This window comes from Miscanthus floridulus, chromosome 4 (genome assembly GCF_019320115.1).
Source record: "Miscanthus floridulus cultivar M001 chromosome 4, ASM1932011v1, whole genome shotgun sequence".
NCBI classification, from domain to species: Eukaryota; Viridiplantae; Streptophyta; class Magnoliopsida; order Poales; family Poaceae; genus Miscanthus; species Miscanthus floridulus.
In genome coordinates, this window is record NC_089583.1 from 36,669,832 (window position 1) to 36,740,687 (window position 70,856).

At 45.5% G+C, this 70,856-nt stretch overlaps 4 protein-coding genes and 1 pseudogene across 8 annotated transcripts; 2 read left to right on the top strand and 3 right to left on the bottom strand.

Moving 5' to 3' along the window:
- The first annotated feature begins 1,467 nt into the window (after window positions 1–1,467).
- LOC136549603 (calcium-dependent lipid-binding protein-like) lies at window positions 1,468–18,163 on the top strand. Its single transcript, XM_066540936.1, has 11 exons — window positions 1,468–1,841; window positions 2,015–2,116; window positions 4,399–4,449; window positions 5,230–5,350; window positions 5,816–5,934; window positions 6,016–6,118; window positions 6,800–6,876; window positions 6,964–7,046; window positions 7,517–7,742; window positions 10,698–10,865; window positions 17,673–18,163. The coding sequence occupies exons 1-11, from the start codon at window positions 1,737–1,739 to the stop codon at window positions 18,009–18,011; spliced, it is 1,494 nt and encodes a 497-aa protein (XP_066397033.1). The 5' UTR covers window positions 1,468–1,736; the 3' UTR covers window positions 18,012–18,163.
- A 4,150-nt stretch (window positions 18,164–22,313) lies between these two features.
- LOC136549604 (protein Barley B recombinant-like) lies at window positions 22,314–30,493 on the bottom strand. 4 transcript variants are annotated; one of them, XM_066540938.1, is made up of 5 exons: window positions 30,029–30,493; window positions 29,698–29,947; window positions 26,098–27,251; window positions 24,163–24,233; window positions 22,314–23,970 (listed from the first exon to the last, which is right to left on the bottom strand). In XM_066540938.1, exons 3-4 carry the CDS (start codon window positions 27,141–27,143, stop codon window positions 24,176–24,178), a joined length of 1,104 nt encoding a protein of 367 aa, XP_066397035.1. In that variant the 5' UTR covers window positions 27,144–27,251; window positions 29,698–29,947; window positions 30,029–30,493; the 3' UTR covers window positions 22,314–23,970; window positions 24,163–24,175. The 4 variants fall into 4 exon arrangements, with proteins under 4 accessions (XP_066397035.1, XP_066397037.1, XP_066397034.1 ...); XM_066540940.1 differs by lacking the exon at window positions 29,698–29,947; XM_066540937.1 differs by having other exon boundaries at window positions 29,698–30,493.
- Window positions 30,494–34,401: 3,908 nt separating this feature from the next.
- LOC136549606 (protein Barley B recombinant-like) lies at window positions 34,402–36,827 on the bottom strand. The gene is made up of 2 exons (XM_066540942.1): window positions 36,678–36,827; window positions 34,402–36,480 (listed from the first exon to the last, which is right to left on the bottom strand). Exon 2 carries the CDS (start codon window positions 36,359–36,361, stop codon window positions 35,300–35,302), a length of 1,062 nt encoding a protein of 353 aa, XP_066397039.1. The 5' UTR covers window positions 36,362–36,480; window positions 36,678–36,827; the 3' UTR covers window positions 34,402–35,299.
- A 197-nt stretch (window positions 36,828–37,024) lies between these two features.
- Window positions 37,025–40,041, top strand: LOC136549605 (D-ribulose kinase-like; annotated as a pseudogene).
- A 13,740-nt stretch (window positions 40,042–53,781) lies between these two features.
- LOC136549607 (calcium-dependent protein kinase 18) lies at window positions 53,782–63,322 on the bottom strand. Of its 2 annotated transcripts, none has more exons than XM_066540943.1 (12): window positions 62,855–63,316; window positions 61,813–61,943; window positions 61,340–61,381; window positions 60,622–60,733; window positions 60,446–60,524; window positions 60,159–60,328; window positions 58,727–58,853; window positions 57,921–58,036; window positions 57,724–57,831; window positions 55,174–55,236; window positions 54,536–54,709; window positions 53,782–54,331 (listed from the first exon to the last, which is right to left on the bottom strand). In XM_066540943.1, exons 1-12 carry the CDS (start codon window positions 63,107–63,109, stop codon window positions 54,176–54,178), a joined length of 1,533 nt encoding a protein of 510 aa, XP_066397040.1. In that variant the 5' UTR covers window positions 63,110–63,316; the 3' UTR covers window positions 53,782–54,175. The 2 variants fall into 2 exon arrangements, with proteins under 2 accessions (XP_066397040.1, XP_066397041.1); XM_066540944.1 differs by having other exon boundaries at window positions 54,174–54,368; window positions 62,855–63,322.
- Window positions 63,323–70,856: the final 7,534 nt, after the last annotated feature.

Below are 70,856 nucleotides of genomic sequence, written 5' to 3' on the forward strand. Positions count from 1 at the left end.
TGGCTAAGTGTCGATAAGTACTTAAAAAAACTCCTACTGCCTTAAAAAGGGACAACTCGCGAGGAAAACCGTAGATGATATGCCATACACCAAAAACGTGGAATTGGCGTGGGGCTAGAGATGCAAGGCGGGGTTGTCCACGAACTCACAAATAGGCTAATTTTTTTGTGAGTTCACGAGTAACCCGTATAAATTTAGCCTATTTATGTGTTGACGAGTAACATGCCTTGCATCCTTACGTGGGGCTCATCCGTATTTTGTTCCACGATGCTTCGTTTTTACGTAGAATCGATTTCCATGTTGTATTACTGTGTATTACTACTACTATTTCTCCACATCTAATTTCATCCGTTGTAGACGAAGTTCGTTGTCCGGTAGTAAAAAAGAAGCTTCAAAAAACATAGACCAACGTATATTGACTTCTGTGCTAGCCGCTAGAGTAGCCCATGGGTCGTACTGGCACAATATATAAACATGAGAGCCATACTATGCGTAAGATCTCAACACGATGGTGGTACGGACCTGCTTGCATTTTGAACCATGCTTAGGGCGGCTCAACGTGAAAATAGCACGTAAACGCATCTACAACGCTTCCTTTACTATACTATCTCACATCAAATTCTAAATCATCGAAACTTTTCATGTAACTGACGAAAACGTAACATGTCCTGTCCTTACCGGTTAACACTCGTTGTCCCAACATAATACAGAACATGACTATTCAAGCTAATAAGAATCCTCTATTAGCGGGATTGATTAAATCCCACCGTTAGAAGGACTGATCGGGCTCCTACCTTTTATACCCTGAAGGCTCTCTCTGCATATAAAGAGATCATTGTACACCTATTTTAATCTAATGAGAATTGGCTCCACCATATGTCTACGTGCCTCTATGTCTTTGTTTCTTTGTGTGTGCTCATGGAAAAGGCAACAGGACTATCTCCATCAACCTCTCACGTTTTCACGTGCTATTGGGAGGAACCGGAACCAGAGAGGGGATCCGAGATGACGAGTTTTTCTAACACAAAAAATTCTTTTAACTTTTTTTTTATTTTGCTTTTTTTTTTTACGTTCTAAACTATTCTTGTGCCCTGATCCTGATTCATGACCCATGCTAATGCAAGTTAGGATAACATAAGATCATATTTGCTACTCCCTCCATTTCCAAATTATAAAATATTTTGGCTTTTGTAAATACAAAACTTTTTTCTTGCTATATATTTAGATATACACTAGTCTAGATACATCGTTAAAGCGATAATCTTGAAAAGCCAAAATATTTATATTAATATTAATATGTTTGCTAGTAAAACAAAAAGCAAAAAAAGATCCGGCTCACGAGGCCCTTCCGGAATCCGGATCCCCATCCGCGGATAGGACACGGCGTGCCCGTGCCCCTTCGCCGCTGCCGACTCTGCTTTGACCTCATTTTCCTCCCCTCAAGATCGCCAAGTCAAGTTGGCCACCTCCTTGCCCCGCTCCAGCAAGCCAACAGCTCATTCCTCTGGCCACCCCACTAACCAAGCAATCAATTCCCTCCTCCTCTTCCCCATTCTCCCAGCCACAAAACCGAGCGGAAACGCAAACGCACGCGAGACGAAAGCGCAGCCTGCCGCCCCCTTTCCCTTCCCCTCTTCGCGTCGTCCAGATCTCAGTCGCTGCTCGCTCCATGAGCTAGGGGGATCCGAGGCGTCCTCTAGGCTTAGCGAAGTTGGCCGGCGGCGGCGGCGGCCAGGATGGGGCTGATATCCGGCATGGTGATGGGGGTCATGGTCGGCGTCGCCATCATGGCCGGCTGGAGCCGCGTCATGCGCCGGCGCAGCACGAAGCGCATCGCTAAGGTGAGTTGGTTTGGTTAGGGTTGTGCCGCCGCCGACGAGACGGGAATGTGTGTGCCTCGTTCCCGTTCTCGCTACACCGTGGAGTTGGATCGTTCAGTTCAGGAGTAGCTGTGAGGCTTGGTTTTCGCGGGATTTGAGTTCCGTTGTGTGTCTCCCTCTCTTCCTTGCTGCAGGCTGCGGATATCAAGGTGCTCGGCTCTCTCACCAGGGACGACCTCAGGAAGCTGTGCGGTGATAGCTTCCCGGAGTGGATATCCTTCCCGCAGTTTGAGCAGGTTGGCAGCACTTCCGCCACTACTAAAATGTCAACACCCCTTGCCTTCAGTTCAGCCATTCTGGTGTGGTGTCTCATGTCTATCGTCTCGTGTTTGTGACCTCACCCCTGGATCCACAACTGGTAAATTGTAGGAAGTTAATTGTAGTTGTTCGAATGCATAGCTTAACAGAAGTTGGGGTCTCACAAAGCGAGTCTCTTGACAGCCTAACCCTTGCTTAATTTACCACAAGTGGAGACACTTGGCTAACTCATCGATAATGCTAAAAAATATACATCAAATTGGTTGTGTGGATGGGGGATATCTAAGGCTCTTAGTTTGTAGTTGACCCGATCACAGGTGATATTGAATTCTGGAGGGCTTGAGGTGAGTGCAATTGATGCTTTAGGGTAGCAATATGTTGCAGCACAGCAGCCACTAGGGCTGGTTTGAGCACCTTGGGGCTATTTGTGGCTGCTGTCAATTTGATGCACATCCATTGTAGGTTCAGCAGCTACTGGTGCCGTGATTCTGTAATGGGGATGGGGCACTGTCAGCATAGCCAATGGTGAAACACAGAGTCCAAGTACACTTTTTTTTTTGTGACTAGAGTCCAAGTATTCTGGGTTAAATCTAATTGCATAATAGTAACTGCCAAATTCTATCCACCGAGGTATACAAAAAGGTATAATATAACGAAAATGCATAGTTGATATGAAAGTTGTGCATCATCCATGACGACACAGAAATATTAGGAAAAATATGGTATGCTCATTAAAAAAATCAAATGTTCTACACCTGCTACGAACTTTATTCTACATCTGCTACAAACTTTATTTATATCGGAAGAAAATAACTGCACCATCAACACTTTTTATATCTTCCCAAAGCATCCTCTCCCAATACTATTGTGCATCTTTTGATATGTGAACTTGGCTGATAGAAGCTCTTTGCATATATATTAATGGCCTGGCGGTTTGTACTTGACCATGTAACTTTTGTAAACATTTTTTTAGTGATACTGTAAGCACTGAAACATGGCGATGAAACTGCAGACATTTGGTAGGCATGCATTGACGAGTCGTGTACTTGTGTGATCTGCACAGTAGTGGCAACCTGGTTGGCCATCATTAAGAGCCCCAGCGGTCAGAGTGATGAGAAGAGTTGATGCAGGCTCCATATGCATCCAGTGTTTGGGGTTAGGATGTTTGGCGCTCAGCTATTGGATGTAGGCTGTCAGTGGGATGGATGGAGTAGTGGGCAAGGATAAAGCTTGTGGCTAGCCTAAGCTGGCCCATCAAGTTTTGTTTTTGGGTAGATATGCCGGGGTATACTTTGTTTCATTTTCCTTCCCTAGTTTTAACCTTGACACCTTCGCAGCTTAGTGTATACATGACATTACGTGATTGATCAAAAGACTTTGGTCTTGAACATTCAGCAAACATATCTGCTTCATGTTTCCTTTCATAAAGTGATTGCTTACAATTCATTTAAGACATAAAAAGGGTAAACCTATCGGCCGTCGCTAGTTTCCTGTCTTCATAGGGAGGTTCTTTCCAAAACTCTTAGGAGAGTAACCATGGAAGTTGGAAGAGCGATACAAGCTAATTATTAGTTTATGTTATTCCATGATTTATTCTCTTTGACTACTGAACACAGGTTTGGCCGTCAATTACTAAGAACTAGAACATTTCTTTAGTGAACCAACACAACACGGATAGGCATTTTCCACTAAGTGGGGGAAGTTGAAGGGTGAAATTTTTTATGAATCACCTCTTGAATCATCACAGAACTACAAAAGTAACAAATATTGAATTTGTATATTATGAATCACCTCTTGAATCATCACAGAACTACAAAAGTAACAAATATTGAATTTGTATATTTAGATATTATTAGTCTATTAAGAAGGGCAGGCCTGGTGCAATGGTGAGAGCTGTCTCGCAGAGTCGCCAGGTCGTGAGTTCGAAGCAGCCTCTCCATAGATTTTGCGGGGGAAAGGCTTGTCTCGGTTTATCCCTTCCCTAGACCCCACTCCCCACTCATGTGGGAGCCTCCGGCACTGGGTCTGCCCTTTTAGATATTATTAGTCTATTAGCTTTCCTCACACTGTAAATAACTATGATGATTGGTTTGACTTTATCTATGTATAGGATATCTTGGTGGTGCAAAGAGTTTGTACTAGTTCTTTTCCTTTTCTACAAAACATTCTGTACATAAAATTGAGAGATTATGACCCTGCCTCTGAACATATTCTGTAACTCATTGGACCTGCCGAATTAATATTTAATTGTTTGCTGCAGGTTAAATGGCTGAACAAGCATCTAAGCAAACTTTGGCCTTTCGTTGTAGAAGTAAGTTTAAAGTTACTTGAGTCTTAATCTTAGTTACAGTTCTGCAAAGTACTTTACTTATTGTTAATGTTTTCTAGTAATAATCATCCATATGATATACCATTGTAGTGTTCTTCATTCCTTGTATGATGTTTCATATTGTTGATTTTTTAATTGGTATGTCTCATCATATTCCTTATTATTTTTTTATTTTGTTGATCATGTTTTATTTTTCTACGTAGCTGACCTCTTGAGTTAATTTTGTCCATGTGTTGAGACCAGAAATTCTGAGCATGAAAAATAAATAAGTTTTTGGCGTTTGGAGTCTCCATTTTATTGGTATTGAATGTTCACGTCTTAGATTAGTGAAACCTTCGCTGGACTTGAAAATAAGCATCAGGACACCTGAATGATCATGTACATGACATTTGCTTTAATCTATACTGTTAACCGATCATTTGTAAAGGCCGCAATGGCGATTGGGTTAGAGATTGATTCATACTGAACCTATCTGATTCCTAGTTTTCTAGATTCACTGAAAAATGAAGTCTTTTAATAGTACAATATGGCTTTCAACTTTTCTAGATAGGTTAAGCTGTCCCACAATTATAAAATTTCAAATTGTACATTATAACTACAGTTTCCATCAGGCATGGATAGTGTCAGCTGTTTGCATTTCCATCTTTGTTAAGACATGCCTAGCTGTCTGTTTTGCTGCAATCTTGTGCCCTACCCTACTTATTGTCTAGCACTACTGTTCATAAGCCATATGTGCTGAGCTTACTTTTCATTTAATTTTAGGCTGCAACAGTAGTGGTTAAGGAATCTGTTGAACCACTGCTAGATGATTACCGGCCTCCAGGAATAAAATCTTTGAAGTTCAGCAAATTTTCTCTTGGAAATGTGTCACCAAAGATAGAAGGTTTCCTGTCTATACGTTGCATGTTCAGTTCTATTAATTTGTGTTTATTCTTCTTTGGTGCGTACTATCTCTTAGAATTGAAGATTCGAACATGCATTTAGTTATACTGTGGAGATAATATACTTAAATAACAAAGTTTGTTACTCGTACTCTACAGTGAATGCTGAATATTATACACAAGATTGACTTTGCACATTTAAATATTTGGAAATCAAGGCATGATTTTTTTTTGTCGTAACTGCAATTACTTTATGTGGAATTAATGATTGGCTGAAATTGCTTATAAATTAATAAAACATGTCAACTTCCATGTTTAAGTGAGTTTATGATTTACATATTATTTATGACAAACAGATATAAATTATGTTTATAATTGCATTTATATCGTCTTGAATCTTGATGCAGGACTACATAAGGATGACTTAAAATATGATGTGTTTTGTTTGTTTGTTGTGATTTGTGAAGGTATTCGTATTCAAAATCTTCAACCAGGCCAAATCATCATGGATATAGATTTCCGTTGGGGTGGTAATCCAAGCATAATCCTAGCTGTTGATGCTGTAGTTGCATCACTGCCTATTCAGGTTTTCTTTGCCACACGATAATTTAGGAAGGCAACTGTTCTTGATTATAAGTCCTTATATTTTTACCCAACCATCTTGCAGCTCAAGGATCTTCAGGTCTATACTGTCATACGTGTTATATTTCAACTGTCTGAAGACATCCCTTGCATTTCTGCTGTTGTTGTGGCTCTCCTTGCTGATGCAAGTATCTAGTACCCAGTACTACCTCCTTTTCTTATCTGACGTTTTATATTTTAAGTACACTTACCATGTTGCCTTTTTAAAATTTACATCCCTTGCCACCAAATGAACTGTATTTCCCACCTTCCTCAACAGTCAAGATTTTGAGAAAACTGGTTGGTGAATGAAACTCAATAGTCAATATGCTTTGAGAGCCAAAGCTCCTGAATTTGAGACTTGGCAAACAAATTTTGATGGAAAAAAATTGTGGTTTACTTTGAGTCTATGTTTGCGTTGAAGTTAATTGTTGTCAACCTTTCCTGAATAGCTTTAGCTATTTCATATACTGATTGGTGCATGAAATTCAATATTACACCATTATGTTTATTCGTCTCCTGAACTACCCATATTTAACCCGAGTGGCCAATGAAAAACTATATTAAGTCTCATAAAATGTAGCCTAAATTAAAATAGGATGGGGGGCAATTTAGGAAAATTGAATTATGTATCTCTCAGAAACCATATAGAATCAGATAAAAAGAACACTATTTCTTTGAAATGTTTTGAGATGTCTGTTGATGAGTTTGATAATGTAAACTTTTTAGAAATGTTCTATGAAGTACGTTTCCAGAGTTGAGCAATTTCAACTATCAAGAGAGCGTTTCCCATTTGTTTCTTTTAATTGGGTTCTTTGTGCTCCAGCCAGAGCCAAAAATTCAGTACACCCTGAAGGCCATTGGAGGAAGCCTAACTGCAGTTCCTGGACTTTCTGACATGATTGATGTATGATGACTAGACAGTATTTTGAACATTCTAGTCCTACCAGCAACAATATATAAATATAACCATGGTTCTTTTCCCTGTGATTAGGACACTGTCAATTCAATTGTTTCTGATATGCTCTTGTGGCCACACAGGCATGTTGTTAAACTTGGTGTCAATGTTGATACAAGGTGGGTTTTCCTTAACATATTATTTTCTCTTTATCTTACCATCTTAGAATGTGCACTTCAGCTGTTTAAAATAGATAGCTCAACAAAGCCTCAACTTACTTCTGCTGATTAGTCCTTTTATTTATAAATTGTAGGTTTTCGTTATTGTTGTCCTTGTCCAATATCTATTTTGTACACCATTTTTATTTTGCTTAATATTTGAGAGATGTGCTGGATGCATACATCATGTTATGAAAGAGATCCATACAGTCAATCCTTAACTAGACACTTAATGCTGCAATTGCAACTAGATACAAATTATTTTAGCAATTTATGAATGATTTTAAGTATCCCAGAGGTATCTCTTGCTAGCTTAGAAGGGCTAATGATAATTTTGTTTCTGTATGTTGCTGGGAAAAATGTTTTTATACATTCTGATATCAGATCCCATTTGGCACTGATGACTTAGCTTACCTTTTCTTTCTCCCTAGTGACTTGGAGCTTAAACCTCAGGGAAGACTTTCTGTTACTGTGGTAAAAGCAACTTCTTTGAAAAATAAGGAGATGATCGGTAAATCAGACCCTTATGTGAAACTGTACGTGCGGCCAATGTTTAAGGTCAAAACAAAAGTCATAGATGACAACCTGAATCCGGAATGGAATGAAACATTTGATCTGATTGTCGAAGACAAAGAAACCCAATCTGTCAGTTTTGAGGTAATTCTATATATATATTTGTTGGAGTATGAGAGTATGTGTATTAGGCCCATGAGGCCCATGTATGACCAATATACATTGCTACCCTCCTTCTAGGGTTAGTATGATGAAATCACAACTCTAGCATGGTATAGAGCTAGGCTTTCCTCCTCCCCTTTCCCACCCAGCCGCCAGGCGCCGCCGGCCGATTTCTTGCCGCCGCCATGGCTGGCCGTCCTCCCCCTCCCTCCCCAACCTACTCCCAGGCTTTCCCCTCCCTTCCCTACCCGTCCTGGGCCCAGCGCGCGGGCGCAGGCCTCCTTCCCGCGGACGCGGAAGGCCCGGCCGCCGCCGCTGTCGCTGCGGGCGCGGGGCGCGGGTGCCGGCGCGGCCGCGGGCGCGGGCGTGGGTGGCCCCGCCGCCGCTGCGGGCCAGCAGGCGGGCCCGCTGCTGCGGGTGCGGGCGCAGGCGGCCCCGCCGCTGCGGGCGCGGGCGCAGGCGGCCCCGCCGCTGCGGGCGCGGCGGCAGGCGGCCCTGCCGCCGCGGGCGCGGGCGCAGGCAGGGCCTGGCCGCTGGCCCTGCCGCCGCGGGCGCGGGCTTGGACAGCCTGGCCAGCTGCCGCCGCCGCTGCTTGCAGGGGCGGGCGCAGGCAGCCACGCCCCTGCCGCTGGGGGTCGCGGGGGAGAACCTGGAGCCTTTCTTCTTCCCCGCTCCTCCTCCTCTGCCGCCCTCTGCCCCTCTCCAGACGGCAGGGGCCAGCTCCGCTCTCGCCGCTGCTCTCGTGGCTGCACGGGCTGCTGCTGCTGACAGCCAGGCCCGGGTGCGGGCGGCCGCCCTCGCTTTGGAGCGCGAGCGTGACGCGGCTGATGCCCTGGCCCGCCAGATCGCTGAGGCGGAGCAGCTCCTCGTCCTCCCTACATCCTACGACACCGCGGCCACCTCCTCAGGCTCGACGGGTCACCGCGCGTCTCACACCACGGTCATCTGGCACGACCCGGCCGACCCGCACGTCGCTCAGCTCCACTACCAGGCCGGGGGTGTCCAGAACATCCGACTCCTCGTCCCGGTCGTCCTCGAACCTGAGTCGCCCTCTTACGCCCGCTGGAGGGACCTGGTTCTCCTCACCCTCCGCCGCTACGCCCTCGACGACCACGTCCTAGTCGACGCCTCGGTCGCAGTCCAGACCTCATCGTGGCTGCGCCTGGACAGTGTCGTCCTCTCCTGGATCATCGGGACGATCTCCCTGGACCTCCACGACCTCGTCCGCAACTCTGCTGACGCTCGCCGGGCCTGGCTTGCGCTCGAGGGCCAGTTTCTGGGCAATGCCGAAGCCCGGGCCCTACGTCTCGATGCGAGCTTCCGCACCTTCGTCCAGGGTGACCTCTCCGTTGGCGACTTCTGCCGGCGCATGAAGAGCATGGCGGACTCCCTCGGCGACCTTGGCTGGCCCGTGGAGGACCGCATCCTGGTCCTCAATGTCCTCCGCGGGCTCAGTGACCGCTACGCCCACCTCCGGACGTGGATCACCCGGCAGAGGCCCTTTCCCTCCTTCCTGCAGGTCCGTGACGACCTTGTCATGGAGGAGCTCACTCAGGGCGTCCAGCCAGGGTCCACCTCCACGCCAGGGTCCTCGTCTTCCTCGACTGCCCTGGCCGCTACTCCTCCGGCGCGTTCCCTCGCTCCACCGCCGTCGTCGCTTCTTGGTTCTCCTCCTCCCGGGCCGGGCGGGGGTGGGGGGGGGACGTGGCGGCCGCCGTCGCCGCGGAGGGGGACGTGGGGGCCGCGGAAGCCACCACACACCGGTGCAGTCGCCCTCCGGAGCCCCTACGCCCGCGACCCCACGGGGTGCACCCTGGCCCTCCTTCCACAACCCGTGGTCGGGGCGCATCTACATGTGGCCCTTCCCGGCTCCAGGCGGAGAGCCTCGCCCACCAGCAGCCTTGCTCACTGGAGCTCCTCCAGGGTTTCACTCCCCGTCTGCGTGGGCTCCACTTCCCGGCGCATCTTCGTGGGTGCCACCTCCCGACATCTTGCCCGGGCCTGTCGGTTGGAACCCGGCGGCCTTGGCCAGATCCTTCAGCACCATGGCCCTGACACCGCCTGCTGGTACCGACTGGATTGCCGATTCGGGTGCCACTTACCACACTACTCCAGACCCTGGTATACTCTCTTCTTTTCACCCTCCTTCTTCCTTGGCACATCACCTCCCTTTATATAGAGAGGATTCCTGACTACCTATGGAAGGCCCAATTAAAACATAACAAAATCATATCCAACCTATGTCATTGGTCAAATCTAATCCATCTCTATAATTGATCCAATCCCTCTATTTAATCCTATGGGGCCCTGGCCCCCAAGCTGACTCCCCATAACACTCCTGCACCCTTGGGAAACAGCTCGTCTTGGAGCTACAGTGGAGATCATGGTGGCAGTGTGCACTTGGGGCGTGTTTGGTTCCCAGCCTGGAAAATACACCTGCACCAGGCTTTCAATTTCTAACGCGGGTCGAATGCAGCTGCCTGGTGGAGCTTTCTGGGCGAGGGTGTTATGGTCTGCTAGGATTGAGAGGGAGAGAGCTAATCCCAAGTCCCCCAATACTCTATTTTACATTCCTAAGTTAAGCTTGAAATTGTTCTTAATTAATCCTCACCCAGCAGCATTATGTTAGACTAATGTATTGTTACTAGCATGTTCAAACTGACGAATAAAAGGGGCACTAATTAACTGTCCGTGATACATTTGCATATTGACCATTTGATGTAATTTTGTGGGTGTCTGATAAACTTTGCTTGGAGCAAACGATTTTCGTTGCTAAACAAAATGTACATTGAGACTTTCAAGAAATGGCTTGGACCTTTGTACAAAACAAAATTCGGACATTCTCGTATAAATTCTTAATGTTTGACACTGCTCCAATATGAGATACCAATTCAACCTGGCTTATTTTGTTGTCAATATTTGTGGTTGATTTCACAGGTTTACGACGAAGACAAACTTCAGCAAGACAAGAGGCTGGGTGTGGCAAAACTAGTAGTGAACACTCTTGAACCTGAGATCACCCAAGAAGTCACTCTGAAGCTGTTACATTCACTGGATCCAATTAAAAATAGGGACACCAAGGATAGAGGCACATTACATCTTAAGGTGAGTGTGGGTTTCTACTTATTGTTACGTCTTTAACCTGAGTAGCATATAGCCTTGAAGCTAGAGATCCTAGAGGACTTGTGAATAAGAAATACATATTTGTTATGTGCACATGTTCCTTTTCTGTTTACCTAATAACATTGCTTTTCCAACTTGGTATTTCTTAGTCTATTAGTACATTCTGCCACATACTCACATATGGTTAAGAAAAATCCATGTGACGCATACTCTAGGTTATGACTTTGAGCGAGCCATCCAGATCTTCATGGGCAGTGCACATTTTACATGCACGCTTGTGTTTGGCCTGGATCTCCTACAGAACACCACAGGCCTCAGCCTCATGTGCTCCTGACCCCAGCCCTAATTCCCAACAACATGCTGGTGATGACTCCTGCTATCCCCCCCCCCCTCCCCCCCACCTCCTATCTGCCCTCTGTCCGCCACAGCCTCTGCACTCCTCCCTGCAATAATCATAATGGTGACAAGGGGGCTCAATTTGTCCCTTGATGGCTCAACTGCACTAGCGGTCCAGCGCTAGCCAACAACAGCAGGCAGATTCATGCTCACTCCTGACTACTTCGTACCTCCTGTCACTCATGCAGCATGTCCATGTGTGGGTGCTGTGCTGAATACAGTAGGGTTCTGTCTATTTCTGTCAGGCCGTTTTTTAACACGCAGGAGAGCTGTGTATTATTATCTTAAAGAAGGGGGAAACGGGTAAAGAATCCTGGCTACACTCACCCATAGGGTGACAAAATTACATATGCACCTTTTTCTTACAAATACAAATGACCTGGAATAACCTAGCCCTAGGAACAAGGGCTGACAAGGAGTCCCTCACGCCCCATCCATTGCCCAAGGCTGGGCCGCCTCCTTAGCTTAGACCTTTGGATCCTTGATTTTTTTGCATCCATCTAAAATGTCTTGTCTTCACATAGCACTAATACTGTAAATAATTAGGGGAACACCTCAAACCCAATATTGGGGGGGGGGGGGGGGGGGGGGGGGGGGGGGGGGGGGGTGTTGGAGGTAACGCAGACTTGATTAGCCTGAACAGCCTTAAACCCCAGGCCGTCTCCTTGATTATATATAGAGGTAGACATTGTATTGATTACAAACAGCTCACTAGAGCATAGCTAATCAGATAGGTGCCTTGGCAGCCGTACACACCTCTTGGGCTGCCCAAGGTCTTTAATGACTATAATTAACTAGCATAGTTATCTAGGAAGTGCTTAGGAAGCAGGGCTTATTAACTACATTTCTCCCCCTAAGACCTGCTTCAACTAATCTTGATCTCCTTGATCCCAATCCTGCTCCTCATCTCTTCCAGCTTGGTTTTGCCCAAGGCTTTAGTTAGTATATCAGCGAGCTGATCTGCAGTGGGAATGAACTCTGTCTTGATGCTACCTTCTTCCACACAATCTCTGATGAAATGATGCTTGATTCTAATATGCTTGCTCCTGTCATGGAAAACAGGATTCTTTGCCAAAGTCAGAGCAGACTTATTGTCTACTCTGAGTTCCACCACCTCAACTTTTCTTCCCAACAAATCTGCAAACAGTCTTGACAACCACAAAGCTTGGGTTGCAGCTGTTGTCATCGCCACATATTCAGCCTCACAGCTAGACAGAGCAACAACTCTCTGTTTGACAGACTGCCAGCTGACCAGGCTGGTTCCAAGGAAGAACAAACATCCAGTTGTGCTTTTGCTTGAATCAACATCTCCAGCCAAATCTGAATCACTGTAACCCACAAACCTTGCTTTGCCTGTTGTTCTGGTGTAGCAGAGCCCATGATCTAGAGTACCAGCCAGGTATCTCAAGATCCTCTTCACAGCCTGAAGATGTACAGTTGTTGGCTTCTCCAGAAATCTGCTAACATACCCTACAGCAAAAGCCAAATCTGGTCTTGTGTGCACTAGGTATCTCAAGCTGCCAACCAGTCTTCTGTACTGAGTTGGATTTACTTCCTTTGCTGTGCTTTCCTTGCTTAATTTCAACCTTTCTTCCATGGGTGTGGTGGCTGGATTACAACCTGCCATACCACCAAGCTCAAGTATCTTCTTAGCATAATGGGTTTGCTTCAGAGTGATGCTCCCCTCTGATTGTCTCACCTCAACTCCCAGATAGAGAGACAGAAGACCCAAATCACTCATTTCAAAGGTTTGCTTCATCTTTACCTTGAAAGCTTCAATCTTCTGCTGGTTGACTCCTGTGATGATCAAATCATCAACATAGACTCCAATTACCAGTAGGGAGTCACCTGATCCCTTCCTGTACATAGCAGCTTCATACACATTCTGCTCAAAACCCATCTGCTTGAGAGTCAAGTCAAGCTTGGCATTCCATGCCCGAGGAGCCTGTCTTAGGCCATACAGAGCCTTGTGCAGCCTATACACTTTCTTCTCCTCTCCTGGTACTACAAAACCTGGAGGCTGTGTAACATAAACCTCCTCCTGGAGTTCTCCATTCAAAAATGCAGACTTCACATCCATGTGATGTACTGCCCATCCCTCTTGTGCTGCTAGGGCAAGCAAAACACGCACTGATTCTAGCCTTGCAACCGGTGCAAAAGCATCTTCATAATCAACTCCTTCCTGCTGCACAAAACCACGGGCCACAAGTCTTGCCTTGTGCCTAATTACAGCTCCATGTTCATCCTTTTTCAGCTTAAACACCCATTTCAGTGAAATTGGACGGTGACCAGGACGGGGAGAAACAAGTTCCCAAGTCCCATTCCGCTCTACTGATCTCAGCTCCTCCTTCATCGCTGCTTGCCAATCTGGATCATCTTTGGCTTCTTCATAGCTTGTAGGCTCACCAGAATGGGTGAGATTCAGTTCTGCAAACAGCCGCTGCGCCGGCGGAGGGGTTGGCTGATCACCAATAATGTCGTGAATCTTCCGATAGCGGAGTTCTTCATCGTCGTGGTAGGCATCCACCCTTTCATCATCATCCTCCAGGGGGGTCACATGCTCAACCTGAGGACTTACTGGAGCTGGTGTAGGTGTTCTGGGCGACGCAGGCGCCTCTGCCTCCGCTGCAGGCTCTCCTGCATTCACCGGAGAGAAACCAGGCGATGCAGGATGTGGCGGAGGAGATAGTGAAGGCGACGCTGAACTTCCTGCTTCAGGGAGTTCCTCTGCCCATGGGAATTCAACAGTAAACTCACTGCCCGCTGCTTCTGATGTGCCTGCTGCCGGTGATGCCCAGTCCCAGCCGCGGCCTTCATCGAACACCACATCGCGGCTGACACGCACGCGCTGGGACACTGGATCATAGATACGGTATGCCTTGGCCCCTTCCGCATAACCGATAAACACGCCAGTCTCGCCGCGGTCATCGAGCTTACTAAGCTGAGTAAGCCGCCGGGTATAGGCCACACAGCCAAAGACCTTGAGATGGCCGACTGTTGGTGCCCGGCCGTGCCACGCCTCATAAAGAGTGGCATTCTTCAGCGCCTTCGTCGGGGATCGATTCAAAATGTGCACAGCCGTCATCACAGCCTCCCCCCAAAACCGAGAGGGCATCCGGCGTTGCTTGAGCAAAGCTCGTGCCATGGCCACCACTGTTTGGTTCCTGCGCTCAACAACACCGTTCTGTTGCGGTGAATAAGGGGCACTGAAATGCCGTTTAATACCTTCATCAGCGCAGTATGCAACAAACTCCGCGACGGTGAATTCGCCGCCATTGTCGGTGCGCAGGACCTTCAACTTGCGCCCGCTTTCCACCTCTGCTGCCACCTTGACCTTCTTAATTGCTTCTGCTGCTGCGTCCTTGGATGGCAGCAGCACAGCCCACATAAAACGGGTAGCGTCATCGACGAGCAGCAAGATATAGCGGTTGCCCGCCGGTGTCGCTGGCGTGACCAGACCGCACAGGTCACCGTGCACCAGCTCAAGCTGATTCTGGGCACGGTATGCTGCTGCAGCCGGAAAGGAACGCCGCCTCTGCTTGGTGGTAACGCAGGTGTCACACACCTGCTCAACATGGTCGACCACCGGCATCCCGCGCGCCATCTCCTCCTTGCTGAGTCGCCGGAGTGCGTCGAAGTGCAGATGGCCGAAACGCTCGTGCCACTGCCACGCCTCATCATCCTTGCGCGCCGCGAGACAGAGAGGTTGTGCAGCCTCAAGATGCAGAATATACAATCTATTCTTCCCTCTGTGTACCTTGGCGAGCAGACGGCGGCTCTTGTCCCAAATGCGAAGCACGCCATCGTCAATCTCAACCTTGGACCCTCCTTCATCAAGCTGACCCAGACTTAGGATAGAGTTCTTCAGCGCCGGAATGAAGTAGACGCCATGAAGGACCCTCTGCTCACCGGTCTTGGCTTGGAAAACAATAGACCCGACGCCCTTGATCTCTACCTTCGACGCGTCCCTGAACCTGACCGTTCCTCGAACGCCAGTGTTCAGATCAGCAAAGAACTCTTGGCGCCCGGTCATGTGATGCGTCGCGCCGGAGTCCAGGTACCAGCCGCTGTCCACCTCTTCTTCGTGCACGCCGAGATAGGCGCGAGCACGTGGCTGGAAAAGTTCAACGTGCTGTGCCGTGTAGCTGTGCGCCGGCGTGCTCTGTTCCAGGCTAATGAAGCCACGTGCCAGAAACAGAGCGCCATCTTCATCGCACTCGGCGTACTGGGCGCGCGCCTCATGCCTTCCTTGGTTCCCGTCACGCTGCCCAGCCTGATTTCCGCCGCGGCCAGCACGGTTTCCACCTCTACCGCCGCGCTCTGCACCTTCACGGCGCGGCTGGGGACACTCACGTGCCCAGTGGCCCTCCTGGTTGCAGTTGAGGCAGGTGTTGGGGCCGACGCGGCCAGTAACATTGCCATCTCCTCGTCCGCCACCACGTCCACCGCCTCTGCCTCGTCCTCGTCCACCACCGCGGCTACGTCCATCACCACCGCGCTGGTTCCTGAAACCAGAACCACCGGCATCATCTCCCTTCTTCTCCTTCCTCCAGCGCGCTCTCCACTGCTCCTCGGTGTACAGCAGCTTGCCGTTGATGGCCACCGGCTCGGTCAGCGCTTGTTCCTCGCGATTATCCACCGCCTTGAGCCTTCCAGTCACCTCCTCAAGAGTGAGCGCCTCAAAGTCGAGGAACTGCTCAATGGCGACAACAATCTGCGCGTACTTGGCTGGCACCGTGCGCAGAAACTTCTCCACCACACGCTCCTCAGTGATGTCCTTGTCACCATGAATGACAAGCTGCTGGTGCAGAGTTGACAGACGCAGGGCGAAATCCTCCACTTGCTCGCCGGGGTTGACGCCGATGTTCTCCCAATCGCGGCGTAGGCGCTGCAGCGTTGCTCGACGGACCCGGTCTACGCCGATGCGAGTCGCAGCGATGGCGTCCCACGCCTCCTTCGCCGTAGCCTTGTCGAGGAGTGGGATGCCCATCTCCTTGGGCACGGCCCCGACAATCACCTCCAGTGCACGTCTGTCATCGCGAAACTGGACAGGGCCGCCCTCGATGGCGTCCCAGAGGTCGCGTGCCTGCATCCTCAACTTCATGATCTGACTCCACTCGTAGTAGTTCGACTTGTCCAGCATCGGCCACGATGTGCTGCTACCGGAGTCGCGGTACACCACTCTGCCGTGCGGTGATTCGTAGCGACCGCCGCCGTGGCCGCGCCTCCGGTCCCGCAGTGGTGACTGCGAGCGCCTCCTGTCTCGCGACGGAGTCCGCAGCCCCCGATCCTCCTCTTCCTCCTCTGTATCCTCTTCTTCTCCCTTCTCAGCAGCAATTTCGGCCCGCAGCTCCTGCGCCGTCCTTGCTGCCGCCTCTGCAGCAGCCGCCGCCTGCTTTGCTGCCTGGACTACCAGCGCTGCTGCTTCCTCTGCAGCCTTCAAGCGTGCGGCACGGCCGGAGGAGTCGCCCAGCTCTACATCGCCGGTTCCCTTGGCCTTGAGCCTGGCAGCGCGCTCAGCAGAGGTCGACATGGGGTGGAGAAGGTGAGGAGTTGGCCTCGTGGCTCTCTGGTGTCTAACCTAGCTCTGGTACCAAATGTTGGAGGTAACGCAGACTTGATTAGCCTGAACAACCTTAAACCCCAGGCCGTCTCCTTGATTATATATAGAGGTAGTCATTGCATTGATTACAAACAGCTCATTAGAGCATAGCTAATCAGATAGGTGCCTTGGCAGCCGTACACACCTCTTGGGCTGCCCAAGGTCTTTAATGACTATAATTAACTAGCATAGTTATCTAGGAAGTGCTTAGGAAGCAGGGCTTATTAACTACAGGGGGGGGGGGGGGGGGTTGACTTCATATATATGTATAGATAGTCAAAGTACAACTTAGAGCACAAGTTACTACTTCCGTCCCAGAAAGAATGCAATTCTAGGTGCATTCTTGGTTAGTGTCTAAAGTTTGACCAAATATATAGGTAAAATATATTGATGTTTATGATGTCAAGTAAGTATATTATGAAAATATATCTCATGACAAATCTAATGATACTTATTTGATGTCATAAATATAGTTAGACAGGGGGAGTACTTCCAATCAAGAGGCCAATTGTTTTGGCCACCGCATAAGAACTTTCAACTTGGGTATAGACTGAAAAATGTCATTGACTAGTTCTCTTAATTTCATTTCGCAAAATTGGTTCTTCAGTTTGCTTCTTTGTTGCACTGGGTACATGTTATGGCATAATGAATTGTTTAAAGTCATGGTTGGAACAAAATGTAGTTTCATGGACTGCCAGCTTGAGAAAGAAATATTATTTGACTGGAAAAATTAAGAGTTAATTCCATGATCAATTTGATGGTACGAATATATTATTTTTCAACCCTTACAGGTAAAGTATCACCCCTTTACAAAGGAAGAGCAGCTGGAAGCCCTAGAGATGGAAAAGCAAGCCATAGAGGAGAGGAAGCGGTTGAAGCAGGCTGGGGTAATTGGTAGCACAATGGATGCTGTTGGCGGTGCTGCATCACTAGTTGGTTCCGGTGTTGGACTTGTGGGCACTGGCATTGGTGCTGGCGTTGGCCTCGTTGGTTCTGGTATTGGTGCTGTCGGCAGTGGCCTTGGTAAAGCCGGGAAGTTCATGGGCAGGACGGTGACAGGGCCTTTCAGCATGCCCCGCAAGAACGGCAGCAGCTCTACTGCTCCCCAGCCTGATCAACCTTCGGCATAGTCGGATGTACAGTGAAAGACAATTGTCGTCTTTGTGACAGGGTTACCATTCTACTCTGTGTAAACGTGCTATACCTAGGATTATACGTAGTACTTCGTTTGTGTTTCAGTCACTGCCTGGTTATATGAAATATATGCTGATTTATTTTCTTCGATGTATTGAAAACAATGTTTTAAACCTCTTGCTATAGCTGTTGCTATAACCTGCCATAGCTTTTTAAGACAGGGTGTCGCTATTTGTGTTAACGTACAATTTAGCCGCTAAATCTATTAGAGATACATCAGCTTTCCCGACCTATATAACTGCACGCTTCCTACAGCGCTCGCGTCTTCCTCCTCCAGTGTGACAGTGGATGAGGCGGCAGCAGGTTTTCAGGGATCCCTGGATGCGAGCCCGAGGGTTGGCTGGTGGCGAGCGAGGCAGTGGGGGAGACATCGAGGGGGTGGGATAGGACAACCGTGTGGCAGTGCCGGCGGCGGGGCGAGGGGTCGACCATGAGTTCGCGGGATTGGGATTAGGGGAGGGCGGAGTTGACTCGGCGGTGGTGGACCGGTGGTTGGTGGACGACGCCGGCTGCAGCAGGGGAGCTGCTGGCTGGGTCAGCGGTGGCAAATGGTTGCGCGGCAGAGGAGCCGCTTGCCGGGGCGGCGGCGGAGGTTTGCGGCGGGCGGGAGGAAGAAGATGAATAGTGCACGATCTAATTTGGAATGTCCGTTTCTCATCCAATGGCTATGGCTGTGGTCATCCAATGGCTATGGCTGTGCAGTCTGTGTTGAAGTAAAAGGAAAATCCACGATGGCCTAGTCTGGTGTCAATCTATTGTTCATTGAACTAATTATGTTACTAATGTCCTTTGGTTTGTTTATATCCGGAGTCAGTAGCATGAGAACCTTTTTTTATATAACATACACTAATCCTAAAAATCAGACAATATGGTGGATCTAAAAACATATCCTAGGAGGGATTCCTCTTCCTTATTCTTTATATTTAGCCTCTCCGAAGCTACAGTGACTATAAAATTGTAGATGAGGTTTAGTGTAGAATTTTGGGGAAACACCTCACACCCGTTTGGGTTGGGTGACTTACACGTACGCGCTCGTGCACACACAGTGTGTAGACGGTATGTGAAGGGGACGCTGTCGGCCGGTCTCCACATCAGCAACGGGCATGAGCCGGATTGGAACAGTACATAGAGTACAGAGATGGATTAGAAGTCATAGATGCACGCGCTTGCTTGGCTAAAGAGTGTGCCGTGTGATTTAGTAATCTTCCAATCTTGTATATCTTGAATTGATTGCCTCTCTGTTTGTGTGGATGAACTGCTATGTGAATGCTTTTATCCTCCGATCTGGTGGTGAGGGTAAATCATTGCGTGCTGTTGAAGAATGATACCAGAGACTGATAGTCAGTTAGATAGTTTGTGTTCTTTAGGCTGAGCAAAGAAGCAACTGTTGATGCCACAGCTAGGGCACTGCCTCTGCCTAACAACTGATGTTGTATTTTGGATGCGTCCTCGTATCTATACTGATTGTGTTGGCTGCACCCGAGTGTTGATGATGAGCACTCCTAGTCCTGCTGGTCTGCATGTGGATGGTGATCGATATGGTAGTGTAGATGCATCCGTGATCTGTGAAGCATCTTGGTCCCTGTAGTAGGGCTGGTATCGTGATTGTGAGTTGTGACCCTAGAGCCCTACCCTGCTGCATGAGGTGTTGGTACTGTTGTGTTTAATTTTGTGCTGTTGTTCCTGCGTGTGAAAGATCAGTACCTTGCAACATGTGTGGTTGTTGGCGTGGTACTGTTGAGTTCCTGGTGGCATATCGATCCTAGCATGAGGTTGGAGCTGGGATCTTATTGAGTGTTGTGCTTGTGTGCTCCTGCGTTTAACCCGTTCATTACCTGCACACCAATTTGATTTAAAGTGGTGTGCAGGTTAGGGCTTGGTGGAGACTGATCCCTGGTGCGTTGCAGTCCTTGTGGGAGTGTGATCGTCCTTGTGGTCTGTTCGTCATATGTATTTTGGATTAGATTGGCAGTGTGCATATCTGCTGCCACTGCATTGTGTATTTGCCATATTGACCAGAACCAGGATTTGTTGCTGAATCTTCTAGATATACCACATAATTGTTAAAATTTTTTGGAACAGATCATCAAATGAGTTTGGTTGAAGTGAAGTGCGAAGTGGGGGGCTGGCTGGAAGCCTACAAACCAGATAGCCCGAGCGTAGTCGCAAGAGAAGAAAAGATGTGCATCATTTTCAATCTGACCACTAAAATAGCGTTGCTTACCAATATGCGTTGAGTACCATCCAGCTCGATCTCCAATGGCCAGTGCCACTTTGATATCCTCCATGTGAATGTTTTGATGCATGGTGGCAGAACTTTGTGTTGGCCGTATTGGTGGTTGTACCTGAAGTTGCGAACTTAGGAAACGATATGACTCTTTTGTTGTACTAGTTCCTTTGGTGGCCGGTTTCCATGTGAGAATGTTATTTTCCTGGCTGCAAATAGTGGGAACCTGCAAAATAGCATTTGTCGCGTCATGGCTGAAAGTGTCTGCGATGTGCCAAAGGTCAGCAACCACTTTGGGCAATGGGTTTTGTAGGATTGGAAGGTTGACATGGTCATGGACGTTTGACCAAATATGACACCATGGTTGGGACCAGATGCAAGTTTTTCCTTTGTGGATTTGGTATATGCAATTGCCATGGAGGATGTCTTTGACCCGCAGGATGGGTGACCAGAATATCGATTTTGGTCCTGATGCTTTGCCTTCCAGAAGAATTGTTCGCATGATATTTGGCTTTAAGGATATCAGTAAGAAACTTGTTTTTTTGTGTGGCAATATTCCGGGAAGCATGTAGGATAAGGCTTTTGTTCATGGCGTGCAGGTCTCTGATACCCAGATCACTATTTTTTGGCTGACAGATGTCGTCCCAAGAGCGGAAAGCAATAGAGGAGTTAGGGTAGTGATCCTGGATACCTGCCGACCAGAAATGTCGGATGATGGAGTTGATTATCTCAACAAAGGATTTAAAGAAAAGAACGGTGGACATGTAGTAGACAGCTATTGAGACTAGGACAGATTTGATAAAAGCGTTGGCGAGTTACAGTTGCAAGCGGGTACCTAAAGTAGTAATTCTTATATATACAATGCCATTAGTTTAGCCTATATTAGATCTTACGCATCAACCAACATAAACATGCACAATATGTGTGTTTGATTATTCTGTACATACAAAAGTAAAGTAGGAAACTGATACGGCCCGCGTGCGCAGGCGCACACAATTCCGTCCGCAAGCCTCTCCTTCCCCGCGCGTATCCGCTTCTTCCTCCTATGCTCCCCCGCAGCCTCCTCACCCCGCCCGGCTCCGGTGACGTCTATGTCACCGCCGCCGCCGCCCTCGACCCCCATTAGATCTGGTGTTCTCCCCTTCTTCTGCGATGGACGCCCACCACCCCACCGCCCACCGCCTCGCGCGTTAGGGTCTCGCCGGAGCTCCACGGCGGCCTCCTTGTCCCCCTCCCCCAGCCCTCCCGCCGCCACCATGGACATGGATGCCCCCACCCCAACCTAGCCTGGCCACCTCCTATGTCGCCGAAACCCTAACGCTACGCTCCTGCCGTCCCCACCGTCTGGCCGTCCTGCCTTCCTTGAGCCCCTTCTAAGCCTGCCGGAGTTGGGCAAGAATAGAGGGAGAGTCGGAGAGAGGGCACTGAACCCGCCACAGCCGCCGCCACCAGAACCCTAGCGGCCACTGTCGTCTTCTTTGTTGGCACAGGCACGGTCAGGCATGGGCAAGTGGGAGCGGTCCGATTGTGAATGGACGATGGATCAGGCTGTGCATGCTGTTGAATGAAATCCTGCGCTCGGAAAGAAGCATTCCCAACAAAAGTAAGATTGTTTTTGGTTGGTCACCTTCATGTTCAGTATAGCTGTAGAGGCTAGAAAAATCTTTTTTTGTGAGCTCCATCAATTTGTGCAAGTCTATATTACCTAATACAACCAAATCTAGCGTACTAGCTAATGCAGCATTGGACCTGCTTTAAACACTCTACAAATCTGCATAAGGCCTACATAAGGGCCTCTGCAGGAAACAAACACAGGTAAATTGAACTACAAATGCCTAGATATAGCAGACCAAACGGCACCCATACTACTCAGGATTTCTTGTGCTCGAACTTCATGTGGAAATATATAAATCGATAAAAAAAACCCCTCACCACTGAGGCTGATGTTACTAGCATTGACCAACAAGGAAAGTTAGCAAAGTCGCAATCAACTGCAAATCAAGACGCCATCTATCTCCACACAAGCAAGATGCAGCAAACAAATAGGTGACCATAAAATATAACCTAAACAAATAGCTGTGAACAAACCTACAAATTTATACAACGGTGAAATATATGCAAATTGTGAATTAGGTTGTCTTTGGAATGCAGGATCACCCCCTCCTGTGTTTTTCCTGTGAAAATGACCTGATTCCTTTATTCCATAGGTCCCTAAAACAGAATGAAACAGTGGAATATAATAGTAAAAGAGACCATGCAAATCGTGCAGAATCAATCAATACCCACATATCAAAATGCACTTGAGCTCCCATACCTCTCAGAATACAAACCATATGTTATGTTATTGGTATAATAACATGCTCACTTGGATATCAAGAATCAAAAAATGATAAAGGAGCTTAAGGTACAACATTCAGTTAAAGCAACAGATCCTATATTGGTTCTGTTCTCCTGAAGATTCCTTCAACAATCAGATTTTAGTTTTGCTATACGCCCACATAAGACGACTTGAATCACCTTGCTTGTAAGGTATATATGCATGCAGCACATACTAAATTCAAATTTCAAAATACATCAAGACCCAAGATATTTTGCCACTGTCTCGAGCCTGTTACTTGTCAAGCCTTAATATATGTTCCGAAACCACATTTCAGCATCTAAAATTTTCTTACATAAAGGCCCTAAAGACATGTTTCTTGCCCACAGATGATAGGAGACAAAATAAGCCCCACACTGCCCATGGGCCATGGCACATTCTATTCTTCAACAGCGCAAGATATTGCACTAATGTCTCATTGACATGGTTACAAGGGCCAAAGGTAAATGAGAAAATAGGTGGGAAATCCTAACTTTTCCCACAAATAAACATCCCTGGGTTCAAGGATAAACTCTTTAGTCTCATAAATAACCAGGAAAAACAAACAATGTAAAATGATGTTTAGTGCAAAGCATGCTGAATAATACATCATCCCATGCACTCTTTCAGCACGAAAGAGAAATTACTCCTACAAGCTAACTTAATAACATATAAGTTAATAGAGAAGTACTGCAACATTTTCAGGGTAGTCAAGTAAGGTTTCACAAACAATAGAACTTCAAGTTCCATGCACATCATTAACACTGTACAAAATCAAGACTTTTACTTCCTTGAGTAAAAGGAGATGGCATAAGGTCAACAAGAATCAAGGATAAACACTAGCACAAAAAAAGAGTATTTCAACAAAAAAAAAAATCAATGAAAGATATAAGATGTAGCAACTTAAAAATTCAGAAATACCAAACACAGGACACATTAAATTTCATGCCATCTAAGCTAGAGATTCTGTTACCCTTCCACTTATAAGCAGAACGATAGACAGAAGACAGCTCTCCAGGAGATTGATATCTAAGTGATACTGGCATGCAAGTTAAATTTCACAAAACTGAATATGACTACACTGTAAAAACTTCTGCATTGTGCATATACATATAGAATAACTCAAGGCAAGCTACAACCACGGAACCTAAGGCAGCCTGACCGTTAAAAACTTGTTTGTGCCATGCTTAGCCCAAAAGGTCCAACTTCAAAAGACCAAAATCATATGTTCAAATGAGAACATGGTCCTCTTTTGGGGGTTTCTTCTCCTTAGTACCCTCTTTTCTTCTTAATGAAATGATACACAGCTCTCCTACATGTTTGAGGAAAAAGAGAGAGAACATGATCCAATCACCACATCTGCATAACTGTTAAAGTTTATCCTAGCTATTAACATAATCACAGAAATGTCAGAAAACTATCCAATACAGATCTTAAAACGCACGCAACTCTCATAAGCTCTGAACTAAAATAGAAAGCTTAAGGATGTATTATACCAACTTACCTATCAAAGAAAACTAGAACTCCAGTACTTCAACCAGATTAAGCAAACAACTTAATTCCTGTTGCATTTCCCTGCAGGGGATAACAATTAAAAAAACAACTAACCTGATGATTACTAGTTTTGTTGCATCGAGATATCAATTCAACAAACGAGGAACCAAATCATAAACATTTCAACTAAAATAGAGCCTCTTCATTAAGCATATACAAATAATACAACCTGCACAGAACAGAACTAATTACAATTTTTCAAATATTGCATTATAAAGAATCATTTGTCATACTGTTGGGAAATCTGCTTCAGCAGTCAAATCGTTCATTCAAGCTTCATAACCAGATTTCACCACCTGAACTCTTGTTGTAAAATGTTTTGGAAAAGACACTTATCTCAATGCCAATAGCAATAATAGATCGCTCGTCAACCATTTTTGACAACCACAACACTAAGATATGGTCCTAGCCTCCTAGGCTCAAGGATAGCCTCTTTATTCTAACATATGGATTATGGAACCATAGCAACCAAATACCATAAAGAAAGTTAAGCACAACATCTACACAACCTTTCTGAATAAATACTACTTCCTCAGATCGCAGATATAATTCCATCTGGTCTTGTCCTAAGTCAAACTTGTTTAACTTTATCTAGCAATATTTACAGAAATATATCTCAAACGTAAAGAGTTATAGATTATGAAAATATTTGTTATTGTGAATCTAGTAGTGTGAACCTTATGTTGCCAATCTATATAAAATGCTAGATATTAGTGGTCAAGTTAAAAAAGTTCAACTTAGGACAAGCATAGATGGACTTATGTTTACGATGGGAGGAAGTACATGCCAACCAGCACTTGACAAGAAAATACAACATGAACTAAAAGCAAAGTTCTATAAATATTTCACGGTGAGCAAGAAGGCCAAAAATAATAATATTTGCTTTTGCACAGACCACTGGAGGTATGAAGATGCGGTCAAGGATTTAGTTTCTTAAATCCATTCTTGAGTATGAATTGTAAGACATCAAATACATAATATAAGTACCTTATAAACACAACTTAAAGATAAGCCACACAATAAGTTAACAGTTAACCAGCTTCTCACAAGTTATACCGGTAAGGGCAGTGTGATCGGGGGTCTCCCCTTGCCAGTTTGCATTCAAATCCTAGTACAACTTCTTATTGCAATGCCCACGGAGCGTCTCTCCCCAGTGGTCAAGTTTATTTTAATAAGTTAACAGTTGTCTCCATGAAAAGCTGCTGGTAAATGTCTTCCAGCAGACAAAGTCACGAAACATCCAAATAATGCCATTACTTCCACACAGATTTAATTAATGCAATGAATTTCATGCCACCTAAATTAGAGACTATAATTTTGCAAAGTGAAGGATACAAACAAACTTCAATTGGGTCAACATCTGAAGCTCGAAATAGGCATGAAAATTAAGTCATTCAAACTGAACATGGCTACAAACTAATCCTACAGATTCTGCAGATTGGCACATAGACATCAACAACAACAACAACAACAACAACAAAGCCTTTAAGTCCCAAACAAGTTGGGGTAGGCTAGAGTTGAAACCCATCAGAAGCAATAAAGGTTCAGGCACGTGAATAGCTGTCTTCCAAGCACTCCTATCTAAGGCTAAGTCTTTGGGTATATTCTGCAGATTGGCACATAGACATACAAGCAATAAATCAGGCCTAACTACAGCTCTACAACCAGAGGCGGATCCAGGACCACCGATTTGGGGTGGAGGGGGGCACTTCTCTTTCTCCTCATCTTCGTCCATTTTTTCTCTTCTTCTTCATCCATGCATAAAATTGTTGGGGGCTCCGTTTTCTGAGCAGGGGTAGGGGGCTCAACCTCCCCCAGCACCCACACTGGATCCGCCCCTGCTACACCCTACAAAGCGATAAACATAGCATGCCTATTTCTTTACCTGATCGTTACAAACTTATTTGTACCATGATTAGCCCAAAATGTCTTCAAGTCAATTGGATTAGCAAGGTTGTACCCTTCACCAGCCAGCTTCTCAAGCACCTTTTTGAATGCACCTTGGCTCATCTTCCTTCCAGAAATACGTGCGCCCCGGCGCTTTGTGCTCATTGGAAGTGGATACGTTGATATAGAAGTTGTGCAGCATGCAGACTGCCAGCCACCTGCACCCCACCGGTAGCATTGCTGGGGAGCTCCAGTGCACGAGCAGACTGGTGTTGGTATGTTGGCAAGGTCCAGCTCAATACCATTAATCACCATCCCCACAGTCTTCTTAGGTCCCCTCCTTCGGGGCACATGCCCATTGGGTACCCCATCATCCAGCGGAACAGCGGCCTTCTTAGGCTTCTTAGGCTTTGGTGACTTAGGTTGCCGATTCTGCTGCCGGCCCTGCTGCCTCTTTTTCACAGGTGGCCCGGTACTAACTGCAGGGTGATCCTCAACCAGTGGTGGTGGCGCTTCCTCTTCCTTGCACGGAGGCGGCTCCTGAAGCTGTGTCTCAAGCTGTGGTTGCATCATCTGGAGAGTATGCTGTGCATCTGATATCATCTCATAGCAAGTAGGATGGTGATGCACAATATGTCCACCATGCGCAGGATGGCCACCATAGCCTGGATGCCCAACATGTCCAGCTGGCCCGATAGGGCGACAATGAAGGACCTTCTGCTCACGGGGATGTTGGTGGTGGTGTGACTGGTGCAACCAAGCTTTGTTGCGTGAGAAGTCCATGTGAATAGGTTGCGACTCGGTGGGCATGCCACCAGAGGCTCGATCACCAGCGGGGCCACGGGAATGTAGCGAGTGCTGCATGTGGAGCTGGTGTGGGGCATTGTGGTGTCCATGGTTCTGCAAGAAAGCACCGTTCGGGAGCAGTGACTTTGTGTCCCGGTCAGGTGGCACGGACGACATGAGCTGCAGGCCGAGGTTGCCTTTCACAGTGTCGTAGAAGCCCCAATTCCGAATGCCTAGGCTGCCGTCATCGTCGTCCATCTCTGATTTGTCAGAACAGAAAATCCACCTCCAAAAGGAGCAGAAAACCCAACCTTCTCGCGGTTCTGATCAGCCCATCTGCGGAATCGGCCCTCCAATCGGCAATCCCTACACACCCATTTTGGCAATCAGACCAGACAAAAAGAAGCAGGTTTAAAAATACAAAATTGCAGGACATTGTAACCAAACTCTAGAAATCAAATCAAACCTAGTGGGCATAATAATTGCGTATATTTGTAATGGTTAGGTCAGATCCGGATATAAATTGCTATAGCTAGGGTTTGGCGATGCTCTGTTCAGCACAGCAGGGAGGGGATGGACAAGGGAAGGGGCGGTCCCACCTGGTGGATGTTCATCGCCGGCGAAGGACCCGACGAACAAGGTCGGCGCCGCTCACCCAGTCGTCGACGAAGGGGGGTTGGGGGTGGTCAGAGCACAGGATCCTCTGCTATGTGCTACGCCGCCGTGCTGTCGTTGGACCTATCCGCCGCCCGGTGACCGCCGAATGCCCACTCTCTCCGCAATGCCGCATCGTATTCGTATAGCTAGCTAGCTTAGCTGCTCACACGCAGACACGCAGGGCCCAGTGCACACGTACGTAGGTGCCACAACTACGGCCCAATAAGTAAAAACAAACTATGGCCCAATAAAACCCCTCGGTAGCATGTGTTTGGTTGTGAGGTTGAAGTAGGTTGGACTCACTTTTTTTGTTTTTGGTTCATATAAGGTATTAGTTGGTTAAAGTCATCCTAAGGAAGGAATATTCTGCCGAGATGCGGGTTGCTCCTGTCCCTCTAAATTGGAGAAATCGGGGCAACCCACTTCTGGGGGTTGCGTGGAGGAGCGGCGGGCCTCATGGGCGCGGATGGAGCTGTTTGGTCCGTGCATGCGGAGGGAGCAGCCGGCCCGTGGAGCAGCGGGAGGCGGCAGCGCGCGCGTGAGCCAAGGCCGCGACTATTGGGCGTGGGGCGGTGAGCTGCGCTGGGCACGGAGGTGAGGCTGGGTGCAGGGCCTGGAAAGCGACGCTGGCGGGTGTGGCGCACCGGTGCGGGGCCTAGCGAGCGGCAATGGCAGGACACGCGCAGGAGTAACGACCATGGGAGAGACAACAGAGGAGAGAGAGGAAGAAGAAAACAAGCGGAGAGGATAACATGTGGGTCCCACACACCAGCTACCTCATCCCACATTTGATTGTCCTCAAACCAAACAAGGAACTAGGTCGGACCTATTCCTATCAACCAAACACGAAAAAGTCTCCAACTCAACTCAAAAGACTAGACCGGGCCCAACCCATCCCATATGATCCTAGAACAAAACACACAATAAAGTAGTAATTCTTATATAGTGCCATTAGTTTAGCCTATATTAGATCTTATCCATCACAATACAAAACAACATAAAATATACATGATATGTCTCTATTTGGTTATCCTGTACATGCAAAAATAAAGATTGTTTTTCGTTGGTCACCTCCATGTTCAATATAGCTATGGAGGCTACAAGATTCTGTTGTTGTGAGCCTGTCAATTTGTGTAAGTCTGTGTTATCTAATATGACCAAATCTAGCGTACTAGCTAGTGCAGCATTGATGTACTTTAAACACTCTACAATTTTGCATAAGGGGCTCTATGGACAACCGAATTGGACAAACTACACCGCAAAAGCGCGTTGAACACCATGTAAACCTACGTAAGGGCCTCTGCGGGCAACAAGCATAGGTAAATTGCACTGCAAATACCTGGATATAGGTAACCAAACGCACCCATGCTAGGATTGTTTGTGCTCAAACCTCATGTAGAAATCTATAGGTTGATAAAAAAAGTTGCAATTAACAAGGAAAGCTAGCAAAGTTGACATCAACTGCAAATCAAGACACCATCTATCTCCACACATGCAAGATGCGGCAATAAATAGGTGACCACAAAAATATAACCTTGACGTTGGTCACGTATGATATGAATGTAAGTTCAAAGAAGATGATGCGATCATAATAAGGAAAATAGACATTCTACATGCAGCAGCTGTGAAAAGACCTGCAAATTTATACATACAACGGTGAAATATATGCAAGTTGTGAAATAGGTCCTCTTTAGAATGTGGGATTCTTTTTCATGTTTTTTGCATTCTTTCTGTGAAAATACCCTTATTCCTTTGTTCGAAAGGGGTCTTAAGACAGAATGAAACAGTGAAATATAATACTAAAAAAGATTATGCAAATCATGCAGAATCAGTCAATACCCACATATCAAAATGCACTTGAGCTCCCCATAACCTCTCAGAATAGAAACCTTATGTTATAACATGCTCACTTGGCTATCAAAAATAAAAAAATGGTAAAAGGAGCTTAAAGTACAACATTCAAACAAAGCAACAAGGTTCTATATTGTGTGTTTGGTTCGTTTCCTAGACAAATCTAACTAGCAAAACTAAGACATGCTAGCTCTAGACAGCTTTGGCTAATGCAAGTAGCACATGCTTGGTTGTTGCCTGTACTGGCTAAGCCTGGCTAGTAATCGGTGTGTTTGGTTGCCTGGTATAGTTTGCAAAGAATCACCTCTTCCTTCACATGGTATGTTTACCCCCTTTGGGGACTTTAGCCGAACAGGTGGTGGGCATGGTCGGCGAGCACCTCGGCGACCATGGCAGCAAGCCACCACGCCGCGCCCTTGGCGCACCAGTCGGCAGCCGCGCCGACTGCGACACCTCCGTAGCACAGGGAAGAAGAATTCAGGGGAGCCCATGACACCTCGGCGACCATGGAAGGCACCTAGCGGCCGATGCGAGTGGTGGAGAAGAGCTGCGAGCTGGAGAAGAAGGCCAAGCTCAGCAGAAGGTGCTGGAGCAGGAAATGGAAGAGGAGGAGCAGGCTCGCCTGCTGCTCGTACTTGCCGCCGCTGTTGGGAGTGGTGGAGGAGCTCCTCGTCAACCTCTTCGTGTCCGACACCACCATCATCGACGACGGCGGCGGTGGAGTGGCACCAGCGGCCGCCGAACCCGAAGAAACCTGGCGGCGCGCGTAGCTCGATTCGAGCCACCCTGCCGCTGTGGTGGAGCTCGATTTGGGCGCCGGTGGTGGAAGAGGTGATTCAGGCGCTGCTCGCGTGGTGGAAGAGGAGGTGATTCAGGCACTGCTCGCGTGGTAGAGCTCGATTCGGGCTAAGGAAGAGGAGGTGAGCAGATATGGCGCGATGGTCGGCAGATCTGGAGCGGTGGCTGCGGCGCGTCGGCGCTGTCGCCGATGGAAGAGGAGGTGACACTGGCGGTGGAAGTGGGCGAGGAAGACAAGGTGAACGGACGAGGCTGCGGGAGCTAGCCAAGCCTTGGCTCCGGTAGAACGAGCGATGCGGGCGTTTCCAGGGAGCATGTACATGGGGTGTGAGTGTGTCTGTCCATAAACAGTTACTATAGTTGTATCTAGATGAGAGGCGCAAAAAAAAAAAAGTCCGTTTATAAGTCAGTTTGGAGGGGTTAGAGATCTGAGTCCGGATATCTAACATTCGATACTGTATCCGTATTCGAATACTCAAATCGCATATTTATAATGTCGATATCCAATCGTATCCTAGTTGTATTCGAATTCGAATCTAGACAGAAATATAAAAACAAATGTAATATCAATGATATCCATATGTATCCGATCCGTTTTCATCCCTACAAATTGGGCTTGCGTGCAAACCAAACATGCCTAAGTTGCATTATGCAAGTGTGGTTAGTGCTAAGCCATGAAACCAAATACACCCGTATTGGTTGTGTTGTCCTGAAAATTCCTTTAACAAACCCAACAATCAGATTTTAGTTTTTGCAATACACCCATCAGCCTGCTTGTAAGTTATATATGCATGCAGCACATACTACGTTCAACTTCCAAAATACTTACATCAAGACCCAAGATATTTTACCAGTCTCGAGCCTGTTACTTGTCACACCTTAATGTAAGTTCTGAAACCACATTTCAGCATCTAAAAGTTTATTACATAAATGCGCTAAAAACATGTTTTCTTGACCGCAGATGTTAGGAGACAAAATAAGCCCCACGTTGCCCATGGCGCATTCTGTTCTTCAGCAGCACAAGATATCTGCACTATTGCATCATTGACATGGTTATAAGGGCCACATGTAAATTAGACAATGGGTGGGAAATCCTAACTTTTTCCACAAATAAACATTCCTGGGTTCAAGGATAAACTCTTTAGTCTCATACATCACCAGGAAAACCAAACAATGTAAAATGAAGTTTAGTACAAAGCACACTAAAAAAATACATAATCACATGCACTTTTCAGCAGGAACGAGAAATTACTCCTACAAGCTATCTTAATAACATATATGTTAATAGAGAAGTACTGCAACATTTTCAGAGTAGTCAAGTAAGGCTGCACAAACAGTAGAACTTCCTTTAAGTTCCATGCACATCATTAACACTGTACAAAATCAAGAATTTAACTTCCTTGAGTAAAAGAAGATGGCATAAGGTCAACAAGAATCGAGGATAAACACTGCTTGCACAAAAAAGAGTATTTCAACAAAAGAAATCAATGAAAGATGTAAAATGTATAGCAAATCAAAAATTCAGAAATACAAAACATTTGACACATTAAATTTCATGCCATCTAAGAGATTCTGTTACCCTTCAACTTCTAAGCAGAACGATAGACAGCTCTCCATGAGATTGATATCTAAGTGATACAGGCATGCAAGTTAAATTTCACAAAACTGAAAATGGCTACAAACTGTAAAAACTTCTGCATAGTGCATATGCATATAGAACAACTCAGGGAAAGCTACAACCACGGAACCTAAGGGAGCCTGACCGTTAAAAACTTAGAACAACTCAGGGAAAGCTAAGCACAAAAGGTCCTCAAACTTCAAAAGGACCAAAATCATATGTTCAAATGAGAACATGATCCCCTTTTGGGGTTTTCTCCCCCTTGTACTCTCTTTTCTTCTTAATGAAATGATACATAACTCTCCGGCGTGTTTGAGGAAAGAGAGAGAACATGATCCAATCACCACATCTGCATAAACTATTAAAGTTTATCCTAGCTAGTAACATAATCACAGAAATGTTAGAAAACTATCCAATACAGATCTTAAAACGCACACGAAATCCTGCTGCATTTCCCAACTTAGCTATCAAAGAAAACTAGAACTCCAGTACCTCAACCAGATTAAGCAAACAACTTAATTCCTGCTGCATTTCCCAGCGGGGAATAACCATTAAAAAAACAACTAATCTGATGATTACTTAGTTTTGTTAGATCCAGATATCAATTCAACAAACCAGGAACAAAATCATAAACATTTCGACTAAAACAGAGCCTCTTCATTAAGCATATACAAATAACTACCTGCAAAGAACCAAACTAATTTCAAATTTTCAAATATTGCATTATAAGCTCAGATCCATTTGTCATACTGTTGGAAATCTGCTTCACCAGTCAAATCGTTCATTCAAGCTTCATAACCAGATTTCACCACCTGAACTCTTGTTGTAAAATGTTTTGGAAAAACACTTATCTCAATGCCAATAGAAATAATAGATGACTTCTCACCCATTTTTGATAAATTGACAACCACAACACTAAGATATGGTCCTAGCCTCCTAGGCTCAAGGTTAGCCTCTTTATTCTAACATATGGATTATGGAACCATAGCAACCAAATACCATAAAGAAAGTTAAGCACAACCTCCACATAACCTTTGTGAAGAAATACTACTTCCTCATATCGCAGATATAATTCCATCTGGTCTTGTCCTAAGTCAAACTTATTTAACTTTATCTAACAATATTTACAAAAAGAATTAAATGCACCGTAAGTCCATTAACTTTTGGTGGTGTGTCATCTAAGTTCATCAACTTTTAAACTGTATTTTTGGGTCCATTAACTTTTGGTGGTGTGTCATTCAGGTTCATCAACTTTTAAATTGCATTTTTAGGTCCATTAACTTTTGGTGGTGTGTCATCCAGGTCCATCAACTTTTAAATTGCATTTTTAGGTCTCTAAATTTTTTAACTAGTTCACCGTAGGTTCATAGTCCTTCGTTTAGCGAATAGATCTGACATGACACACCAAAAAAGCAGCCACCATGGAGTACATAACGAGATCACCGTCTGAAGATAATCTTTAATACGAAGAACTTGATGGGAGCACCACCTAGGGTTTCTCGAGCTGTGGCTCGACGGAGAATAAACTCCACAATGAAATCCAGTCTAATCTACCCGGTACAAGGTCGAAGGCCACAGGTATAGACACGCAGGCCAACTGACCCAAACAAAATTTAGACTCCACCAACCCAACTAGGATCGATTGACCCTGAGTCCCTGATTCGACTAACATGCACAGCACGTCCAAACGCAACCACCAATTTGATTCACGTACACAGGTGCACGCAGGCATTAAACACTGGATGCTAGATAAAAGATTGTATGTCACAACTGGATAGGAAACTAATGCATAGAAATAATAAAATACTACGGCATGGATGCTAATCACATTGGGAAAATTCCATTGATGATCTCCACCTCTTTAGAATTAGTCTTGATGTATTTTGTTGGCTTCATTTTCTCCTCCTTTCAATGCAATAATAAGGTACCTCTATAAAATATCTTTGATAACAGTCCAACATTTGTAAATTTCTCCATGTCCACAATATATTTATTCTTAAAAATAATAGTCCCAAATTTAAGACTAGAGGATATTAACGAATTATCAACTGCTACATTTAAATTATTGCTAGACAAGTCTTCATGAACATCTTGAGGAGCTATGGACTCTTCACCTACTCCACAATGACTGCTTATTTAACGTGTCATGTCAGATCTATTCGTAAACAAAGGGGTATGGACCTACGGTAAACCAATTAAAAAGTTTAGAGACCCAAAAATACAATTTGAAAGTTGATGGACCTGGATGACACACCACCAAAAGTTAATGGGCCAAAAAATACAGTTTGAAAGTTGATGGACCTGGATGACACACCACCAAAAGTTAATGGACTCAAAAATACAGTTTAAAATTTGATGGACCTAGATGACACACCACCAAAAGTTAATGGATCTATGGTGCAAAAATATATCTCAAACATAAAGAGTTATAGATTATGAAAGTATTTGTTATTGTGAATCTAGTAGTGTGAACCTTATGTTGCCAATCTATATAAGATGCTAGATATTAGTGGTCAAAATTAAAAAAGTTCAACTTAGGACAAGCATAGATGGACTTATGTCTACGATGGGAGGTAGTACATGCCAACCAGCAATTGACAAGAAAATACAACATGAACTAAAAGCAAAGTTCTATGAACATTTCACGGTGAGCAAGAAGGCCAGAAATAATAAGATTTGCTTTTGCACAGACCACTGGAGGTATGAAGATGCGGTCAAGGATTTAGTTTCTTGAATCCGTTCTTGAGTATGAATTGTAAGACATCAAATACATAATGAGTACTTCATAAACACAACTTAAAAGATATGCCGTACAATAAGTTAACAGTTAACCAGGTTCTCACAAGTTATACCGGTAAGAGCAGTGTGATAGGGGGTCTCCCCTTGCCAGTTTGCATTCAAATCCTAGTACAACTTATTGCAATGCCCGGGGAGCATCTCCCCCCGGTGGTCAAGTTTTTTTTTTTTAATAAGTTAACAATCATCTCCATGAAAAGGTGCTGGTAAATGCCTTCCACCAGACAAAGTCACCAAACCTCCACATAATGCCATTACTTCCACACAGATTTAATTAATGCAATGAATTTAATGCCACCTAAATTAGAGACTATTATGGTTACACTAAATTTTGCAAAGTGAAGGATACAAACATACTTCAATTGGGTCGACATCTGATTATCTGAAGCTCGAAATAGGCATGAAAATTAAGTCATTGAAACTGAACATGGCTACAAACTAATCCTACAGATTCAGCTCTAGCGCTCTACAACCAGTGGCGGATCCAGGATCACCAATTTGGGGTGGAAGAGGGGGGGCACTTCTCTTTCTCCTCATCTTCCTCCATTTTTTTTTCTCTTCTTCATCCATGCATAAAATTGTTTGGGGCTCCATTTTCCGAGCAGGGGTAGGGGGGCTCAAGCTCCCCCCGCATGCACGCTGGATCCGCCCCTGCTACAACCTACAAAGCGATAAACATAGCATGCCTTTTTCTTTACCTGATTGTTACAAACTTATTTGTGCCGTGCTTAGCCCAAAACGTCTTCAAGTCAATTGGATTAGCAAGGTTGTACCCTTCACCAGCCAGCTTCTCAAGCACCTTTTTGAATGCACCTTGGCTCATCTTCCTTCCAGAAATACGTGCGCCCCGGCGCTTTGTGCTCATTGGCAGTGGATACGTTGATATAGAAGTTGTGCAGCATGCAGACTGCCAGCCACCCGCACCCCACCGGTAGCATTGCTGGGGAGCTCCGGTGCACGAGCAAACTGGTGTTGGTATGTTGGCAAGGTCCAGCTCAATACCATTAATCACCATCCCCACAGTCTTCTTAGGTCCCCTCCTTCGGGGCGCATGCCCATTGGGTGCTCCATCCTCCAGTGGAACAGCAGCCTTCTTAGGCTTCTTAGGCTTCTTAGGCTTTGGTGACTTAGGCTGCCGATTCTGCTGCTGGCCCCGCTGCCTCTTTTTCAGAGGTGGCCCGGTACTAACCACAGGCACAGAGTGGTCCTCAACTAGCGGAGGTGGCGCTTCCTCTTCCTTGCATGGAGGAGGCTCCTGAAGCTGTGACTCAAGCGGTGGTTGCATCATCTGGAGAGTATGCTGTGCATCTGATATCATCCCATAGCCAGTAGGATGGTGATGCACAATATGTCCACCATGCGCAGGATGGCCACCATGGCCTGGATGCCCAACATGCCCAGCTGGTCCGATAGGGCGAGAATGAAGGACCCTCTGCTCAGGAGGACGTTGGTGGTGCAACTGGTGCAACCAAGCTTCATTGCGTGAGAAGTCCATGTGAATAGGTTGCGATTCGGCAGGCATGCCAACAGAGGGTCGACCACCAGCAGGGCCACGGGAATGCTGGTTGTGCTGCATGTGGAGCTGGTGCGTGGCATTGTGGTGTCCATGGTGCTGCAAGAAGGCACCGTTCGGGAGCAGTGACTTTGTGTCCCGGTCAGGTGGCACGGACGACATGGGCTGCAGGCCGAGGTTGCCTTTCACAGTGTCGTAGAAGCCCCAATTCCGAATGCCTAGGCTGCCGTCGTCGTCGTCCATCTCTGATTTGTGGAGAAAGCAAATCCACCTCCGAAGACCGCAATGAGGAGAAGAAAACCGAACCTTCTCGCAGTTCTGATTAGCCCATCTGCGGAATCGGGCCCTCCAATCGGCAATCCCTGCACACCCATTTTGGCAATCAGACCAGAAAAATGCAGGACATTGCAACCGAACTCTAGATACCAAATCGAAGTCAGTGGACCTAGTTGTTAAAATGGTTAGGTCAGATCCGGATATAAATTGCTTCAGCTAGGGTTTGGGGGTGCTCGGTTCAGGACAGCAGGAAGGGAGTGGGCAAGGGAAGGGGCGGTCCCACCTGGTGGATGCTCGTCGCTGGCGAAGGACCCCGACGAACAAGGTCGGCGCCGCTCGCCCAGTCGTCGACGAAGGGTGGTGGTGGTCAGAGCACGGGATGCGAATGGATCCTCTGCTACGCCGCCCGGGCACCGCCGAATGCCCACTCCCTCTGCTCAGGTGCTCATACGCAGTCACGCAGGGCCCACCTACGTAGGTGCCACAACTACGGCCCAGTAAAACCCCTCCGCAGGGCCCAGTGCACGCCCCTCTCTGTAGGTGTGTAGGCAAGTGCCCACAAGCACGGCCTAGTAGAACCCTATGCTGTCCGTGTTCGGGCCCAACAATTCCGTCCGTCCAAATCTTTCCTTATCCTTCCCCTGCCATGCCACGCTCTTCTTCTCCTTTCAGCCTTCCAGGCCAACATCGCCTTAACCTCCTCCGGCCTCCTACCTCCATCGATTACCAAATCCAAATCGATCGCCCATGGCGTCAGCTCTCGCTCCCTCAGCAAAGCCGCTGCCTCACCATCGCCGCCCTGCAAAACGAGGTAACTGACCATCGCCACCTCGTCACTGTGCTGCTGCTGATCCAATCCAATGCAAGGCCTGTAATGTTATACGTTTTTTCAGGATTACTAGAGTTCCGGAGGGATCGGAGCCACGCTCTTACATCGAGGGTAAGAATCACCATGCTCAGGCAGCAGAATCCAGGCGGCGATAGCGATGGCGATGGCGATGGCGCCGGCACGCCTTTGTACCTCGGGATAGGCTTCGGAACTTCCGGAGCAAGATACGCCCTCGTCGACAAGGAAGCCATTCAGAAGGGAAACGAGCTTACTGTGCTCCTGTAAGAGCGTCCACTTTCCATTCCTAACGAGCCATCTAGCGCATCTTTTGATTGGAGAGAGTTGCTACATAGGCAGGTCGGCGACGCCGCCACGGACTGGGCGAGCTCCTGGCGAGCGGCGCTCTTCCAGCTCCTCGCTGACATCCCGCCCATCCACCGCCTGTCCATCTCCTCCATCTCCATAGACGGGACCTCGGCCACGACGCTCATCGTCGACAGGTGAATCCACTTCTCGGACGCAAGCCATCGAAACCGGCAAATATAATGTGTGTGTCACCTGTTTGTGATGACTTAATTGTCCGCGACGCCGCCGCAGCGACACCGGGGAGCTTCTCGCCGGCCCTTTCCTCTACAACGAGAGCTTCCCGGACGCGCTGCCCGCCGTGGAGTTGATCGCGCTTGCCAACCACACCGTGTGCTCCGGCACCTCCACGCTCTGCAATCTCGTGTCGTGGTGGACATCGAGCGGCGGCGGCAGTCGTTCGGCGGCGGTGCTGATGCACCAGTCCGACTGGCTCCTCTGGCTCTTGCACGGCCAGTTCGGCGTCTCTGACTACAACAGCGCGCTCAAGGTGGGCTACGATCCAGAGCTCGACGCCTACCCGAGCTGGCTGACGTCGCAGCCGTATTCCGGCATGCTGCCTTCCGTCAGAGCACCTGCCACTCCCATTGCACTCAAAGGTGATGTGTGCCCACAGTACGGTAATTAAACACACTTGTGTTAACGATAATCTTTCATTCTTTTAGACCCGCCAATCCAATTATCCATTAATTGTTTCATCTTGGCTTTGGCACGCAGGGCTCTCCAAGAAGTGTGTTGTGTGCACAGGAACCACCGACAGCATTGCGGCGTTTCTTGCAGCCCGCAGCAGTGAACCAGGAAGAGCTGTGAGTATAGCGTCACGAACACGCACCGTACCAATAGAGTGTTGTGTTCTTGGGTTTTCTTGATCAAATCGAAGAACTAAACTGTAACTGTAACTGTAATCAGGTGACGTCGCTGGGGTCAACACTGGCGATCAAGCTGGGTGAGCGAAGTCCGCGTGGACGACGCGAGGTTCGGCGTGTACAGCCACCGCCTGGACGACACGTGGCTCGTCGGCGGGGCGTCCAACACCGGGGGAGCCGTGCTCCGGCAGCTCTTCACCGACGACCAGCTCGTGGCGCTGAGCGAGCACATCGACCCGGCCGTGCCTTCCCCTCTCGACTACTACCCCCTGCCGAAGAAGGGCGAGAGGTTCCCGGTCTGTGACCCCAACATGATGCCAAGGTTCTTCAGTTCGTTTCAGACTTGCTTCACATAGCCTAGGCGCATGCATCCGTGTGTCTTCCTTCTGCAACTTGGTTTTTGTCTGTGCAGGCTGCAGCCGCGCCCTGGGAGCGACGCGGAGTACTTGCACGGCATACTGGAATCGATCTCGCGAATTGAGGTCCAAACTAAATCAAACTCCGTTGCTTTTAATTTGTCACATCAGATTTAAACTGACACCGAGTCATCAGTTAATTATAAGCTAATTGTGCTAGTGTTTCTAATTTTTACGGGACGAACCAGGCCAAGGGGTACAACCTGCTCAAGGAGCTCGGCGCGACGGCGGTGGAGGAAGTGTTCACAGTAGGGGGAGGAGCGCAGAACGACAAGTGGACGGCCATTCGGGAGAGGGTGCTCGGCGTGCCGGTCCGGAAGGCCCAGCAGACTGAGGCAGCCTATGGAGCTGCATTGCCAGCACTCAAGGGCGCCAGCAGCTTAGCTAGCGCTTGTGTGTCTTATTATGCTTGAAAAAAAATTGATGGCAGATGTTTTCAGGACCTTTCTTCGTCAGGATTCAGGAGTCGGTGATTCGTCAGAATCCTGATGAAGAAGAAGACGGCTACATCGAGCAGGCCGGGCCCAGCAACAGGCCCAGGTTCAGGAGGAGTAACACGACGGTGTTTGGGCCATAGTAGCCGAATGCCGTGATTGAGTGAGATCGGCATGCACGTCTGGCCCTGTGTCCAGCGTGTGTAGCCAAGCATATAGGGAGATGGTGAGGAAGGGGACGCATGCCATTCATAATTGAACAAATCAAATCAATCTAATCCTAAAAACATGCTGTGGATGAGCTAGGGGGAGAGATGTTTGGTTTCTTGTGCTAAAATATATGTTGTTTTGCACCATTATCTCTGCTTTGTGCTGATAGTGATCTCATCACATCTTCTCTAGCGAGAATGTTTTACCTAAGTGGCTGCGGATGATTCACGTTTGCTTACTCTCTGCGTCTCCCATCTCTTCTCTAAAAAATATCTCCCCATGGCTCTCGCCCATCGCATGCTGTTTTTGCGTCATGCGCTCGCTGCTGTCGTCTTTCTCGTCGCGCAGCTCCCCCATCCAGCGCTGCGCTCCATCCCGCGCCGCGCCCCTCCATCGCCGCGCCGCGCTCCATCCCCCGCTGCTGTGCACCGTGCCCCGTCCCACGCGCGCGCTGAGGTGCTACTAGGGTGCTGTCGAGGTGCTGCCAACGCTGTCGTCTCCCACCAGAAGGTCGTGGCCGCTGTTGACGCTACGGATCAGCAAGGAGATGTTGCGATGAAAGCGCATGTTGCAAGCTTATGTTTTAAGTGTTTCATACGTTTCAGAGGTATGTTGCAATTGTTTCATATGGATGTTACAAAAGTAGATCGAGGGATTGAAAGGATCAAGATGCCCAAGAGGGGGTTGAATTGGGCTAATTCTAAATTTCTTTGCAATAATTAAATCCTATGGTTAGCCCAATTAACCCCTTGTGCCTGGAGAGTGTTTCTAATTGTTCTACCGCACAAAAGACATGCAACCTAAGTTCCAATTCTACTCTAGCATGGCAATTCTAAGAATGTAAAGACATGAATTGAATTGCTCAAAGTAAATGCTCAAAATAAATGCTCAAAGTAAATAGAGAGGAAGGAACACGGCGATGTTTTGCCGAGGTATCGGAGAGTCGCCACTCCCCACTAGTCCTCGTTGGAGCACCCGCGCAAGGGTGTAGCTCTCCCTTGATCCGCGCAAGGATCAAGTGCTCTCTACGGGTTGATTCTTCGACACTTCGTCGCGGTGAATCATCTACAACCGCTCACAACTTGAGTTAGGTCACCCACAAGCTCCGCCGGGTGATCACCGAACTCCCAATCACCACCAAGTCGTCTAGGTGATGGTGATCACCAAGAGTAACAAGCACGAACTCTCACTTGACCACGACAAGCCTAATGAGAAGGTGGATGCACACTTTGCTACTCTCGATCTTCACTAATGAGGTCTCTCTTTTGGATTCTCAAATCTCAATCACCTCACTAGGACCTTGCCCTTCTTGGCACTCTCTAAGGTGTTTCTCAGCTGTTGAAATGAGCAAAAGTGACTCCACACACGAGTGGAGCTTCTATTTATAACATGGGCTGAAAAACGAACAGTTATGTGTCTCTACGGGGTGACCGGACGCTCCGGTCATATTGACCGGATGCTCCGGTCAGTACACCCCGAACTCCAGGGTTTACAGTGTGACCAAACGCTGCTAGCGTCCGGTTAGCACTGACCGGACGCATCCGGTCATGATTTACCCTCTCTAGAACCTTACTGGAAACGACCGGACGCTGGCTCTCAGTGTCCGGTCACTTGACCTTCCAGCATCCGGTCACACCGAACGATTTCACCTCAGTCAAACGAACCAACCAGACTCTGTGCCAGCGTCCAGTCACACCGAAGCCAGCGTCCGGTCAGTACTTGACCCTCCATTCACTTCCAACTCTCGATCATACATGAATAAAGTTTGCTCCATTGGATCTTAGGCAAATGTAGGAGCTACCTAGCGCTAGTTTTAATAAGTGTGCACTACATCTAACTCACTAGACTCACCTAGGTCAAGCTACCCATCTATACCCCCCCTTAATAGTATGGCCAAAGGAAAAACAAAGTTCTAAACTACTCTAAGTGTCTCTTCAACTCTAATCGACACTTGGAACTAGTTCATCCTTAACCTTGTCGTCCATCCTTTGAAAACCAAAATGATTTCCATCGTAGGGGCATGACTATCTTGATTGCCCAATCGATCTCCATTACTATGACCTAACTTATTTGCCTCTGCAAAACACACGTTAGTCATAGTAATCACGTATTGTCATTAATCACCGAAACCCAACAAGGGGCCTAGATGCTTTCAATCTCCCTCTTTTTGGTGATTGATGACAATACTACCTCGAGTATATAAAAGAGTGAGGTTTTTAACATGCTTGGATCATATAAGCTTTAGGCAATAAGAACAAAGGTGTTAGACAAGCTTATATGACCCAAGCCATCATGATGTACTCAAAAGATATGAAATAAACATGAGCACAAGTAATAAAGCTCATTTGCATTGGAGTAAAACGCGGAAGCAAAGGCAAATGAGTATAACACAAATGATATGACATATAAATAATTCAAAGTAGAGGAGCACACATGTCATATATCACGGTCACGTAGATATCACTATCACATATAGTTCAATGCATGAAAGTAAACACATGATGAATGCATAATAGTGTATCACACATAAAGACTTCAAATGTAATATATAAGCTAATATAATAATTGTGCTCCCCCTAAATAAGTAGCTCCCCCTAAGCCTAACATACTCGAACCCTCTCCCCCTTTGGCGTCAAACACCAAAACCTATGGGTCGGTCGGCGGGACTACAGCGGACTAGTCGGGCACTGAGGTACGAGGGGCAAGGTGGAACTAGGTGTCGTCATCATCTGATCCAGAACTCTAGGCTATCTGACCCTCTATAGCTGGTAGTGTTGCTGAAGCGGTCTAGGTCTGAGCTGGGATAGGTGCTGCCTGTGACTCTACTGGTATGCCTATAGTAGGATCTGAAGATGCAACTGAGGAAGGAAGTCTCTATGTAGTCACGGCGATGGGAGCTGCTATAGAAGGATCTGGGGCATACAGATGTGGCGGTGTAGGCTGCCCTATCAACTCACTGAAGGAGGCTCCAAGACTCCTGAAGACTAGAGTATCTAGCTCTAGCAGCGACGATGTCTATGCTAGTGTGAAGCCCGTCTGAAATGGAGTGAACTACGAGGCTACCACTAGCGAAGCGAACCACTAGGACACCTGCTCTGTAGGAGAAGCATACTGTGCTAGTGGCTGTCCCTAACTCTGAAGCCCACTAAGCTGTAACACTGGAGTCATGGAAGTGGTGCCAGGCTGACCAAGCTAGGGCGTAGTCTGTGGCTGTGGGGCCCCAATAGCCTGCACTACATGCTGCATGAACCCGAGAAGCTGCTACTGCTGTAGTGCCCGGGTCTGCTGCTGAATAACAAGCTACTGGCGCTGGAACTTGTCCTGTCAAGTCTAAAACTGTGCAAGTGTAGCAGCTGTCTTCTAAGCTTGTCTGGCCTGGTCCTGCCTCATCCGCTCAATTATAGCGAGAAGAGCGGGGTCAGTCTGTAGGGCAGGTGGTGCTGAACTGGAGCTACCGGCCTCAGTATCATGTCGACGTGGAGGCATTTGTAGAATGGGCTGGTAATCATCATCAGAACTGTCACTAGGCTTGCTAGTGACTAACCCCTCCTGCTGAGCAAGCTCCTCCTCCTCTGTAGCTGCAATACCCCACAAACCTCACTGCTGCACCTGTTTGGCCGTGGCGGCCCTCAGGTCAAGATGGGTCACTCGAGGCGGACCCTGTGGTCGAGGTGGTGGACAAGAACCCCTCCGCTGAGTGGCTGACCTCGGTGAAACTAGGGCACGGGTACGACCAGAGCGGCAAAGCTGTGGCTGAGGTGCCTGCTCTGTCTCCTCGCCCTGCTGGCCCTCCTGAGTCGACTTTATCGACTCTACTGGTGGGGGCTGCTGCTGTGGCTCCTGCTGTGACTCCCCCTGAGGCTGAGGCTCCTCAATGGCAAGACATCATCCTGCCATCATGACAGTCCCAGGTGGACCACCATGAAGATGCTCAATATGCTCAAGTCTGGCCTGCGCTTCTGGTGACAGATGATCTACAATAACAACTCCACTTTGTCCACCTCCTCTCTCGGCACGCTCTACGGCCTCAGCGACTACAGTTGCTCTGGCTGTCTCTGTATCAGGGTACTTGCGCTTCTTTGATGCAACCTTCTTCGCAGTGCTTTTCTAAACGCTAAATGGTAAACAGTTGGTCACCTACCATTTAGCCATTATTCGGGCAAAACGTCCCATTAAACGGGCTAAACGGCCAATTAAACGGGGTAAATGGGTGATTAAATAGAAACGGAGTACCACCGTGTAGTGTTTACACGGTGTTTAAATGGGCTAAATGACCGTTTAGGCGAACAATGCTTCTTCGTCGCCTTGCCTTTAGGATTTGTAGGCTGGCAAGGCAGGGGCCTCCGATCCTCATCACCGGGACCACCTCCGACGTTCTTCGTCTGAGACATTTGAAAGATCTAAGGAAAAACTGCCGCTGACAAAGAAACAACTGCCTCTGTCGAAGATCAACTGCCGCTAACACTTTCGAGGCTTGACCTCTATCCTTACTCGCGAGCTTGGCCCCAAGTTGATTGACAACTGCCACACGATCTCAACGGCACCGACTCGCTGCACGATGGAATAGGTAGGATATACAAATAATACAATGTATCTAATAGATGCGAAACCCTAGGAAGCAAGCAATTTGGATACGAAATTGAAATGCGGGGCATTGCTACCTGACGAACCGATGATCCGATGAAAAGATAAGCGACGCACGGGGAACCACCGAATCTAGGGTTAGGGATTGCAGTGGAGGATCGGCAATCCGATATGGTGAATCGATGGCACGGCGATGGACGTGGACAGCACTATGGCTCGGGCTTGCTCGGTGGTGGAGCACGACTGGCTCAGTGGCGGCTCTGCTTCGGGGGATCTTGGTGGTGAGCTGAGCAGCGGTGGTGCGCGGGGCAGCTGGCGACGGCGCTGGAGCAGTAGTGGCGCTAGAGCAGGGACAGTGGCGGCGCGCGGGCGAGTGGCGGCGGTGCGCGGGCGGGGCGGCGTCTATGGTGGCGTGTGGGCAAGCGAATCTAGTGACCTAGGCGCGGCTGTGGTGGTGGCGTGGAGCTAGGGCAGGCACGACGGAGCTCAGAGGCAAATACGGCGATGGGTAGGTCAAAGACCCGATGAAGATTGGCTTATAAGGTGCCCCCCCCGAGATAAAGAAGGAAACCAAAAAAGAGTTTGTATGCCGCACATTGTCTACTGACCGGACGCTCTGGTAGTAGCGACCGGACGCTACCACCTAGCGTCCGGTCAATTCCAGAGAGGTCCAATTCCTCTGGAATCACGACCGGACGTGTCCGGTGGACACCGATCGGACACAGCCAGAGTTCGATCACCTAGCCTTGATGTCTTCATCATCGACCGAACGCTGAAGCACCTTCTGATCGGATGCTGGGAAAACACTGTTTCAGTGTCCAGTCACTCCTTCGGCAGTAGGTTCACCTCCTGTGAACTGACCGGACACTGGACACCAGAGTCCGATGCAGCGTCCGGTCACTCCTTCTTTAGCAAATCTTTAAAGTCCTTCACGCTGCCTGTTCCCAATCAAGTCCCAACTCTAATAAGATCCAAATAAACACTAATTGAGACTGATATGAGTGACCTCTCTCAAACCCTCAAGTTTTTCAAAATATTTTTCCTTAGGCTATAATTCTTTTTAAGAAAATAGGCAATAAGAGGGCGATTCAAGATAAACGACAAAACAACATTCATGCACATGCAATGCAATACTTGAAAGTAAATCTAGTTGCTTGTCAAGTTTGATCCAAGGTTAAGCTTCTTCACACGCTTTTCAGCGGTTATCTTAACCATGTTAGACAGGCCCTAAATGCATTATAAAGCATTAAACATGTTGTATATTACAATGCAATGCAAGGGACAACACAAGCTCAATTTTTAGTGAAGTTGCTAAAATCAAGCACATCGAGTTCATTCCGCAATCTACAAAATGTTGCCTCATCTAGCGGTTTAGGGAAGATATCCGCCAATTAATCATCGGTCCTTACACCTTCTAGTGATATATCATTTTTAGCAACATGATCTCTAAGAAAGTGATGACGGATATCTATGTGCTTGGTGCAAGAGTGTTAAATCGGATTGTTTGCAAGTTTTACCGCACTTTCATTGTCGCACAAAAGAGGTACTTTATCTAGGACTATACCATAGTCTAGTAAAGTTTGTTTCATGTAAAGTATTTGTGCACAACAAGCACCCGCGGTAATGTATTCTGCTTCGGCGGTGGACAAAGCCACACTATTTTGTTTCTTGGAGGACCAAGACACAAGTGATCTACCAAGCAAATGGCACCCTCCGGATGTGCTTTTTCTATCAACTTTGTATCCGGCATAATCCGAATTGGAATAGCCAATTAATTCAAATCTAGCTCCTTTGGTGTGTGCTTAAGATACCTAAGGATTCTTTTTATGATAATTAAATGAGTTTCCTTAGGATTAGCTTGAAACCTAGCACACATACACACACTAAACATGATGTCGGGCCTAGATGCGGTCAAATACAATAAGCTACCAATCATAGAGCGGTAGAGAGTTTGATCAATCGGGTTACCTCCCTCATCTAGGTCGAGATGTTCATTTGTTGGCATTGGTGTCTTGATTGGCTTATATTCATCCATCTTGAATCTCTTGAGAAGATCATTAGTGTATTTCTCTTGAGAGATGAAAATCCCTTCTCTCATTTGCTTGACTTGAAAACTAAGAAAGAATGTAAGCTCTCCAATCATTGACATCTCAAACTCCTTCGACATCAATTCACCAAATTCTTTGCATGAATCTTTATTTGAGGATCCAAAGATGATATCATCAACATACACTTGACAAATGAAGATATGCCCATCAAGCTTCTTGGTGAAGAGTGTGGTGTCGACCTTCCCAATAATAAAGCCTTTCTCAATAAGGAAGTCCCGAAGGCGCTCATACCAAGCTCTTGAGGCTTGCTTAAGCCCATATAATGCCTTGGACAACCTATAAACATGATTATGATATCTAGGGTCTTCAAACCTAGGAGGTTGATCAACATAGACTAGTTCATTAATAAAGCCATTTAAAAAAGCACTTTTCACATCCATTTGATAAAGTTTTATTTCATGATGTGATGCATATGCAAGGAGGATACGGATGGCTTCTAATCTTGTAACTGGGGTAAAAGTCTCTCCAAAATCCAAACCTTCAACTTGAGAGAACCCCTTTGCAACTAGTCTTGCCTTGTTCCTCACAATAACACCTTGATCATCTTGCTTGTTTCGGAACACCCACTTTGTTCCAATGACTCTTGCACCTTTTGGCTGCTCTTCAAGAGTCCAAACTTCATTGCGAGTGAAGTTGTTCAACTCTTCATACATGGCATTTAGCCAATCTGGATGTTGAAGAGCTTCTTCTACCTTAGTAGGCTCAAAGCAAGAGACAAAAGAGTGATGAGCAATAAATGGAGTGAGTTTTTGAGATCGAGTCATTACACCCTTTGATGGACTCTCTATGATGAGATCTTGTGGATGATCTTGAAGTAGGGGTGTATTTCTTCTATTGACCACTTGAGGGGGGGTTATGGAGCATCAACATCTTGTGCTTGTATCACCATTTGTTCATGGGAGACATGAGTATCTTCATTTTCTACTCTTCCTTCTTTTTCATCATCTTGTGGCACATTTGATGAAGAAGGTGGATCAATCACTTGTACATCATCTTCATCATCTTTAGGCTTGATGTCTCCAACTGGAATGTTCTTCATAGCCTCCCTCAATGGTTCATCACCTACATCATCAAGATTCTTATGTGCTCCTTAGGAGCCATTAGATTTATCAAATTCCACATCATATGTTTCTTCAACCAAGCCAGTGGCATGATTAAATACTCTATATGTTTTGGACTTTGATAAGTAACCAACAAGAAAGTCAATATCACAACGTCTTTAGAACTTCCCTAGGTGTTGTCGCTTCTTGTAGATGTAGCATTTGCAACCAAACACCATAAAGAAGGAGACATCCGGCTTCTTCCCATTGAGCAACTCATAAGGTGTCTTGCCAAGGAACTTTTGAAGGAATAGGCGGTTTGATGCATAGTATGCGGTGTTGATTGCTTCCGCCCATAGACCTTCGTGGGTGTTGTACTCATCAAGCATTGTTCTAGCAAGAGTGATCAATGTCCGGTTCTTCCTCTCAACTACACTATTTTGTTGAGAAGTATATGTTGCGGAGACTTCATGTTTGATTCCAACTTCATCACAATACGCTTCTATGTTTGTGTTGTCAAACTCTTTCCCATTGTCACTTCTTATCTTCTTCAGCTTTACTTCAAATTTATTTTGTGCTCTCTTGGCAAACTTCTTGAAGCAAGATGTAACTTTGGATTTGTCATGAAGGAAGAATACCCATGTATACCTTGAATAATCATCAATAATCACAAGAAAATATAGATTTCCTCCCAAACTCTTGTATGTTGTTGGTCCAAATAAATCCATGTGAAAGAGTTCTAGCACTCTTGCGGTTGACATGAAAGCTTTTGTTGGATGGGTATTTGCAACTTGCTTGCTGGCTTGACATGCACTATAAAGCTTGTCCTTCTCAAACTTCACATCCTTCAACCCTCTCACCAAATCATTCTTTATAAGCTTCTTGAGTGAGCTCATCTCAACATAAGCAAGTCTTCTATGCCATAGCCATCCAAGTGTTGTTTTGGTGAATAGACAAGTCTTCAAGTTTGCATCTTCGGAGGTGAAGTCCACTAGATATAGATTGTTGTATCTAAATCCTTTGAATACCACTTATTCATCATCCTTCTTGGATACAACAACCTCCTTCTCAGTAAACAAGCATTGGAAGCCAAGATCACACAATTGTCCAACGGATAGCAAGTTGAAACTCAATGAAGCAACATATAATACATTTGAGATGGAATGATCATTTGATATTGCCACTTTGCCCAATCCTTTAACCTTGCCCTTTGAGTTATCTCCAAATATGATTCTTTCTTGCCCATCTACTTCTTCATCTAGTGAGGTGAACATACGAGGATCACCGGTCATATATTGTATGCAACCACTATCAATAACACAATGACTTCCACCAGTCTTGTAGTTCACCTACACACAAGAGATCAAGCTTTAGAAACCCAAACTTGTTGAGGGCCCTTCACCTTCTCAACAAGTGACTTTGTAACCCAAATTTTCTTAGGCATATTCTTATTTGGAGGTCCTAAGAACATCACTTTCATCTTTCCACTAGAATCCTTCCTAAGCATATAGTAAGCATTGAAGGTAAGCCTGGGCGTTCGGGTTACCCGATTTTTTTGGGTCGGGTAATTCAAAATTCGGGTAATAAAAATTGCTACCCAATATTACCCCCAAAAAAACACTACCCGCAAATTCGGGTACCCGATAATTCGGGTTCGGGTGTTACCCGATATACCCAAATTTACAGAAAACAACAAACTACACTAAATTTCAGTAGCGATCTATACATAATTTCAGCAGCAATTTGTATAGAATTTCAATAGCAATTTGTAGAGAATAATATATTACAGTCACTCATTCAAATAGAGAGAATTATATTCTAATAAAGTGATAAGTTAAATGGTTCAGCTAACAACACATGATGAATACAAAGACAAAATAAATCTTTGGGTAGTTCGGGTAGTTTGGGTACCGGGGGATATTACTCGAATTACCCAAACTAATTTTGGGTAATCAAAATCGCTATCCGAATTTGGGATCGGGTACCTCGGGTTCGGGTAATTCGGGTCCGGGTTCGGGTAATTCGGGTACGGGTAATGGGTATCGGGTATTTTGCCCAAGCTTAATTGAAGGCAAAGGGTCTAGCATGCTTGGGTAAGAGTTATGGTGGTGGAGTTTGGCACTCATGAGCAAAGTAGCCTTCTTGTCCATACTCAAAGCATCTCTTTGGCTTTGGCTTTGATTGTTGTTGTTGAGCTTGAGCCTTCTTCTCTTTATTTGCCATGTATCCAATGCCACTTCTATCCATCTTTATGATGATATTCATTAGAAGCTCACTTTGAAGATACTTGCCTCTAGTGAACTTGCTCAATCTAATCTTAAGATGCTCTTTCTCCAACTCGAGCTTCTTGTTTTCTTCCTTGAGAGCATCATTGTTCTTTTCTTCCTTGAGCTTCTTGTTCTCATCTTTGAGCTTCTCATTCTCAAGGATCAAACCATCATCATGAACAATAGTTTCTAGCATAATAGGCTTGGTGGTTTTGAGTTCTTCAAGATCCTTCTTGAGCTTTGCATTATCATTCTTGAGCTTGACATACTCATCATAGTCATTGCACTCAACCACTTGCTTGCCTTTGCCACTAGATCTTTGCTTAATGCTCTCATCAATAAGATCATCACATGATGTTGCTATATCAATCTTAACAACATCATTAGTGGCATCATGTGGCTCATTGGGTAAAAATTCTTGAGCAATAACAAGGGTACCATGATTAACCTTAAGAGTAGCGTATTCATCTTTTAGCTTATTGTGGCTAGTGATGAGCTCTTTGTGCACCCACTCAAGTTTATCATGTTTATCTTTAAGCTCTTTCTTAGAGGATTTGAGCTCCTTGAGTTTGGATGACATAGCATCATTTGCTTCTCTAAGCTCAACACTAGCCTTTTCGGCTATCTCATATTTAGCTAAAAAGAATCATTCTTAATCTCAAGCTTTTTATTTTTAGCTCTAGTCTTTATGATGATCTTAGTGTATTTCTTTAGTAGTTTAGCAAGATTATCATAAGTAGGTGACTCATATTCATCATCGCTATCACTATCACTATCATCATTATGAGCATGATCATCACCACTACTATCATCATTATGTGATACCTTGCGTTCACCCTTGGCCATAAGGCATAGGTGTGTAGAGGATGGTGGCGGTGAAGATGATAAGTCAATAGCAATGGCGGCCACCTTCTCATTGTCAGTTTCATCATTGGATGATCCACTAGATGAATCAATGTTCGTGAGCCAATCACCGACAATGTAAGCCTTTCCACTCTTCTTCTTCTTGTGGAAGTTCTTCTTCTTGCCATCTCTTTTCTTATATGGCTTGTTCTTTTTCTTCTCATCTTCATCTTCATTGCTTGAGTCATCTTTCTTGCCCTTGTTCTTGTTCTTGAACTTGTCTTTCTTGGGCTTTGTGCATTGATGAGCTAGATGGCCAAGTTCTCCACAATTGTAGCAATCCATCTCGGAGATTGGCTTCCTTCTAGAGCTTGTGAAGAACTTCTTCTTCTTGCCATCAAACTTGATGCCACTCTTGTTGAGCTTCTTTAGCATCTTGGTGGTCTTGTTCACCATGAGAGCAAGGCTTTCATCATCAACTTCATCTTTACTTGAGCTCTCATACTCAAGTCTTGCCTTGCCCTTCTCTTGGCTAGTTTTGAATGCTAAGTCCTTATCTTTCTTCTTGGTAGAGGATGAGCCATCTTGTGGTGTGATGTGCATGTACATTTCATGAGCATTGATCTTTCCCAAGATTTATGTTGGTGTAGCGGCAAAAAGATCACCTTGATGTAGCACGGTCACAATATGCCCATATTTGTCAATGGGGAGGATACTCAAGATCTTTCTTACAACATCGAATGGTTGCATTTGAGTGAGTCCAAGCCCATTGACTTCCTCTACAAGAATATTCAAACGTGAATACATTTCATTAGCACTTTCCTTAGGAAGCATTTCAAAAGAGTTGAGCTTTTTCATGACAAGATGATAGCGTTTCTCACGCTCACTCTTGGTTCCCTCATGGAGCACACAAACGTCCGACCATAGTGCATGGGCGTCTTTGTGGTTCCTCACCCGATTAAACATATCTTTGCAAAGGCCTCTAAATATGGTGTTTCGAGCCTTTGCATTCTACTTCTCGTAATTAACCTCATCGCCTTGTAGGTTAGTAGCATCCTGAGGTTTTGGGAAGCCTTGTGAGGTGGCTCTAAGTATACCAACATCTAGAGCCTCTAGATACGCCTCCATGCGAATTTTTCAATACGGAAAGTCATCTCCCTCAAAGATAGGAGGAGGTCCATCCCTGTAAGACATCTTGCTCTAGGCGGTTAAGCCTAAATACGTGAGCATGAGGCTCTGATACCAATTGAAAGGATCAAGATGCCCAAGAGGGGGGGGTGAATTGGGCTAATTCTAAATTTCTTCACAATAATTAAATCCTATGGCTAGTCCAATTAACCCCTTGTGCCTGGAAAGTGTTCCTAATTGTTCTACCGCACAAAAGACTTGCAACCTAAGTTCCAATCCTACTCTAGCATGATAATTCTAAGAATGTAAAGACATGAATTGAATTGCTCAAAGTAAATGCTCAAAGTAAATAGAGAGGAAGGAACACGGTGATGTTTTGCTGAGGTATCGGAGAGTCACCACTCCCCACTAGTCCTCGTTGGAGCACCCACATAAGGGTGTAGCTTCCCCTTGATCCGCGCAAGGATCAAGTGCTCTCTACAAGTTGATTCTTCGACACTCCGTCGCAGTGAATCACCCACAACTGCTCACAACTTGAGTTAGGTCACCCACAAGCTCCGTCGGGTGATCATCAAACTCCCAATCACCACCAAGCCTCTAGGTGATGGCGATCACCAAGAGTAATAAGCACGAACTCTCACTTGACCATGACAAGCCTAATGAGAAGGTGGATGCACACTTTGCTACTCTCGATCTTCACTAATGAGGTCTCTTTTGGATTCTCAAATCTCAATCACCTCACTAGGACCTTGCTCTTCTTGGCACTTTCTAAGGTGTTTCTCAGCTGTTGGAATGAGCAAAAGTGACTCCACACATGAGTGGAGCTTTTATTTATAACATGGGCTGAAAAACGAACCGTTATATGCCTCTGTGAGGTGACCAGACACTCCAGTTATATTGATCGGACGCTCCGGTCAGTACACCCCGAACTCCAGGGTTTATAGTGTGACTAGACGCTACCAGCGTCCGGTCAGCACTGATCGAACACGTCCGGTCATGATTTACCCTCTCTGGAACCTTACTGGAAACGACCGGACGCTGGCTCTCAGCATCTGGTCACTTGACCTTCCAGCGTCCGGTCACACCGAACGATTTCACCTCAGTCAAATGAACCGACCGAACTCTGCGCCAACGTCCGGTCAGTATTTGACCCTTCATTCACTTCCAACTCTCAATCATATGTGAATAAAGTTTGCTCCATTAGATCTTAGGCAAATGTAGGAGCTACCTAGCGCTAGTTTTAATAAGTGTGCACCACACCTAACTCACTAGACTCACCTAGGTCAAGCTACCCGTCCATACCCCCCTTAATAGTACGGCTAAAGGAAAAACAAAGTCCTAAACTACTCTAAGTGTCTCTTCAACTCTAATCGACACTTGGAACTAATTCATCCTTAACCTTGTCGTCCATCCTTTGAAAACCAAAACGATTTCCATCGTAGGGGCATGACCATCTTGATTGCCCAATCGATCTCCATTACTATGACTTAACTTATTTGCCTCTGCAAAACACACGTTAGTCATAGTAATCACGTATTGTCATTAATCACTGAAACCCAACAAGGGGCCTAGATGCTTTTAGGATGTTGCATATGTTGTATATGTTGCAAGTGTTTTAGAGGCATGTTGCAAGTGTTTCCGAGGTTTGTTCAAAATGTTTCATCTGTTCCAGATGTATGTTGTAAGCGTTCTGATCTGGATGTTGCATATGTTCCACACATATGTTGCAACAATATGTTTTAAATGTTTCGGCTGTTTCAGTCTTATGTTGCAGTAAGTGTTTTCATGTTGCAAGTATCAAATGTTTTTATTTGGATTTTGCATATGTTTCACGCATATGTTGCAAGTGTATGTTCCAAATGTTTCATCTATTGCATACGTATGTTGTATTCGAGTGTTTCATGTTGCACATCTTTCGTATTGTTCGAAGAGTCAGGGGGCGCGGGGAGTGATGGTGGCACGACGTGAGCACTGGGAAAATGGGCGCGCGACGAGCTGGGGCCGGCGGACGAGGCGCAACACGTCGGTGTCTTGCGGACGGGGCGCGCTCGGGGCCGATGTGGGGCAAACGGCCTCAAATCAAGGCAGATAGGGGCAGACTACGAGTGCGAGTCAAGTCCTCCAAACATGCAGGCGCTATGACAGGACGCACGTGCGGGGCACGAAAAATCAGCGGACAGAGGCAGGCTGCACGGGCGTCCGAAAGTTCGGACACTAGCACCTCTATTTGCCAAAGGTGTGGCACATAATTCTATGACAACTTATATTCATCGGCCGGTGCCTAAGAAGCTAAACTAAACACAGCCTCACCTTGCAGATACAATCCCAAATGACAACCTATTTTTAACTGACTCAAACCTAAATCTAAACTATACAATCTCATCTTCTTATCTCTAACTAGCTCAAACCTAAATCTAAACTTAACCCACTCTAGCAAGAGAGGGATGTGTGCTGGACAGCTGGTGCAACATTTGCCGCATTCGATTTTGAGCGTGTAAAGCTCATCTGCAGAACTTGCTGGAAACAAAACATAGTATTGCATAGCAAGAATACAATGCTTGTTTTCAAGGAACAACTACCTATTGACTCCATTCATGTGTATTGATTGTATTAATTTACATCAAGAAGCCTTTCTCCAATTACATGTGCTGCTGCTCCCTTGTTCAGTTATGTGAACTACAAAAATCGGAAAACTATGACACGCGAACACCCCTAGGAGTTTGTACATTGCGTGCGCTCATGCTTGCAGTCTTCAAGAGCCGGCGAAATTCATCTAGGCTTATCTTGCCGTCTTTGTCAATGTCAGCCTCCTCCAGGAGGGGATCAATAGAACCCTTCATTCCTGTATGCTGTAGACAAGGAGCAAGAGGTCAGCCAGCCACCAGCCTGAAATACGTTAATAATTTAGTTTATCACTTTAATTATGTATGGGAAACCTGAGATGCATCATGAATAACTGGGTTCTTGTAGTTTTTGGTAATTATTGCAAAGAATAAGCATGTGACCAAAAGAAAAAAGAAACCAAACTCTGGCAGTTTTCTTAAGATATATACCATTCTAAGTTCATCAGATGTGATGTAGCCATCTCTGTCAACATCAAATTTATTAAATGCAGCTTGAGACAGTGACTTCCACTTCTCAGTATCATGTTCCTCCAGCTGATGAACGTGTAGTGTTGCAGCAACAAACTCTTCAAAATCAACTAGCCCATCTGTATTACTGTCAATCTGCTCAATAATGGAATATAAGATATTCAATATCTGTAACTCCAATGAAATAATTAACTTTATGCAATACGGTGTTGAAAAAGATTAAAAGTGTCCACAGATTTCAGTATATGGTACTTTAACAAGCATACCGCAAACTATTTCCAATTTTTTTTTTAAAAAAAATATGAATGTTTTTAATTTTCATTTGCACTAAATATTGTTAACAGATTTGGGAATTTGTAAGTAGTGACCATAGTAACCCAACCAAGGCGACAATCCAGTATAGTACATGTATATCAGACAAACACAAGGAGGTCCAAAGAGGGGTTAGAAACTAGGAAAAACTGCAACACTCACATACACATTAACAAACACCACACGCTGAAAATAATACACACTTCGTTCCAAACAAGCAATCCCCAACAAAGCATGTGGACTTAAAGACCAATCTGTGACATTCAGGGTAAACATAAGTAACATACCGCCTCAATGATCTCTAAAACACGTGGACCCTTTAATCTCCATGGAACATCCTTTGCAAGAGCCTGCACATTAGTGTTGACACCACATCATATTAATTGATGAGTATAAGCTCAGTGACCTGGAACATAGGATCTAAAATAGCTAGAATGTAATTAATTTATAACTTTTGTCTGTAAGTGAGATCCAAAGTCACCACATGGAATTTATTTCTTTGTTCTGAGAACATGAAATACAACAGCAAAGCCTTTTGTTCTGAAAACTAGAAATATTTCTCAAATTTCTAGATACATAATGCTGGCTCTGTAAACACTTTTGTGTATATAAAAGTGGTCAACTTTGACTGCACAGCATCTCTACAGAACAGATGGAGTAACAACAACAATAACAATAACAACAACAACAACAAAGCCTTTAAGTCCCAAACAAGTTGGGGTAGGCTAGAGTTGAAACCCAACAGAAGCCATCAAGGTTTAGGCACGTGAATAGCTGTTTTCCAAGCACTCCTATCTAAGGCTAAATCTTTGGGTATATTCCATCCTTTCAAATCTCCTTTTATTGCCTCTACCCAAGTCAACTTCGGTCTACCTCTGCCTCTCTTCACGTTGCTATCCTAGCTTAGGATTCCACTACGCACCGGTGCCTCTGGAGGTCTCCGTTGGACATGTCCAAACCATCTCAACCGGTATTGGACAAGCTTTTCTTCAATTGATGCTACCCCTAATCTATCACGTATATTATCGTTCCGAACTCGATCCCTTCTTGTATGACCGCAAATCCAACGCAACATACACATTTCCGCGACACTTATCTATTGAACATGTCGTCTTTACGTAGGCCAACATTCTGTATCATACAACATAGCAGGTCTAATCGCCGTCCTATAAAACTTGCCTTTTAGCTTCTGTGGTACCCTTTTGTCACATAGGACACCAGATGCTTGGCGCCACTTCATCCACCCTGCTTTGATTCTATGGCTAACATCTTCATCAATATCCCCATCTTTCTGTAGCATTGATCCTAAATATCAAAATGTATCCTTCCTAGGCACTACTTGACCTTCCAAACTAGTATCTTCCTCCTCCCGAGTAGTAGTGCCAAAGTCATATCTCATATACTCAGTTTTAGTTCTACTGAGTCTAAAACCTTTGGACTCCAAAGTCTCCCGCCATAACTCCAGTTTCTGATTCACTCCTGTTCGGCTTTCATCAACTAGCACTACATCGTCCGCGAAAAGCATACACCAAGGGATATCCCTTGTGACCTCATCCATCACTAAGGCAAACAGATAAGGGCTCAAAGCTGACCCTTGATGTAGTCCTATCCTAATCGGGAAGTCATCCGTGTCTCCATCACTTGTTCGAACACTAGTCACAACATTGTTGTACATGTCCTTAATGAGCCCGACGTACTTCGTTGGGACTTTATGTTTGTCCAAAACCCACCACATAACATTCCTTGGTATTTTATCATAAGCCTTCTCCAAGTCAATAAAAACCATGTGTAGGTCCTTCTTTTCCCTATACCGCTCCATAACTTGTCTTATTAAGAAAATGGCTTCCATGGTTGACCTTCCGGGCATGAAACCAAATTGGTTCATAGAGTCCCGCGTTATTGCTCTCAAGCGATGCTCGATAACTCTCTCCCATAGCTTCATAGTATGGCTCATCAACTTAATTCCCCAGTAATTAGTACAACAACAGATGGAGTAACATAGAAGTCAAAATGTATTTTGCAATACTGGTTAGTTAAAGCATCAACCAATAATCAGAAGAACTGTATTGTTCCTTCTTTTAGAAGAAACCTGTTTTCTTGTGATAAAAACAATAAAAGTTAATGCTGCCATGGAAACTTGAAACAATTTTGAAGGAGAAAAAAAAAACTGATCTGTATACCAGTAGTGATTTTAGTGATTACTGACAAGAAACAGTTTTACAATGGCCAGTTTATCCATGAAGTTAAATTTAAAACTACTACACTGGTTTTCACTTAAGAAGTTACCAAAATATGTTAAGTTGACATAGCAACAGACTTCCCCTGTTTTGAACTTGGTATAAGTAATCACATCATAGGCAACAGCACTACAGCAGTACGATGTGCCAGCACATGCAATTTCATAGGACAAAATATTCCAAAAACTACACCATGAAAAAGAAAGACCTTGCAAAAAGTGTGCATATATTGTTTAGAGTACTGCCACATGATAACAAGTCTTGTAATGGGCAACAAAATTGGATTTCATTTCATGGCAGTAGTGAGGCACCACAAGCATGGCTAATCTTGGGATAAGTCTTTATGTAGTAAGTACGAAAATTGGGAATTAGCTTGGTCTGTCAAGAAAAATCCAGCTTGATTCACATTGACGGTAGATCACTTGTATCCTTTCTCATGCAATAGTTATTTCTTGATCAGATTTGTTTAGTTTGCTAACAATTGCAAACTATGATAACAAAATTACGATTGAGAACCTCATTCTAGGTATTCCAGTATGAGATGTTAGAAAAACAGTTACATTAAGAAACAATGTAGCAATGACATCCAACCATAGTTACCTGCTTCAGTTCCTCCAGACTAATCGTTCCATTTTTGTCAACGTCAATGGCATTGAACTGATCACGAAGATCGGACAGCTCTTCTGAGTTTAATGTAGATGCTAATGCCTACAAAAGTTGTATAAACCATATGAATCACTGCTAAAATCTCCTGAAGTATGCCCAAGCTTCAAAAAATTCAGGCACTTTCAACTTACCCTTAAAGCAAATTGCTTGAAACGACTGTATTTCACAAACTGTCGCATATTATGTAATACTGATATATCCAAGGGTATTTCAGATGCTTTTCCTCCTTCTCTCACCCAATCATGTGCTGAAGAAAAACACAAAACTAAACAGTAAGTAACTTTAAAAGAAAACAATATGATATACCTTAGTCTACAAAAGCAGCTTTATCTTTTTCCCCCTGAAAGGACACCTATTCCTCATAACCAATCATAGTAGCTAAGCCGCAAAGGCTCTCTTTAGTCAGTAATACTAGTATCGTCCTAGTTATGTATCAATGATATTAATAATAACCTTTGAAAGATTGTAGTTTCCCTTGACGATGTCACCTACTATGCCCAACTTTGAGAAATGACAAAAAGAAGTTTCTGTGGAGGGCCACAACAGCCTAAACATGCATATTTTATATCCAGGCAGAAGCCAGGGCCGAAACAAAAACAACCAAATCCCCCTACCCCAAACAGGAGAGGTAGACAAAGAGACATTGGCATTAGTTAACAGGATATACTGCAAACCCATCATTTTGTCTAACTATATAACCACTAAATAGAGAGGTGCAATCCCTCGTGCCCATAAATGTATGATTTCTATCCTAAGGGCTAAGGTGACTACTAGTAATGTAGTATTCCCCCTTTAAACATGATCCATTTACCAGCTGTTCACCCGTCATGTTGCAAGCTTACATCATGGCACTCTTAATAGAGTTGTAGTAGGGAAACTAATCATATTAGCAAACTTAATGGTTTAATATTTTTCAAGATGGTTCATAGTCACATACATAATGCCTGTGCAGCAGTTAGTCTTGCACGGGGATCCTTAACTAGTAATTTTTGTACAAAATCTTTTGCACTTGAAGTAATGTTTGGCCAGGGCCTGCGGCGGAAATCTGGCTTGTTTTTTAAGACCTGCAGTGAAGAAAATAGCAAAGTTGGTACAAGATAATCAGACAAGTCATAACTACGAGCATACACTAGCTGAGTATACAGAAATATTCATGCTTTTGTCAATGCAAAGCTGATGTTTAGGACTGCTTTCATTGTTTTGTTAGTGCATTAGGGCTAGGAGAAAAGAGATGAATGAGGATTCTCTCCACCTAGATCAGCCATCCATGCTAGAATTTCTGGACATTAAGAGCTGTCACCAAGGATTGTTTGTTACAAACATTTATCAGATAATGCATGCTTGGATTCGAACAACTCTTGATTGTCCATGGTCACACGGGTTTAGGAAGAGAAGAGAATTTAAGCTTGCTCTTGTTGTGAACACATCCTGAGAACTTGTAATCCCAAAAGATCGTTTGTCCTAATTTGTGTTCACGTATTCCCTATACTCATCCTATAACATCCTTGGAAGTCCATTGTTTTATTTGGCATTGCTATTACAGAACAGGAATGTTGGTGCTCATTTCAAGTATAGTTGAAAGTTCCCTTCCACAAAATACCACTAAAATATCTGGTATTTTTATATACCACTGAAAATTCACACTATTCAGCTAAAAACCACTCCATCCGTCCATAAAGAAGTTGACAGAGAATGCAGCAGAGAGGAGTGTTGGGAGAAGTTGTGAGTGTAGTCATAAAGCAAAAGGGTAATAGAGCCCCTTTGCAATCCTCTTCGGATGTAGAAAAATGAAATATAAAAACAAATATCTTGGTATTGCAAGGTCATGGGAACTTTTTGTGGTATTAAAATGAACTCGACCGTATCCGTCCTATTTTGCCAATCTCTCCATAAAATAGAGCACATGCAAATTTTGTGAAGATACAAATACCTGTTTTGTGTTCAATATTACTATGTTGTACAATAAACTACACATCAAAATATAACGCCATATATTTTTATCTTTATATAAGTTAGCCTATCTGACAACATAAACCATAAACATTTAAAAAAAACTAGACCCACCTAGGAGGAACTAGGTGGCATTTTGTAATAAGAAAATAGCCACACAAATTTGCCTCGACAAGGACTTGCCTGGGTGGTCAACTGAACTAGCTCAGCTTCCCTAAACCATAAACTTTTACATGGAATAGATATTTAATTCATGTTAAATGAGCAATTAGGATAATGATATCAAGGCAATGTGTCAATGTTGAAGAACAAAAGGAAATTAATTAGCATGGGACATGCAAAGAAAGCATTTTTGCATATATACATATACTGAACATGTCGAAAATAATTACAGAATTGAGACAACTTAGGCTGTAAACCTCTTTAAATATCCCATCTTCAGTTTTGTCCCAAAAAGGCCGTCTTCCACACAGCAAAATATAGGTTATAACACCTATACTCCAAACATCGGATTCTGGCCCTGACTTGCGTTTGAGTACTTCTGGTGCTACATAGTAGGCACTTCCGACAATGTCACGGAACTGCCTCCCTGTGAGTGCATACAGCAATAGTTAAGTGTAACCTATAAGTCTATAACTAATACATACTGTGAAAGTCAAACAGGGAAAACTACAGATCATTAAGAAAAACATGTGCATGGACGCACCTGGTCTTATGAAGTCTGAAAGACCAAAATCTGTAGCCTTAAGGGGTGAGTCCTCCTTTGTTGATTTGAATAGGAAGTTCTACACACCAGTAAGATTATTAGCTAATCCTTTTAATAAAAAGATATTAGCAACTGCTATTGATGATATGATTCCATCATAAACTTTAAGAGTATACCTCAGGTTTCATGTCCCGATGAACCAAACCATGCAGATGGCACTCAGCTGCAACCTTGAGCATCTGTCGGACAACTACCGCAGCATCTTTCTCGCTATAACGGCTATCTTTCCTGTTCAGGCACAAAATATGAGTTCCAGCATAAGATGCCTTCTAGATACATCAGAACAAAGGCACCAGTAAAGAAAGGGTGTAAACACAGCATAGGAGACTATGATGTCTTGTTTTCTAAAAGAAGTTTGGAAGTGACTAGGATGTCCCATCTCAATACATCAATAATGCTAGATATCCATATTAAGAAACTTCTTATCATATGGGGACTGTTGCCATGTTTCAAGGTGCAGTGTCAATATAAGACAGAGAGAGGAATCAAATTGTAGCGAAACCTATATGGCTATATCTAGTAGGCTCAGTATCTGGACGATACTATCTTCATAAGAACAAACTAATGCCTCTATGTTCTAGTCCAACCAAAAATTACCAGACCATCAGAATAACAAAAACAAAAGTTCAAGGAATATTCTGGAATCAACTCTGAAACGAGAAATGACACGTAAAAGAAACACTTAATTGAACAAAAAAAAAGGTAAATGCTTAGCTTGATATTGAATATATACTTTGTATAAGTTAACAGAGAAAGAACACAGAATGCAATACTTGTGCAACAAGGGTAAGATAAGAGCTGTCACAGACATCTAAGTATTATGATATTTCTTACTTGGCTAATATCCGATCAAGTAGCTCGCCACCCTCACATAATCTGACAAAATGAACAAATCAATGGAAAATCGGATATTTAATTAGCTTGTGCAGTGAGAAAAGGACCAGAAAGCATCACAACTGCTTGCAAACAAATCTAATCTGCCCTTTTGTCCTGAATTCTCTATAAACCAAACCAGCATTATCATAGAATTTCTCCACAAATATGATGTTATTCAATTTTGAATATGACGTCACAGACTCGTGTCATCAAACTCCCAACTGCCCTAGGCCTTACTATGGTAAGTCCTCTATATAAAAAGTTATGGAAAAGTTTCTGACAGGATGCTAATCAAACTTCTATAGACCACTCTTAAATCATATCTGATTGGGTTTCCTACAGAATTTGTGGTGGTTAAATATTCACATAAACCTACTTATAAACAAAACTTGAAAGATTACACGAACAATGAGTGTTTTTCCATAACTTACTCCATGACTATATAAACATAGTTGTCATCTTCGAATGCATTGTAAAAGTGTACAACATTTTCGTGCCCTTGCAATGCCTTCAATATTTTAACTTCTCGCTTTACGTCTTCAACAGCAACAGGAAGGACCATCTGCAGGGAAAATACCCATCTGTGTCAAGTTAATTCTGTACACTATATTTCAAAATAGGAGATAGTTCTGACTTTTCTTGATCTTATGAACAAATTACACTCGCTATGATGTACTGATATTGAATGCACAGAGGAACAAATGTGACCAACATGTGTCCACTAAGGCCGAGGATCACTTTTGGAAGCGTTGCGTTTCTGATACAGCCTATTTTGTTACAGATAAAAGAATTATCAGTTATCTTCATTTGGACAAGTGTGGTGAAACCGAATATGTTCCTAATACCGTTATGGCATAACTGAGTAAGGCCAAAGCAGAACTGCCATTAGCCATGATATGCTCATCAATAAGTTTTGCAATATTGACACACAACTTGTGACATTGAGAAACCGGAACCAAACCATCAGTCGTGATTACTGTAGCTTCCATGGCCGCTGATCAGTAGATCTAACTTGCCCATGCTATCTAATCCAAAGATGAGGAGCTCTCCTACGTGTTCTCAGAAAGGGAAAGCCTGCCCAAATTAGCAGATGTATGTACAGTAACCCCAAATAAGTCAGCATGTGTTTTCTTTTCCTTTTTTAGGGCAAGTCAGCATAGATGCCTTTATTTGAGATTCCTGTTTCTGCTGATTCGCCATGTGCAGTGTCCCGAGGCAATTGGCATTTGGCAACTTGTGCCAACAACTTCGCATAAGTTTAGCTACCGCACTCGTGATAAACGAGAAGCGCCCCCAGCAAGCTGTGCAGGCTAGCCCAGCTGGCGTGACACAGCACAAGGAGGCCTCAGGCCTGGCCCACCCGTCAGGCAGCCAGCAACACGAGACCGTCGAGACGCTCCTCCGCCGTAACGGAAATGAGAAAAAGACCAATGAAGGCTCGGTCGCCGGCGAGCGGAGCACGCATAGCAGTACCTTGTTCTTGTCGATGCGCTTGACGGCGACGCGCTCGGAGGAGGCGCGATCGACGGCGGCGAAGGTGTAGCCGAACTGGCCGTGGCCCAGCAGCTTCCCGAGCGAGTAGAGCGCCTCGAAGTCCTTGTCGTAGCCGAAGTCGGTCCGCTTCCCGCACGCGACGATCCCGCGCCCCTTCTTCGCCGCCGCGGCGGCGGCTGCGGCGCCGGGGTCGGAGGCGGCCCGGGCGGCGGTGGAGGAGGAGCAGAGGCCCATCGTCAGCGGCTCCTTCCGGTGCCCCCGCAACCATCAATGGTGTAGGGGATTCGGGGGTCAAAGGAGGAGGAGACTTTTGTAGCTCGTTTCTCGGGGAGACTCTACGCGCCTCCCTCCCTCTCTCTCTCTCTCTCTCTCTTCACTGGTGCGGTGCGGTGGCGATGTCGTCGCCTCCTCCGCCTGGTCTCACGAGTTAAAGAAAAAAAATGGCGGTGGCTGCGCGACTTAGTCCGCGTCGACGCCTTGGCTGCCCGTCAGGATGACGCTGTGGGGACGGGAGGGAGCGGGCCCGCGTGTCGGTAGGTGGGATGGTCGAAGGGCGGGTGAGGTGGGTTGGGTGGGGGAGGGTTCGCGGTGACGTGGCGGGGAAATGGGGAGGAAAGAAAGGCGACGCGATTTGGTGCGCGGGTGTTGGTGACCTGGTGGTGGTACCGTGTTGGACTCCCCGGTCGGGTCCCGCCACGCGGAGAGTGTTCTTATTTTTTTTTTGTCATTTTCTTTTAAAATTGTTTAAGAGTAACATGCTGTTCGTGCACACGTTCAGCTCTCTAAACTTATAAATTTATTCTGGGTTTTCATTTTTAGTCCTAGTGTTAGCAAATCGACTCTCTAAACTTATCGTGTTTATCCCAATCTTGATACTTATGAATGAATCGCACGCTCGTCTTATTGCACCGTCCAACAATATTCCCTGCACTAGGCTTGTTCAACTGCGGTTTAATATGGTTCTACGTTCTAGGACCCGCAGGACACCGGGTTATGTGCGTTGGTCTTGTTGGTTTGACGGTTTCACCGGGTCATGGGCACTCGATGGCGGCGATAGATTTGATGAGAACGTGAAGGGCGAGGAGTTGCGGCCTGAGATGGAGGAAAAGACCGCACGGACAAGCAACTGTACGTCCTAGCAAGAAACCCACGTGACGGCGCGACGATGATGAAGCTGCAGCTCTGCATCGGTCCCTTTATCATGGCCTCCAACGACATCGACGCCACCGCCGCTGCCATCGATAAGGATGTGGAGGCGGAGGAGCTATGGTGCGCGATGTAGAAGAAGGTCGCAGTGGATGCATTGCTGGGGTGGGTGCACGGGGAGGACGAGCCGCCATCGGTCCCATGATCATGGACGACATTGAGGTTGTCGTGTCGCTGCAATAGCCGTCGGTGAGAAGGACATGGAGGCAGAGGAGCTGCGACACATGATGGAGGAGAAGCTGATGTGGACGCGCCGCGGGAGCAAGCGTGCACATGGACACGGGAAGGCCATGGCGATGGAGCACATGCTGGATGAGGGCGGCCACGCGCGTCAGGGAGCCATAGTCGACCACGAGAAGGCGAGCTCGCAGATAAAACGTAGTTGTGATGGTTTTGTCAGTTCCTCCGAAACCAAATGTAACTCATGTGAACCCGCACTTACGGTTTGGCCCGGGTGGTTTCACGGGGCAATAGGTTTGGAACCAACCAGGTGAACAGGCCCACCTTGCACCGCACTCTTCTCGCCCCACGTGTTGCATGCACATGCCTCACCTCGTTGTGGATGGTCGTTAACATCAATCATAAACCGTCAGCATATCCTGTATATGTACTATATTTTATCACCAAATATAGAAATAGGGGTTTAAACTAATGAATTCCACGAGCTTTGGTGAATACGTGAATGCAGGAGGATTTATCCAGAAAATAGCCCCTCGGACCACCGTCGTACTCTCCAAACAAGCAAACCGATATCAGAAAGAGATTCGGCTCACGAAACCTGCGAAAAACAACTCAAGACGGAGTCTAGAAGCTTCCACCGGAGGGTGGGGCCCACCTGTCACAGAGATAGGCTGGCCGGCCTATGAGTCCCACCGGTCAGCGTCTCCTTTCTATGTCTGTTTCCCACCGCATTTGAGAGTCCATCTCCGCTGTTGATCAAGGTCGGTTCATCCAACGGTGATCGAGGGAGTTAACGCGGATCGATGACGTGGCAATGTCTTGCCCCCCACTCCATCTCCCCTATATATAGCAGCCCCTACCCCCCTCTTTGAAGACATCTTGAAAACCCTAATTCATATCTCTCATTCAGATCAACGCACACCAGGAGGATTAGGTTTAGAACTCGTCAATGTAGTAGATTAGTAGCTCGGAAGTGGGGTCAAGTTTGGCTCATGCTCAAGTTTCGGATCTAGTCTTGAAGGCTCGGCAAAGTCTGGTATCTTTACTTCTACATCTTGTAAGACTTATTATCAATTTATCATATTCCTATTTACATGGCTATGCTTACTTTACATATATATCTTGCTTAGTTAAAGGTTATCAATACTTTTATGTGCGGGTTCATAGAGCGCTTGGTTTGCTAGTTTATCGGTTAGGCTAAGTAGCCGAGCTTCGTGTAAGCATGGTGCTTATACGATGCTTTGTCTGTGAGTACACCCTGTTTCCTAGTTGTGTGGTAGAAGCGGGAGGTGATAACCCCGTCTATCCTTTGTAGTCCACACCAAATTAAGCAGGTTCTTAAATTGTAGGACCGTAGTCACGTTAGTAGAGTTATCTTTTGCGGATGTTCTACTGTCTAAGCGGCGTCCCGAAGTGCATAAGAGTAGAGTTAGTCTTAGCTATAGTTGGGTGTATATATACTTTGACCATGTAATAAGAATGTCATAGGAACCTACCTCACCCGTTACTCTCCTAAGTTGACTAGTTTACATTATCTTAGTGATCTATCCCCTGAGTGTCATTATGCTTTATTCCTATCATTACATTCACCCTTGCTTTAGCTATGCTGGTATGTGGATTGGTAGACATTCCACTATTACTTAGTAAGTCTTTACTCCATTATTTTCCTATGGTAAAATATAAATAACGATACCCAAAATACTTCTAATAAAATATTACAATGGCATCCTGTACGCTTGCGGAATCCTTCATATTCTATTTACGTTAATAAATACCAACAAGTATTTTTGGTGTCATTACTAGGAAAACAATTGGCATAAAGATTTAGATCATTAACATACCGCTAGCTTTAGTAGGATTACCCTTGTTCTGTTGAATTGTGAAATAAGACAGGATAGCAGATGCCGTTTCGACCTTCCGACAAGCTTCCACAAGAAAAGAAGAAACATTGAAGAACCCTAGGGTGCCTGAACATTCAAAGATCCATCAACATTAGAACCCTGCTATCTCACATGTTGATTGGAGAAAAAGGTCGACGTCACAAGAATTCAAATCACATCTCAAGTGACGGAAACAGACGCTGCACTACTCACAAGTTGCATTATGTGAGTCATGGTAAGTATGATCAAGTAAGATGAGATAGTCATGCTCATGGACTTCAAACTTAATCAGTAGTTATCTTTTTTAACATTTTGCATTCCACTGCATGTTTACTTGGAATAATCCATGCCTCCATTCCGTTTAGTTTGAATTCTCTCATATTAAATCCACAACATGTTTAGTTCCATGCATATATCCAAGCCACCTGCATCCTTTATCTTAAAAAAATTACTCACCATAATCATGCTCTTTCATCTCTATTTGAGTAAATATCTAAAATACTTTTAGGCTACTTTTGTCTTCCATAGTATGCTTTGGTTTGGAAGTACTGTACATACTTTCATTGGCTTTTAAATTAAGCGTGGTGCTTAGGTTAAAATGCCTTCCTTAATTAAAATTAGACATTGAGTCTAGTTTGGTTATTGAACTAAAAATTGCTTGTGTAGATGCTGGTTATTTTTGTTGGACTAACCCCTACAGGAAATTCTCAAATTTAATTTGGGAAAGTCCCAAGAAGAACTCATACCGGAGATGAATCAAGGCATACGATGAACTCCAACAACTCTGCTGTAACACCCTCGATGTTACACTGTACAGTCTTTTGCTAAAACATTGCATGAACATCATATTTATGTGTAAATATGTGTAACATATGGTGTAAATCAAATTTTGTAACTCAAAACGTTCATCAGAAATACGAAACGAAGGTTATATTTCATGTCGCGTTATATCACTTAGGGTTTTAAACAAATTTTTATTGAACGAAAATGTTATAGAATGCATGTACGAAACTTTAATAAAGTTTATAGTACAAGCTTCATAGGTGGCGGTGAAATACTTACGGTCAAGAATGTGATTCGCTAGCGAGCATACTTAATAGCTTGGAAATTGAATTCGACGCGAAACCGATCACGATGTGGTCAGGTTTCTTAAGTTAGAAAATGGGTTGACGAGGCTAAGTTTGAGAATTTTTTTAGGAGAATCGGGTTAAGTAGTGGCATGTTTTTAGGACTGGTTTTAGTAGCCTAACATGCCATCTCGAACATAGAATAGGTGATTTAGCAATTGGATCATTGAGTGGGATTTTTGGGGCGCTTTAAAAATCGTGCATGGCACGTTTCGGCCGGTGTCAGCGTCTGGGCGCGGTCACTGCCTCGGTTCGGCTCGACGCCGCAGCATTGGCTTGCCCAGGCGTGCACCGCCGCGTAGGCCCACACCGCCATTGCCGCGCCCTGGCACACGAACACGCACACGATGCGCACGCGCACGCACGCCCGCACACGTGCCACCACGCTGGCCAGGCCTACCACTGGCTCTGCGCTGCTAGCCACTGCCACCTGCTGCCGTGCCCAAGCGCGCTCACCTACACCATCACCTTGCCCGCATGGGCCTGCCCCGCCTACCTTGCCATCACGTTTGCGCTCGATGCGACACTACGCTGCTGCCTCTGCCCTGGCCAGCGCTGTCCACTGTAGCGCATAGGGCCGAGCCACCATTGGCTTGTGAGTTATGGCAATGCGGCCAACCATTCCTTTGTGCGTTTGGCTGGTTCCCCATCGCCCTGTAGCATGTGCGCTTCTGTGCTTCGAGTTGATAGCCGTGTCCCTCCATGGCAACGTCGAGCCAAGCCATGCCGGCCGTCCCCTGTTCCTCTATCGCCATGGTCGCCGGACCCACGCCTTCAATTTGGTTTGGTGGAGCCACCTCAGTCTAATTAGCTTTGTCCATAGCTTCGCAGTGTAGTCAGCTAGCCACCCGACCCCATCGTGCGGTGTTACTCACTGAGCCATGCTCCAATTTGGAGTTTTCCTCCCGCCGGGTCGTTAAGGCCGCCACGACATGCGTCGATGGCAAGGCCCCAATCCAGAGCTACTCGTGTTCGTCTCGTTGCACCTCCAGCTTTGCCTCCACCTACCCAGCACCCAACGCACCCTTGCCAAGTTGCTACCACCCTCTAGCCGCACCTGACGCAGCCTTGCCACCACAATGCACCATCGCATCGTCCATGTGAACGCGGCTAGCTTGGCTCGGGCCACTTTTGGTCGAACTGCCACCTCGTCTAGGTCCATGGTGAGTACCTTAAGCTTGTGCGCTACCCCTACTGTCCTAGCGTTGTCGTAGCTCACTAGAACGCCACCGCCTTTTTGTAGGAGCTCCGCCACCGTGGACCGGCCTTACTACGGTGTACCGGCTCACGCTTTCTTCGCCCAGTGCTTCGTGTTCACACCTAGGCAGGTATCGGCTCCTTAGATAGGGCAAGAAAGGGCTGGTCTGGCTGGCGTAACCGCCAGTGCCAACGCCGCTGTGCTGGTGCGCGCGTGGGGGGCGAGGATATGGCCGTGGTAAAGATGGAAAGGGGGAGGGGCGGAATTGTAAGATAGCTGACTGTGGGAATAGTGCTATGGACCTTGGTTGGATTCGGTATTAGAGAAAGGGCATTTCAGCAAATACACCGGTGGGTCTTCCCGTCACGGGCGTCGTCGCTCATCTGGGCCGTGCCCCCGCGTGGGCCACGTTGGTGGAGCGCAGGCGCGCGTGCACGCGCCGCGCGGACGTGGGGCGCGCCACGAGTAGTGGTCCATGGTTTGAATTCAGTTTTTCATTTTTAGGGAATTAGTAAATGTTTATTCAATTTAGTTTTGAACTAATCTTGGTAAAATTATAGTAAATTATGTAGGTGTTCAAAAATAGTGAAACAAAATTTGTTAGGTTTACAAAAATGCTATCTATCTATTGGTGTAGTTAGTTTATAGTTAGTTATGATAATGATAGATTCATAAATTCAATTTAGAAAGCTTAGTATTACTTAGCTTAATATTTATAGGAATTTTCATGGCAAATCGATTGTAGCTTTAGCCATGAAATTTTACAGTAGGCTCAATAGATTATTATGTACTCTCTATAATTTTTGTAGCCCTAGAGTAGGTTGATAAATAGAGTAGCTAGTATTCCTTGTTTTATCTTATATAGAGTAAATCGGTATTAAGAGTAAGAATACCTTTAGTTGCTACGATAGTACATGTCATGCTTCATACTTGTTAGTGGTGACAGTAGGTAACTTAGCACCTTAGTTGGTAGAACTAGCTTAGTAGCTTGATAGATGCTTTTTTATTTTAAGAGTTGTTGTTGCCGTATTACTAAGTGTTGCATCATCATTTCATACATGTAGATCACAAGTTGGTAGAGTTCGTGCCTACGGACGAACAGGACTATGAGAAGATTATTGAGGAGTACAAGGAGGAGGTTCTCATATAGGAGGGAGCCCCTGAGCCGTTCATTGCTGACTTTGTTGACACACCGCCTGTCCAAAGCAAGCCCCGGTGCATAACCCCTATTTTTGAATGATTATTGAATATATATGATGTGCATTTATGTTATAGGCATTTTATAGAAATTACATGCATAAATATACTTACCTATGAGTCCTACTAGTATAGGTTGAGTAGCTGTTATGCTTAGGGTATCGGTAGCGTGAGTAACCCGTCGTTACTCACAATAGGTGAACATTTATGATCACTCATGATAAAATGGTGGAAAGGAAATGGAGACCGGGCATGAATATGGTTTCGGTATTGGTGGGTGTAAGAGATTGTGTCCTGCGGCCAACAGGGCATAGCTTGGTTACACTTTTTCCCTGTCTATGTCTGTTAAGGACCGACCGTTGCATTGGGTTCTAGGCAAGTCATAGACTTATTATCCCAAGCACATACTTAGGTATGGGCGCATGAAAGACTTGTTGCTCTCTTGTCATGGGTTTTGGCTCTTTCTGGACCGACTGATTGGAGGCAGGGATGGTGGAGGTCCTTGCACCGTACTAAGTCCGGGACTTAGGAGCGGGGGCTTGGAGTCCAAGTTTGGATGGGGACCTAGACCCCGTGACAGGAGGGTGATGGGTTGGTCCTGCTTGTGCCCGGGGTATAAGCGGGGCGTGTATTTTTAGGGTACCGAGCTAGGGCATTGATTCACAAATCGCCAATGTTTCGGTATGGCTTGTCTACAATCTAGCACCGTAGTAAGAATTGAAAGATAAAAGGTGATGAAATGGAACTGATTGCTCAACCCTTGCTTGAAAGTAGAACATGTGCTTACATAGAATGGCTAGATAATAAATTAATCATGACTGCTAATAATAACATAAGTAAGGATTCACTACTAGAATTGCTTTCTGCAAAAAGAAACCCAGCAAACCATAAAGCTTTGCATAACCCTTGGAGTCAGAAAATTATTCCCACTAGTCGGATAAGTCTTGCGAGTATATTGTGTACTCAGGGTTTATTTACCCCTGTTGCAGGTTCAACTTGAGGAGTACCCATTGTGTGAAGGATTCTTCTGGTGGGCATAGACGGATCTATGTTCATTATCGATAGATATTTTTTATCATTCCGCTGTTTAATATTCCGCACTCTGAATTTGGCAATGTAATAATAAATTTCTAAGAACTCTAGATGTATGAAATGGACTAAGTATTATAACTCGTTCTCATTATTTGATCCTT

Excerpts from the sequence above, each read along its gene's own strand:
- LOC136549606 (XM_066540942.1), bottom strand. The coding sequence starts at position 36,361 with ATGGACGACGACGACGGCAGCCTAGGCATTCGGAATTGGGGCTTCTAC.
- LOC136549604 (XM_066540940.1), bottom strand. The coding sequence starts at position 27,143 with ATGGACGACGATGACGGCAGCCTAGGCATTCGGAATTGGGGCTTCTAC. Across the intron at positions 24,234-26,097 it reads AATAAGTTTGTAACGATCAG|GGAAATGCAACAGGAATTAA; the intron begins GTAAAGAAATAG and ends TATCCCCTGCAG.
- LOC136549607 (XM_066540943.1), bottom strand. The coding sequence starts at position 63,109 with ATGGGCCTCTGCTCCTCCTCCACCGCCGCCCGGGCCGCCTCCGACCCC. Across the intron at positions 60,329-60,445 it reads TTCAGACTTCATAAGACCAG|GGAGGCAGTTCCGTGACATT; the intron begins GTGCGTCCATGC and ends ATGCACTCACAG. Across the intron at positions 55,237-57,723 it reads GTCTGGAGGAACTGAAGCAG|GCTCTTGCAAAGGATGTTCC; the intron begins GTAACTATGGTT and ends ACTAATGTGCAG.
- LOC136549603 (XM_066540936.1), top strand. The coding sequence starts at position 1,737 with ATGGGGCTGATATCCGGCATGGTGATGGGGGTCATGGTCGGCGTCGCC. Across the intron at positions 1,842-2,014 it reads GCACGAAGCGCATCGCTAAG|GCTGCGGATATCAAGGTGCT; the intron begins GTGAGTTGGTTT and ends TCCTTGCTGCAG. Across the intron at positions 7,047-7,516 it reads GGTGTCAATGTTGATACAAG|TGACTTGGAGCTTAAACCTC; the intron begins GTGGGTTTTCCT and ends CTTTCTCCCTAG.